Below are 71,938 nucleotides of genomic sequence, written 5' to 3' on the forward strand. Positions count from 1 at the left end.
ATAATCCAAAAAAGAAAATTTAATTCATAACAACGTCAAATAAGAAGATTTTGCTGTGAATGTGATCATTCTGTCCGTCGTAACTCTATAGTACCTTTTCTGTTTTATAAATCGGCCGAGTTTTTCGAGTCATATACATAAATGTTTAATTTAATTTAATCCATTTTTTGATATTCTACATCTTCAATTTTTTGACTTCAGGCAAAAAGGTCTTAAGTCAGAAACTGGTCAGACCCAATCAACTTAAGAAGTTAATACCAAAACAACTATGATTTTTTCTGTCTTAATACACAATTAACAATATTGAGCAGTTTTTCAAGATAACTTTCATATTAAAATAAAGAGACAAAAAATGCCGTTACACCAAATCAAAAACCTTAAATGCAATTTTTGACTTAAACCCTTTTTTCCTAACGCAAAAGAATTATAACCGTAGGTCATACTAATTTTTAGAATTTTCAGAATATTTGTTTCTAATAGTCTCTCGTAATTCATTAACAGAAGATAAATGTTTAAAATGTTTTATAGAATATGACTGAATTTTTGTTTTAAGTCTACTTTTTCAACAGAAGTTTTTGTAGTTGCACATTTTACCCAATTTTAATGGCTAAAAGCCAAATTCAACAAACAAAAAATCCAACAAAATTCAAAAAATACACAACATGATAAAAGAAAATAAATATATTTTAGTTCAAAAGAACACTAAATAGAAGTTTCCTATTGAAAATAAATAGCTTTTAGTTTCACTTGACTTGAATTAAAAAAAAAAAAAATAACAACAATTGTTGTTTAGTCATGTGTGTAAAAGTAAAAGTTTTGTTTTCAACACTAATTTGTCAATTTCTTTAAGTTTAAAAGCATTTTAAATTGGCTTGAACCTGAATACCAAGAAAAATACTGTTGACCTATGTGACTAGTGACACAGTTTTATGCTTGTCAAGCATTTAAACGAGCATGAAGCAGTAGTTCTTCTCTTGTACTTATACTTAGATGTAAATGAATTGTTGTTGTTTTGTTTGTCTACGTATGAACCTACGTAAATTGTTCTAATCATTACACAAAAATAGTGTGGCTTAATAAGAGAAGACCAAAAATAGTTTTGTAACAAAATGAAAAAAATTCAATAAGACCAAGTTCTAAAAAGAGAGATTATCATTTCCTTTATTCATTCGAAGAAAAAAAAAACTCAAATTAAACAAACAAAGAGCAACCCCTACCTTTCTTTCGTCACACTTCAGATTGTAGAAGAAAATTTTATGTGTGGATCTGGATCTGGATCTGGATACATGGATTGTAATGCTGCATGCATCGTTCATACATTATTATTTGTCTATTTAGAGATTTTTCCAAATGACAAAGTAGATCTGCAGCGTATGCATTTATGGATTTTTGTTTTGTATTCATCAGCACGAACTATGGAAGCATAGACAGATGCTGGTTGTTGGTTGGTGTCAATTGTATAAATTTCCAAAAACGTTTGCCAGGTTGCGACAGTGTGTAGATTATGAATAACGCATATGTAGCATATGCATTTATGTAATATAAGGACCAATAAAATAAGTACAATGTTTTTTTTTCCTGAGTTTGAAAAAAACATTGACCTTTGTTGTTGATAGAAGGGAAATGTGGGATGTAAAATAAAATACATATGTACGAGTACGTAAACGTAGATTAATAAATGATTTAATATTACTTTTTTGTCTATCTCTGATTTATTGTTTTTTTTTTTAATGCTGATATTAATATTACATAAAATTATAACATCATAAAAATGTGATTGTTTTTAAAATGACAGGGCTGTTCACCGGACATGAACCCAATTAAAAACCATTTGGAGGTCATAGAACAGGGAATCGCAATGAAAAAGTGATAACTACCTATCGGTAGCTTGGTCAGAAGTTTGATACAATTGAGACATAACAAGGCGAAACTTTTTAAAAGTGGAAAAATTAAGACATCTTCAGGGTTTGCAGAAGCTGTAATCACATTTTGAGTTGATTAATTTGCTTGTTTCTTAATCTTTGCTTAGTGTTGAAGGCATGATATTTAGTTGTTCTTCCGTTGAAGGAATTTTCTTGAAAATAAATTTTTTCTATGGTAAATATTCAGAAATAAAAGCATGAACTTGTGACCCGGGAGTGTTTTGTATTTTTAAATATATTGCAAGTATCTATTGGAAATGTAAAACAAGAGGAGGAAATTATCAAATTATTTTAGAACGGAAGACAAGATTTGATGTGAGAACAAAGGATATTAAAACGACGGGTTGAAGATGAGGACAGGCCCATTTTAGAAAATATTATTTCTAGGAAGTTCAACAGGATTCAATGTTGAATTTGAGTAAGTTTAAACTTATGAAATGAATGTCTAAATGATTTTGTATTTCTAAACGAGCGTTAAAAGCATAAAGAACTTGGGTATTATTCTCGGCGAAAAGCTAAACTTTTTGTGCAAAATTAATTGTGGTGAACACGAAAATAGCAGTAGTATAAAGAAATGAAGCAATGCATTACTTCTCTTAGTTCTGAACTCACTCATTCATTAAAAATGAATGCGGTCAGAATAAGATAAAATATTAAGCAGTAGAAAAAAAAAGAGAAAACAATAGCAAGCAAATCATGATCATACAAAAACAGTTACTTTTGTAGATCGTATTTCAAGTGCAAATTTGATATTTTTTGTTTTTATTTTGAAAAATAAGAAAAACAAAATGCCAGGATGATAGAAGGATTGTGAGATCAGCCAAACTAGATCCAAAAAAGTCAGCTGTACAAATCAGACAAGAACTAAATTTGAAAGTGAGTGATATGACCATTCGAAGAAGATTATTGGAAGCAAAATTACCAGCACGTAGCCCAAAAAATTACCTTTACTTACAAAAATTCACAAAAAAAAAACGTCTGCAGTTCGCAAGAAAATTTGCTTCCTTTTCTGTGGAAAAATGGCGAAATATTTTATGGACGATCGAGTTCAAAATTGTCCTGTACGGTGGCACTGGTTCCCGGCAGTTTGTTAGACGTCCTCAGAACACCGAATACCTACACCAATACACTTTTCGTTGTGTATTGTGGTAGGTATTCGGTCAAACACGGTGGTTCATCGCTCATGGTATGGGGATGTTTTTCCTATAACGGTGTGGGCCCAATACACAAAATCGATAGGATTATGGACCAAAATGTTTATGTCGACATCTTGGAAAATATCATGTTGCCATACTCAGAAGAAGAAATGCCACTAAAATGGGTATTCCAGCAAGACAATGACCCGAAACACACTCGTCGGAAGGCAAAGGAGTGTTGTCGGGTCAATGGGGTTCATGTAATGGACTGGCCGACCCAGTCCCCTAACTTAAATCCCATTGAGAACCTTCGGGGGACTTTAAAAGAGCTGTGCATAATGCCAATTCAGAAAACAACAATCAACTTTGGGCAGCAGTTAATAATGCATGGAATGGTATACCAGAGGATCGTTGCAAGCATCTGATAATATCACATAAAAGTGATATAAGCTTAATTGAGACTAACACTCCTATTTCAATGTTACCTTTGAAATTTGAATTATAATTTTTTTTTTAGTTAACAAAAACGCTGAAATTAAATACAGTTCTTTATTATTTACCTTATTAAAATACCTTTCTGGAGAACAGTTTTTATTTTTAAATAAATTAAAGTTTTAATTTTCGTTTTAATATTTCTTTTATTGTTTACCTACTGCTATTTTCGTGTTCACCATTGTATATTTTGAGGATATTAGGAGTCGACTGACTTTTAAAGCTTCTATTCATCTGGTAATTTCACACACCTCAATTTCTATTTCCCTTTAATATTCGAATCCAATGAAGATGTCAAATTAAGAAGCTTCAGAACAAGGGAATGAGGGTGAACATTTACACTTTCCGATTCGATTCATGCTAGACTGATGAATGTTAAACTCATTTATAATGTGATTATTTTTATTTTTAAAACTGAGTACTAGTAAAATACTGGAATACATATGTGTATGGAGTTTCGGTATCGGTTTCAGAAGCCCAACTGTTCAGTTTAAGAAGTAATACAAACTTATGGCGACTTAAAGGCTGCGTTCAATTTCAGACAGATAGGGTATCCGGATACCTTTTTGTTAGTGTTTTACGTGTAAAAAAAACAGCTGATTAAAAACAGCTGAGATGTCAAAAAAGGAATCCAAAGTATCCAATAATTTCTGAGGTATGTAGGTATCTGAAAGAACAGCTGATTTAACACAATGAATCTCAAGAAACTTGAAAATTGATTTCAGCTTTTTGTATTTGTTGGTAAACAAAAAGATACAAAATGTTAACTAAAGTTGTATTTAAGGATGTTCTGTACATAATAGACGAAGAAGCTATGTGCCTCTATGTTTTAAAAGGTAATTATGATCTATTTTTTAAACTTCAAAGTTGATTTATTTTCTTCCCGTTTTGTAGATGACCAATTTGCTTGGTTCATTCTCCAGTCTAGTGCCCAGCATTCTGAAGATGAAGAACCTCATCCTGTCCCAGAGTTAGAACAAAATACAAGTAAATATATATTAATCTTGAGGAAATAAATACAGTCAGCCACAAAAGTCAAAATATATATGGTTTTAGCCAAAATTCAAATATATTTGTTTGCCTAATTAATGGAATATTATATAAAAGATATGAATTGAGACATTACTGGTATTTTGTTTCATAATATTTCAAAGAGATCAGAAAACGGTTAAGTTTGTAAGTCACGAATATACATATGAAACTTTGTTCTGATACACTGTACATTTAATCTATTTTTTAACTAAAAAATGTTTTTTATCACCATTGGTGATCAGTTATCTTTCATAATGTTGTTTATTTCTTGTGTGATATTTGAATAATATTGTTGAAAATGAAAAAAACGAGTGAAACCTCAATTGAAATAAATAATTAAATTATAAAGAATAGAAACGAAGGGAAAAGTTATGGTGCTAGTGGAAAAATCGTGGGTAAAAGTTCCTCAACTGTACAAACAATAATAAGAAATTATAATGAAAGGGGAAATGTAGCAAACAAGCCCCGTTCTGGTGGTTCGAAAAAATTAAGTACTCGTGATATCCGAAACATTATTCGGAAAGTTAACCACAATCCTCGAATAAATGCACCTACATTGGCGGAAGACATTGTAAATACGTCGAGAAAAGAATTCCACCCAGAGGCCGTGCGGAGAGTTTTTAGATGTGAAGGGTTTAATGGGAGAGTGCCAAGAAAAAAAACCTTTAATCAGCAACACTAATCGAGAAAAACGCCTAGAGTTCGGGAATCGGTACATTCCGGTACAATTCAACATTTTTGGATCCGATGGCAGGGGAAAAATATGGCGGAAGGTGAACCAAGCCACTGATATGAAAAATCTTGTTGCTACAGTGAGGCACGGAGGAGTACATGTGATGGTTTGGGGGGCTGAAGCAGCCTCTGGTGTAGGAAGGCTAATTTTTATTGATGGGACTATGGATCGCTTTCTATATCTGGACATTTTGCGTAATAATTTGCACGCCTCTGCTGAAGCACTAGCGCTCGAAAGCATCTGGATCCTGCACCAAGACAACGACCCCAAACATACGGCGAAGATTATAAAGCAGTGACTGGTGTTTAGGGACCCAAAACAGCTTCATCCACCACCGCAGTCTACAGATCTCAATATCATAGAGCACATCTGGGATTAACTATTGGAACGGAGGGTTCGCAAATTAAGGATAACAGATCAAAATTCACTGAGAACGGCTCTATGCCTTGAAGACTCAAAGCTGTCCAGGACTCACAAGATGGTCCAACAAAATATTTTTTTATTTTAGTTAATTTAATTTTGATCATATGTAGACTTTCGTGTATGGTTTTTTTTTCCTTTTCTTGTTTTTTCTTTAATTTTGTCTAATTAAATGACTAATTTTGTTAAATAATTGTTTCTAAATAATAAATACTCCTTTTTAAATTAATACAATTTATGAATTTTAACTAAAAGCGGTAACTCTATTTTCGATGACATTAAAACTCGATTATATTAAAATAGTGTCAAAATATAAAAAACAAAAATGCATACCTATGATTTTGTCATCTATTAAGAGGTAAACCCCTAATAAGTTCATGTTTCTTTACCTATTCTTTTTCTAGTGACTAAAAGCCTAATTTTGAAGTCAAGTTTGGTGCTCTTGGCATTCTGTCAAGATTGAAAGGAAATTCTCTTTACATAATAACATCAAGAACGTGCGACACAGTCGTATATATTTTTAATTTAAATCAATATTTACAAAAATTTAATATTTATTTGAGGAAATTATACATCTCTTTAAAATGGGAGTTACAGTCCCTGGCCATATTATTAGACGCACTTTAGATTGTGTGCAGATCTCAATTTTCAGCTATTTTAATCAGGTTTTCGAATATTGTAATGCATTTAAATTATTTTCTATGCTTTATAAAAATAAAACAACAGATTTATAGAATTTGTTTTTCTATACTATTTAAAAATATTGCGTATAACCTAATAGTTATACAAATTCTCCAATGCGTCTAATGATATGGCCAGGGACTGTAGGTTGAAAGGTCCAGTTATAGCTATCAATGTTTTCATCGTTCAAAATGTTGTTTAGAGGTTTAAAAGCCATTGAGAGGTTGTTGTGTTTGGTGTCCAAATAAAGCTCGAGTTATCTAACTCAAAAATTTTGTCTTATTTGATTATAAATTTTACAATGATGAAATCGATTTCAATTTTTTGATTTTATACACTCCAAAGAGACTCCAAAACCATTGAAAGTTATAACTGGCCCCATAATATGAAAGCAAGATATTTTAAAATGACTGGTTGCAGATAAGAAAAGACGCCAATGTAAACGTTTCCTCATTCAATTGGGGTAGCAAAGGAATTAATACTTTTTTACCGGGTAGAAATTTCGTACGGTTGACTTTTTATCGAATTTGTTTTCATTACTTTTCAACTTTTTCAAGCATAAGTTTTTTAGGCATGTTTTGCCATTTAGTTTGTAATTTTCCTCGCCGCATATCGAATCTAAAGCAATGAATTTTTTGGGAAAATAATCCGAGGAAATTAACCTTCCCATCTACAATAAATTGTTCTACATATATCTACCTCAATCTGACTTTTTCACAAATCGTATCAATTAATTAAAAAGTTCATGATCTAGAACCATAGAAGCAATTAGCTGTATGGTAAGGTAATGCGCTTTTAATAGACTCTTGCCTCTTCTTATTCTTATTATAACAAACGGTATAAGCCTGCTCTTTTTTCTAAGGCTACTTACTAACTATACACTCAAGAAACTATAACAAAAAGGTTTTTGATTGATATATGATACTCTATCTCTTAAGATAAGACCAAGACTTAGCTTAGCACAGAGTGGTTCCATCTAAATGTACATTTAAAATTAAATTAAATTTAAAGTACATTTAAATTTTCTCAAATGTTAGTTGTTGTGTTCAACTGCTATACATTTGTACAACTATTTCAAATCTTTGATATTATCTTCTGTATGCATAGGCGCTCGGATTGTGGGGCAACAATTTGGACACTACTTTGTAGTACTACAAAATGTTTGCAGAATCGTCTGTTTTCTTGTCTTTTTTTCTTTTGAATTCTATTGTTTGCATGCCCTTGCCCCTATATGTGGCTTTTAGTTTGAACCCTGCGGAAAAATATTTGCTGGCGCTTTTTTCTGTTACTCTTTTTAATAATTGTCATAGCCAACTTTTTTGTATTACTTCATTTTAACTTTAGTTCACGTTTATTTATATTCCATAAGCGGCTACAAACAAAAAGTTTTGTTCAACGTTTTTTTTGTATGTTTTGTTAATTTAACTAAAATGGAGTTCCACAATTTCAAGTTCTTTAATTGTCTTGCTTACGCAATGACCCTGAAATATGAGATTTTTACATTCTTACTCGCACCTACACGACCCGTTTTCTACTTCGTTCAGTTCAGAGTTTATTCAACAAACTAAATATGTGTACCTTCGTTTCTTTGAAAAGTGTCTCTTCCTCTTTATTCAATCAACTCAATTTTTTGTTTGCCTTTCATACATCATCCATTTTTTTTATAAATCATAATGCAATAAATTTTTAAATTAAATTAACCAATTTGTTGCTTATTTTAAAAAAAAAGAATAACCGCGACCTATAATATTGTCCCCAAGCCAATGCTCAAGCTCATATACATAATATACTCTCGACAACAACAACAATGAATAGAGAAAGAGGAATAATTTTTAAACAAGCAAACAATAGATCAGGTTAAATGAGCATTTAACCATTTAAAATAATCGCGCATCACACAATAATCAATTTAAAAGGCGCTAACTTGTAAACATAAAAGAGCTACCATAGGGTTAGTTGTATTTTTTGTGTGTGATGTTCTTGAATTTGAAGAAGGGAGGTAATATGTATCAATTGTGTGAATGGGAAGAGTTCAAGGATAGGGTTGTGCGTCTGTTTTTAGATACAAATTAATTTATTTCGCCCACTGTCACAGCCACTATTTCAATTTTTTGCAACGTTGCGTTGATTGTAAACAAGGAAGTTATGTTTTTATTTATAGAAATTATAATTGATTTAATTCTGATGCGTCGCTCTGCGTTTTTCAAAATGAATTATGTAATCAAACGATCCAAATATTTATTGGATTTTGTCATATTCAAAAAAAAAAAAGTTTAAGAAATTCAAATCTCATCAAAAATATCTAATTCTTAAATCCATCACTTAGTAGTAACTTAGTAACTTCATCTTTTTCTTCTTCTTCTTTTTTTGTTTTTCGATCTGATTTTTAAGAACACTTAAGTCATTTTATATATCTAAAGCCTATACTTATTTTTGTATACTTAGTCTTATATAAAAGTTTGTTATTAAATAATTTCAATACTCTTGGCAGCGGATAATTTTTTGTTAACAAAGAAAAATTAAAAAAATACAAAATACTTGCTTCCTAACAAACAGTTTCCATTGGAATCTTAGTGGCATTATCCGAGGCCACGGTGTTATTAGTTGTTGTATCGCCAATCGATGGCAGGCCATTTGATGAGCTCGAGTGTTGTACTGCATTTGTGGTGTTGGTAGCTTCCTGGCGAGTCTTTGAAGTCCAAATCCTTTTGACGGCAGCCCAAACTTGTGGCTGACATCCGACGACGATGAAGATGAAAACTCCTTGCAAGGCATTGATGAGGTCAGTGAAATACCATAGGTATTTGGGCCCACCGATGATCCAGGAAATTATATCGGCCATCCAGGTCACACCCATGACGACGACCAATTTAAGGCACACCTTGCCCAAGGCTGTCCTTTCGCTGCTCGACTTCACATCATCTCGCTTCCAGAGACCACAGGTTAGTTGGCGAGCTGTCGATGCGAACAACATCAAATTGACACAGAGCAAAATTCCAATCGGTCCAAAAAAGTATGCAAACATCTCAAGATCGCCCTTGAACCAACAATGTCCCCCGAAGCCAGGTTTCCAGAAATCATTCTGCTCCGAAGTGTGTTCCAGAATCGCTGCAGTTCCGGCAATTATGAATGACAATCCCCAGGCGTAGACGCGGAACAATCTCAAACGGAAGAGTTCTTGATTCTTTTCCAGCGAGGATGGACGAAAGTCTCTGAATGTCCACCAAATATTAAAGCACATAGTATTCAACCAAAAGAACGCAGCCAAAAAGAAGAAATGTGTACAAACGGCCAAAATAGTGCAGGCACTTTCACTCAAGGCATCTCTGGACATTTGTATTATGGCCAGCAGTAAGTCGCCGACCAAAAGGCAAAAGATGTAGTAGATCTGACACTGCCAATGCAGGACATAATGGACGGATGGCATCAGGAATCCAGCACCCAGAGCGGCAGCCAGGAAGAGCACAGAAATAAACAAACCAGTTGACAGAACTGCAAAGTGGATCTCGTCGTTGGGATTTCGCAACATGGCGTGTTCGGATGAGATGTGATGAGCACATGTGAAGATGTCAAGAACGGGTGGTGATTTCTCGTCATCTCCTTTGCCATCCACGGTGTACTCCAGACAGAATTGATCGGAAGTTATCTGCTTGTCTGCTTCCAGAGTCAACTTGCCACTCTCAATGTCAAACAGCTCCGAGTTAAAACTGCTGACAATTGCAAAATTTGTACTATTACAGTCGGGGAATCCGTAGATCAGGTCTACGTCTGTGGAATTGAAGATATCTGCTTGACTTGCTGCTGAAGGGGCTATCACCTTCTGCTGATGGCTGCAAGTTTTCTGTTTGCTGTCGTATACTGCATTCGGGCCGCAGCATTTCCGTACTTTGGTTAGCTTCTTTTGGGCGGTGAGTGAGTCGACGGCTTTGATGTGGCGAAAGCAAACCAGCGCAACTTCTTTGTCCACACAGTAGTCGTCTATTCCTACCGAAATTAGTTTCTCACGCAGAAACAGCGAACCATTGGAAAACAAAATTATATTATTTCCCGCACCGATAATCATTTTCATTTGGTGTTCCGGACAGTCCTTGGGACGGCTATTCTCCTCGAAGGTGATGAACTTGGGACTCTCACCTTTGGGATCGTAGTAGTCGTTGCGATTTATCAAAAACACGAGGGGAACCCATAGTTTGGAGCTGCCAGCGACGCACTCTTTCGTTCGATCTAGATACTCTCCGATGCGACAACATTTGTTTACTTTCTTTACGGCTGGAGGGCGACCAGCCTCGGAAAGCAACGAACTCAACAAAATTATTATTGTCGCGAAAATATGCAAAGAATTTAAATTATTCATTTTTTAACCTTTTTCTTTCTTTTTTCTAGCTTGTCTTGAAGGTAGCTAGTTGGGTTTATTTTTCTAGCAAAATGAAAATCCCGTTTTGTCTTTTTTTAAGTTTTTTTCTTCTTTTCTTTCTATTTTTTCTTGTTTTCGTTCACTTCACTTCACACTCCACGAAACGAACGAGAACGACCAGAGTCAAGAGACACCACAGTGCACAGGCACACTGCACATTCAAATAGATCCAAATCCAAAACACGAAAACCAAATCCAACTGGAGTTGGAGAAAAAATACAAAAAACCAAAAGGGTCACACGCAATATTAATTGCAACGCTATCCGGATTTGGGTTTTCACTTTTTATATTTGCGCAACCAAACAACAACATAAAGAATCGTCAGGCAGGTATTTGGTGTCTTTTTGTATATATCTTTTATTTTTTAACTTTTTTTTTGCTTTTATTCGAGTTCAAAGCTTCGAGGCGCTGTTTAACAATTTTGACTTAAAATAAAATGTGAAAATCAGAATAGCAGTGTTTTTTTCTTTTCATTCGAATTCACTCACTACGATACGAGTACGAGTACGAGTACGGTACGACGACGAGACGAACGACAACGAAAGCGATGGATGAATGAAAATGAAGGCAGGGAGAATTTAATAAGAAACTGCAAGAACAAGATGCAAGACCGTTGGAAGAAAATCATAAAAAAGAAGAAGAAGAAAATGTCAGTGATGCCAATAATACACATTTTATGTATGTCACATGTGAAATGGGAACAGGGTGCTCTTAAATATTTGGCCAGTTTATATTTCTTACATCTTCTGTATAATCAGAAATAGAAAAACAAAATTTATCATAGAAATTTCTCACTTTTGCTTTTTTTTTATAATTTACGACACTCAAGGGGATATTAATACCCTTACAATGATTTAAGATTTAAAATAATAGGAAAGGATTAAAGAGGAAATATCAATGCACATTGGTCTTAAAGTTTTGAATATCAAAGTGATAGGGAAAAACAGAGCTGGATAAAGCATTCCACATTCTCGATGTGCGGTTAAAAAAGAATCTCTATACTTGACAGTACGTCTGAAATTGAGCTCAAGGTTAAACTGATTTGCATTCCTAGAAGTACGAGTATTACGGCTCAATTGTTTGAGGTGGGGAAATGCAACTGGCTAATTCGACAGAACACTGTTTATAAAAATATCGGTAGAACAACGAAAGGCATGAAACATTGCGGTTGTGTTCAAGTGATGTAATTGTTTCGGTTATAGTTCTATCGCCTATGATTTTCAAAGCTCTCAAAGAAATCCTAAGCAACTAGCAGCCTATTTGACAATATCGAATATGTGATCATTCCATAAGAGGTTATCTGTGATACACATACCGAGTACTGAAAGTTGATTGCTGTCAGAAATCTGAGAATAGAATTTGTATTATTTGATTTCTCAAGAATTCTCCATCAAACAATTCAAAAGGAAGGAAAAGAAATGCAAAGCTAATTTAAATAATAGGTGAGAGTAAATAGTGAATTAGTACCCGTGACATAACGGTTAGTTCTAGACTGTCATGCCAGAGGTCTTGGGTTCGATCCCTGCCTTTTCCATCTCAAGTTTTTTTCACGGGTATTGGGAATTGACAAATTATCCAAGAGCAATTCTTGTCATAAAAGTGATTTCTCAAATTAGCCGTTCTCAACAGTACTCGCATACAGGTATGGTTGAGAGTTGTTAGTCACTAGGCCCTAGTTCTCAGCGGATTGTTACACCACCTAATTTTTTTTTTAATAGTGGATTGTGAAACTTCAAAAACGGAATTTGATGTGAAATAGAAATAAAATCTATTTAACGTACACATAGAAGCAATTTATTAGCCGCGTTTTATTATCACCATGATCTGATCCGGATCTTGGATTTTACTTTAGTTGAAAAATGTCAAATTAAGATCAGAAATGGCTTTTATATGAGCCTATCAGGTTAAACTCCCATCCCATTTTCCGCATCAAATTTTTTTAACTCTTCAGAAAAATGGTTTGATACAAATTTGTACAGTTCGTTTTTGCTTTTTCGCATAGCTGTTAGATAAATAACCGTATATATGTTTCCCCCTTCTATACGTTTTCAATTGAGGATATTTCCTTGCTATCTTGTGGAATTTTTGTATAAACAAATACGAGTCATGCTAGCGGAGTTTTCCATACTAACAACAATGTAGCATTTTGACAGTTTAACATTTTACATCACAGCTAAATTAAGTTTATATTTAAAAGACAACATCATCAGCGTAAACAAGAAGATTCAAATGAATTTTTTTAGAAGAAAATTATGAACTTGTTTCAACGCTTTTGTTTTTCTTTTTTATGTAGAGTTCTGAACAGAGTACGAGCATGTGAAGCCTGCTCGGAACTTCCTCTGAACAAAGCGTGTTGTGAGTGCTCACAATAATCTTTAAAACACACATGAAAACATATCTGCAATATTTGAAATTCGTCAAAAAAGTAAAATTAAAATGGAAACCCCAATTATAATAAAAAAAATTAAGCCTTTAAACACTGTATTGTATTCCACTCATACAAAATGCAGTATTCCAGAAAAACTATTGGTGGGATTTTTTTGGTCTCTTTTAGTACTTGCAGTAAAATAGTTAGTACTGTTAAATATACATTTACATACATACATTTTAAAGCCAACATAAATTTGAAAAATTAAAACATCTTGTTTTTATTCTAAGTTTAAAATGGATTGCATATGTAATCCACGTGACGTGTGGTGTAACATTATTTTTTAAGCACTATTCACATGAGCACGACCAACGACTAACGAATGAAAGAACACTCGTCGATTTTGATATTTCTTTCACTTGAGAGTTTTTAATAAAGTTTGACTTTTACAATTGTCACACCACCGAAACCAACAAAAGAATGATTTTTTAGGTTAAGTACACGCGATTATTTTATTCGTTGTGAGTGTGGATAATGTGGAACGCGAATAAATTTTGACAGTTCGTATCAACAAAAATATTTTTCACGACGATTAAATTTGTTTTATTAAATTTATTAATATATGATATTGAAAAGTAAAAGTTTGCATTATAAATTAAAAAGAAACTATATTGCTATCGTTTTGTTAAGAATTTGTGTAGAAATATGTCTTCGAACGTATATAAGCCCACATTTGGTAATTCATTTGGCGTTTGTTGGTCGAGCTCATGTGCATACTGCTTTATGTAAACTTAACTTCTGCAGCGACCAATGCACACTTGTGTTTAGCATTCACTTGATCTGCTCAGTTATTTTATTCGGCGCTCATAGAAGTCACTCTGAGCAGGTTAAGAACACACAAGACATTTTTTTTATGTTTGGCAGTTCAATCTCTGCTCTTAATTAAAAAAGAAAATCGTTTGTTGTTGTAATACAACAAATAACGACTTAATTCAAAAAGTTTCTGTGTGTTTAATAGGTTTGGTGTCACTTTTGGATTTGTCAGATATATGCAACAAAATGAACAACCCTATTCTAGGAAACGTCAAAATACCAAACATCCCTGCCTTATTTTTGACGTCTGTAGCTGCGCGATAAAAACATCATCGTGAAGTCGATGGCAATTTTTGTAACATGAAGAACCCTTCGAAAGAATTTTGTGCAATTACGTGTTTTCGCCTTGAAAACTTCAATTACTAATCAAAAACGTCGTATAACTATCCCACAGTTAAACATTCACATCAAGGTTCTCTAATTAATCAATAAATTCAAACAAAAAGCCCTCAGACAAGTGCATAAAAACCAAGCCTCAAAGATTAAAAATCCGCCTACAAATATATAAATAACCCTTGACTAAATAATGCATAATAAAATTTAATTAACCATCACACATCAGATAGCAACTAATTATACAAATAAAAAGAAAACACATAAAACAATTAAAATGTCTTGCTACTATAAATATAATCAAGAAGCTGAAATCTACATTCCAAAGTTTAACGAAACTAGTAGCATTGTTTTCTATAAAATCCATGTAAAGATTCACGATGTCGAATGGACACTGGAACGACGTTACAAGGATTTTGACCAACTAAACGACAAACTGGTCGAGGAGAATTCCATATCAAAGAAGCTTATTCCGCCCAAGAAAGTTTGTTCCTCATAAATTATATAAAAAGCATCAAAAAACCTATAAATATCTCTTGTCTAATTGCAGCTTATTGGCAACAAAAATCCAGAGTTTGTAGAAAAACGACGCCAAGAACTAGAGAAATACCTACAGGATCTGTTGGCTCTGTTTCGCATCACTATGCCAAGGGTTCTAGCCGAGTTCCTAGACTTCAACAAATATGATATAATCTATTTGCTGCAAGACTTAGCTAAGTTCTTCAACGAATCTGGTGACTCTTTGTTAAGTGTGACGAAGGAGTATAGTTTTTCAGCTCTTGAAGTGAGATAAAGCTGAGATTTATTTCTAAGAAGTCATTAAGAAGCTAATGAGTAATTTGTTCTTTTCTCTTCTCTTTTGTATTTAATTGTATAATTAGCTTTTTGCAATTAGTGAACGTTTGTGTATGCCTTGCCCCGATAATGACGAAACCAGTAAATATGATTTTTCACACGTTCTTGACTTTTGTAGTCAACTGGAAATTCTAAAGGGCACTCCAATAAAGGTAAGTGTTTACATTTCCATTTAAAAACAAATACAAAACTCTTCATAATTGTCTGTGGTAAATTTACTAAACAAGAGATAAGATTATTTAAAAAAAGAGATGAAAAACTCAATATAATTAAATCAATGAGATAGCAACTAGTTATTCCGAATTTTTCTTCTATTTTTAGGACACTGGTGACATTGGCTGTGATTATAATTCCATTGACGTACCAATTGGCCGAAGCAATATCATCCCGAAGAATCTATTTTTTAATCTTAATGCCTTTCGTAATTTAAAGACGATACAATTTTTTAGTCTATCAACTGAGAACATCGTTGACATTGGTAACAAAAATCTGATGGAATCTGTTTTGAATTTTATTTTACTCTAAGGCTTTGTATATTTTTAGCTTTCCTCAAACCAAGTCTACAATACATTTCGGTGCATAATACGACTATAACTCGAATCAATCAGGTTTTAATGTGTGATAATCTTCATAAGATCGATCTCGAGGATACGCCAAATAAAAACAAATCTCCCAAGGACACTTGGTGCAGCGTCAAAGAGTTAAACTTCTCAGGCAATCTCCTAACAACTATCGACTCAAGCATCAAAACCGTACCCAACATATGCACCTTGAATCTAGACCAAAACCGTCTCTCCCATATTCAGAATCTCAACGAATTGCCTTTATTACAAACTCTAAGTTTGGCGGCCAATCTAATTACCAATTGCATCGATTGGCATTTGGAACTTGGCAATTTGGTGACACTTAATTTAGCCCAGAATAAACTGAAAACCCTAACGGGCTTGAAGAAGCTCTATTCCTTGGAGAATTTGGATCTGAGTTGCAATCATATAAGTGATTTGGATGAAGTGGATAATGTGGCATGTTTGCCGGTTCTTGTGGCACTCCGTTTGACTGGGAATCCTTTGGCTGGAAGTGTTGGTAAGGATAACCTTGTTCTATGCAACAAAATAAAGTTCACTTAAGATTTTGTGTATTTTGTTTGTTTAAAAAAAGACTATCGTCCACGTGTGTTAGCAAGATTTCATGGAAGGGCGTCTGAGATCTGTCTGGACAGTGAGAAAGGTTCCCACAAGGAATTGGACACAGCATTGGTGCATTCGGCGTTGCTGCAATCGAAAATCGGCAGACAACTGCCGCAGTGAAAAACAATCGAGTATTGCAATAATCTTTTTTACTTTATTAATTGTCTGTTTATATTTTTATTTATGTATAATACAACTATATGTACTATTTGTATATTTAAGAACCATACAAAAAAGAAAACAAACCACAACAAACCTCTTCTTTAATCGTCCTTTTCCTGATCTGTTTCGAGCAAATGTTCTTCTTCCAAAGGTTCATCGATGTTCTCTTGAGATTCATCAGCCGGTGATGGATCTTCAGATGGAGGAGATGATTCAGATGCTGGACCAGGAGTAGTAGCAGAAGCAACCTCTTCTGTTGCTGTGGCTGCTGTTGTTGCACCTGACGTCTCTGTATCAGTTGCTGTCTCTGAATCAGTCATCTTTTCGCCATCACGACGCACCAATCCCAACATATCGAGCATATGACGTTTGACTGTGTTTTCGAGAGCATTTTCAACACTTAAATATGCCGACTTATGGCAACATAGCGCCAAATGACGTGCCATTTTATTGCCAATTGCCGTGGAGAATCCACAAACGCAGTGCATTTCTTCTGCCGAGGGTAATTCCATTGCACCAGGAAGATTATTGCTGCTTGAGTTCTGACAGACGGTCGAGTGTTGGAACATTGCACGTTCGCAGCAAGTTTTGTAGGCACATTTTGTGCATTTCAATTGACCACTGTAAAATTAAATTAAATTATTTTTTAGATGGAAATTATATAATTTTAGATTTGTAAAGTTTACATAAAATGATCCTCATTTAGGACTTCGGTGTCACATTCAGCGCAAATGCTTCCGGCCTTCAAATAGATGTACAAATCTTTGAATTTAGTTTGGACAGCATAAGGAGTTGGTTCCTTGTTGTGTCCTCGGGTCTGCAAAAGAGATGTTTACTACGTTTTTACAAATATCCGTTTACTTAAAAAAAAATATTGAAATCATCAAAAATATGGAAACATTTTAAACCGAAAATAAGCCCAACGACTTGTCAAATAGCTTTATTTGATTAATCTATAAAAAAGGTGATCATATGTCCTACTTAAGGTTGCTTACAAGATCATGTCCAATGTATGTTGTGACCAGCTAAATATACGGCAAATACTAGGTAAGACCAAAGAATTTTAAGTCAATAAAAAATATTTTTCTATGTACTGCAAAACCTCATATGACGAAAGACATGCGCTATCATGTGATATCTTAAACGTAGCGCAGATAGTACGCAAGATTGATGTTATCTTCAACAGGTTCTCCGATTGCTTGGCTATGTAGGCGACATTGTCATCTTCGGCTACTCCAAGCTGTTGGACTAGAAATGGTTAGGACAAAATAAAATACTATCAACAGACAAAGCCCCATATATAAATATCGCATTACCCGGCGCAGTTGGTAGCAGCAATTTTGAGACAGTCAAAAATATTCCACGCACGACCACTTGATGGATTTTCGACGTTTGATTAAAAAGGGGTTGAAAACTGTTTTCGAAAGACAAAGTGCACAAAAAGCCAGTTTTACCAGTTCCATTCTACGGGGCCGGCTGCAGGAAAAGATACTAGAGAAAAATGCAGGAAAAAATTCAAGCGTGAATTGTACAACGTGTGGATTTTGTCCAAAGATTTAAAACACGTAGACTATATATATATAACATTGAGCGAATAGACAACAACGCTCCAGCCAAAAAAACCATCGGATCTCAACCTCCAGGTTAAGGACGACCATACCTCAGGTACAGACGGTTACGGGTGCAAGATGCTTGAACTATTTAAATTCGGAAGGTCGTCACAAAGTGTTCCACTCTTTAATCATTCCTTTTTTTACCTATTCATACGGCTTTTTGTTGGATAACCATGTACTTTTGCAGATTTCACTATATTCTTATGCCCAATTTGCTGATATTCCCGTCAATGTCCTATGACACAGCAAAGGATTTCTTTTTTTTTTTTTGAGTAAAATCAATTCCAAACGGTTTTATCAGTTTTGACTTTGGGACAGTAGAAAATAGTTTAATTATTCTGTATTATCATTCTGTCGAGAGTTACATGATTTGTTAACGATTCGCCTAAATATCTTGAAACCACAATAGGACTGTTGGAAAATCCATTAAAGCAAGAAACTTGCAGTTAAATTATTCGGATACAAAACCAAACGACCTGTGATGGATATTCGTTCACCATGATAGTAACCCCTGTCATTATCTATGTTACAAGCGCCTATGCAACGCTGGGGCTATGAAAACCTACACCACAGCAGCATTAGAAGTCATAATCAACCTGTCCCCATAGTACGTGTCGTATAAAACTCACCTAAAGGCCCTTCTTTGAAATAACAAAACCAAATAAGTGAACGGGGAAAGAGAAAACTGAGGTGTGTTCAAAAAGTACCCGGAATTTTTTAAATTTCGTGGGTCTGGAGAGTCCGAAGGTCAAAATTTGTTTTGTATTGTGTTGGTTTTTATGAGCTCATCCCATATTTTTGCTTGTTTAAACAATGTTCGACACAAAAAAACAATCGCATGAACATCGCTCAGGAGCTGTTAAAAGACGTCAACGACGATCCAATTTTGCTTGAAAGGGTCAACTGGTGATGAAACATGGGTGTACGGTTATGATGCTGAAACTAAAGAACAATCGTCCACCTGGAAGCATTCAACGTCACCAAGAGCGAAAAAAGGAAGTCAAGTTCGATCATATGTGAAGGTCATAGTGCATCAAGAGTTCTTACCACAAGGTCGTACGGTTAATAAGGAGTATTACCTTGAAGTTATACGACGCAATCCGAAAAAAACGTTTAGATTTATTGAAAAACAATTCATGCCTTTTGCACCAAGATAACGCAGCTGCTCACTCGTCGTTACTTGTTCGTAATTTTTTGGCCAAAAATACCGTAGTCATGCCCCAACTTCTATATTCACCAGATATGGCTCCGTGTGACTTTTTCCTGGCCGAATCGCTCAGAATGTTCAAGGACATATCAAAAAGTGAATATCAAGAGTGCTTCCAAGATTGAAAAAAAAACGTTGGCATGAGTGTATTATATCTGAAGGGAGCTACTTTGAAGGGGACCACATTGATGTAAACGAATAAATATTTTTTTGATAAAAAAACGAAAATTCCGTGTACTTTTTTGACATTGCAAGTAATATTTTGCAGGCGGAAGTCGATGCCATAGAAAAAAGAACATAATTCAAATGGAGACACTAAAAAAAGAATAAGATCAAATCAAAAAAAGGAGGCCAAAAGGTTTACATTTTGAAATCAACTCACAACACTGAGAGAGACTAAAGTACTAGTTGGGAACTACACCCACAAACACAGCATGTTGCGCTGCGTCCAATACATAATCGCCTAGCAGAGTCGGTAATTCGAGCAACAATGAATAAGTTTCGCACCACAATGCACATCCTCAGAAACACCGTACCGACGCTACTGCTGCTGTGGAGTATCGAAAAGACCAGCTATCGCTCGCAACAATTGGGGCGGTGGCCATCTACTTGATGGAAGATTTTGCCGAAGGGTCTTGTTTTGCGGGCTTACAAAATCGAACTCGAACCAGAATTAAAGCCGAACGACCACGTTCGGTAAATAGGCACAAAATGACATGGCTACCAATCCCCATTCTCACAAGAAAATTTTGTTAAGCGATTAAGCTAGTAACCAAAATTGTTGTATTTGGAGTGATTAAATCCACAAGCAATTTTTGATACGTCGTTATATCCTCAAAAAAGTAACTGTTTGGTGTGATCTATCGCTAGAGGTAATCAATGGTTTATATTTCTTCAAAAATGAAGAACGCCATACTGTTACAGTCAAATGGGAATTGAAATATATTAATGTAGACGTCCTTTCGTTGCAACAAGAAGGCATATCATACAGCCAACGAGACAATCAATTTATTGAAGGGAACTTTTGTTGATTGCTTTATCTGGCGTCTTGCGCTTATGGCGTGCCCCCAAGATTAAGCGGTTTATTTTTATGGGGTTATGCAAAGACGCTTGTCTACAAAGGTTGCTCTATTTTTGGCAAGTTCGTCAGCTTTGTAGTTTTCTTTCAATTCTCTATAACCCTGCACCCAAATAAGGTGAATGTTGAGCTGCTTCACCATTTCCACAAGAGATGATCGATGTTTCGGGCTGTTAGTGAGTTTATTGATGATTTAATGGTAGTTTGACTTTCTTAGAAGATGTGTATAATGCTCGTCGATATCACGTTTTCTCTGAGCCAAGAAAGAGCTTCTTTGAAGGCAGTTCTCATGGAACATGCTACAGTCGTTGGGAAGACAAAATAATACATATATTAAGTCTGTCGGAGTCCATGCCTACACCAACCCCGTCATCGGTTTTTGATCTATCTGTATAAAAGTTAAGTGTTTCATTTGTCAAAAATCACTTATTCCGCCAGGTAGACCTGAAAGGGTTGGACCCTTTGAAGTTTTGTTGAATTGTGGATTAGGGGTTATGTAGTCGACATTACCACAGTGGCTATTCGCGACCGATTGTTTTCTGAAAATGTAGCGGTATAAGATGGAGCAGAACCCCAAGTGCAACCCAAGATCAAACAAAACCTTCCGTTCTTCAAGATATTTCTTAAGCTGAAAATTGATCAGCGTTTCCATGACCTTGGAAAGAAGGGACGTAAGTGCAATTGGACAATAGTTAGATGGTGAGGAGGATTCGTCTATTTCAGGAATAGGCTGGATAAATGCTGTTTTCCATCCACTCAGGAAGAGACCTGATCCGGGCCAACGGATTTGTCAAGATTTTTAAGTACTCTACTACTTGAACGTGTACGAAAGAAGACTCGTCCCATATAATTGTTTTCGCTTTCAAGTACAGAAGGAGTCATGTAACTCATTGGCAGAGTCGAATTAACAGCATACTGTGCTGCAGCAAATTGGCTTTATCAATCGAGCTTACAAAAGGAGTGTCATTAAAAACGAGCGTCGGAACCGATGAAGACGTAGTGTTGCGCACATTTTGTACAAATGACCAGAAATTTGTACTACCTCTGCGTCGTATATGTCCGTTACAGGTCTTTCCAGCTTGTTTGAACTTACTTCGGTTTTCCTAAGTTGGGTTGGCTTTGTAATTCCGGAAACTGACATTTTTGATCCTTATAGAATCTTTACAGCTCGAATCAAACCATGAGTTTTCTTTGGATTTGATAGATTTTACCCTATTCGGGATAAAATGTCTCATTCCACTTCCACAAAGAATTAAGTTAGTAATCATATCTGCATTGGTATCCATGTCACTATAGAGGAAGCATAGTGACCAGTTAAAGTTCCTGAAGAATTCATTGAGACCGTCCCAGTTGTCTTTCTCATATTGCCAAACGGTTCTTGTAGGGGTTTTAACTTTAACTGGCGTTTTTTGCGTGAGAAATTTGCAGATATGACCCAATGGTCTAATGTGCCAAGAGGCGATAATACACTGATAGTATATTTATTAGCATACGAGGTAAGAAACATGTCTAGAAGGTTGGCGGATTGACCTGCAACGTCAGGAATCCGAGTTGGCTCCTCAACTAACTGAGTCAGGTGGTTTAACTCAGCAAAAATCTCGACATACTTTCCTTCGGATGTTGTCTGACCAGAATAGGGCAGCCACGAAGAATTGTGAACATTGAAATCGCCCGTAACAACGATCACACTGTGCTGAAAACAAGATACAATTCTTTGGATCAAGTCAGACAGTGCATCGAATTCGTTTGAAGTCGAATTACTATCCAAACTTGGGCTACGATAGATAAAACAAGTATGAGAAGCTGGCAGAAGAATGTAAACGGCTAAACCATGGTGAGAAAAGAATAATGGCACTAAGCTATAACCATGAAGGTTAAACTCCATATGATCGGTGTTTTCGCCAACCTGCGTTTTACTTAGTGCCAGAACAGCTGGCCTGTTTAGAACAGCATCGACGTATACAGAGCAAAGATTTGTTCTTACCCCCCGAAAGTTGCTATATTCGACAAAAACTTACCAGCCATCACAATACACAAAAACACACAACGAAGCTTTATCAGTGACTAGGCCGTTGCCTTTAAGAACAATATTCCTATCTTCTTTTCTATCAAAGTCTTTATCGGGGTTTATTTTTGTTTGTTAATCAAAACTTACCTTAGGGATCTCAATTAGAACAGAATTCGATAATAGCGGACGAATATGATTTGCCACTTTATAGTTGCTTTGATGATGATATGCCAAATGTCTTTTCAAGAATCCTAAAAGAAGAAATATAAACAAATTATTAAAAAAATAAAACACAAAAACTTGTAAAAGAAAAAACAAACCTTTTTCATGGAAGCTCAGTGCGCATTTAGGACACTTTTTCAGTTCATCTTTTGGCAAATGGGCCTTTAGATGCATGTAGAAGGCTTCTACATTCTTTGGCTTCAATTCACCTTTAACTGCTATTCGGAAAATCTACATCAACACAAACAAACTATAGTTTTCTTTTTTTTTAAGTTAAGTAAGAGAAAAACTTACACCCAAACACAAAGGACATTGCAAAAAGTTCTGCTGTTTGTGATCATCATAGAAATGTCTCACCAAATCCCTGTGCGACGAAGACCTATACTCACAAGCCTCACAAACGTACGGCAACTCAAGAACATTGTGAGTTTTCTGCATGTGAACAGTCAAAAAGTGCAAACTCGTGTGTCTTTGTTGACATATCAAACAACAAAATTGTGTGCCTGCCTTTGATTCCATCGGATGCATAATTTGATTGTGCTTCGACAGAACTGTCTCACTTGCATGTTTCTGCAAACAGAACAAACACTGGAACTGATGATCTTTGCCATCGATTGAAATGTGCGCAACCAAATGAGTCTGGAGCTTCTCATTCGAATCAAAGGAATCACTACAAATCGGACAATCGAGGAGTTGTTTTGTTGTGAAGGGTTCAAAGTTTCTAGCGGTGCCCTCCTTGACGCCGTAGTACAATTCTTCGAGTCCTTTCATTTCGGGTGATTGAATTTTGGGTTTGATGTCGACAGTTTTTTTGCTCGAACTCGGTGTTACAGGATGGATTTCTTTTGCACTTGTTTTAGCTTTCTTTTCCACTTTTACGGTGGCAGTGGGTTCTTCGACGACCAGCTTACGTTTGGGAGTTTCTTTCTTTTCGGTTTTTATTGTCTTGAGAACTGCCGAGTTAGGGGCATAGTCAGCTTCATTGATTGCTGTTTTTTTTCGTTTTTTTAATTGAAATCAGATGCAAGAGAAGAAAAAAGAAAATGAAATTAATTCAAAGTGGAATTTTGTTTTGTTGTTTTCTTCTTCTTCGCCTTTCGTTTTTTGAAAAATCGAATTCCATGTTGCAACAAAAATCAAAAGCACCATTTCTAATCTCACAGAAGCAAAAAAGACAAGATACTCCAATTTTAACGTAGGAAAATCCAAATAATGTACGCTTTTGTTTGTTGTAACAATAAATTGATTTTATTTAAGCGAAAAAGGCGAACAAAGAAAAACAAAACAACTTAAAGAAGAAGGAATTCATAAAATTTATAATAAGTACATAACGTTTACCCGTTTTACACACCCCACAAATAGGTGTTTTGTTTTTCAAATATAATAAATTAAAGTTTTTAAAAAAATATATAATAAAAGTAAGACTTGTTAAAAAATAAATTAAACATGACTACTAACGTTTTTTCAAGCGTTTTGGCGTCGTAGACGTCGATGGTGTACTGTCTGTGGACGTTTGAATAACGCTCCAATCTTTGAATGGGTTCGTAGCCACCTTAGGGAAGAAAAAGGAGACGAAGTTAATGAAAAACTTCCACAGGAAAAGCTTAAGACTTTCAAACCAACCTGATACAATCTCTGAGTCAATGTGTCACCGGTATTCATCCTCGTTTGCTCGGCCAAATGTGATGTGATGTTGTTGAATGCTTGGAGGGCATACGTTCCGAATTGTTCCCTCCAGACGAGTTCGTCGAGGAATTGCTGAATCATCTGCCTCGACAGCAGACTCAATGTGTTTTGGAACATCCTTGGGACTATGCGACGCAGATAGTCCATTACGGAGGAGTTGGTATGCTTCGCTGTGGAATCGTTGGCAGCCGCTTGGACTATATTCTTGAATCCCATTTGATAGAGAGTCATCTTGTCAACTGTGAGATCAATAGCAATGATACTCTCTTTGTTCACCCATCGTGATAGGGGCTCCAAAATTGTTTGGAAGCGCTTCTTATAGTTTCGGTCAGCGTCCGAAACTGGTTCCACAGCTCGCAGACGGATGGTTTTTTCTGCATAATCCAAGACACCAAGAACCTCGACTTTAACTTGGCGTTGTTGGCCATCTTGGCTGGTTGTTCCAAGGGATATTACTCCAACCTAGAAAGGGATGACTTCGAGAATGAAAATTGTTTAAACTGATTTCTTTTTTTTTACTAACCTCAACATATTTATCAGGTCCACCCATAAGCTTGCACTTTTGATGGATTGCTAAGGTGCATGCGGCACGAAGCCATGTGTAGACTCCTTTGATGTAGACATTATCCACTTTCACCCATTGGACAACATTTTGAATGTTTGTCTGGCATGACCAATGGTAAATAAGTTTTAAAATGCACGATGGAGGATTTGGGGCTCCTTCGAAGAGGGAACCATGGAAAACAGATACAAAGCGAGTCGGGCAGCATTCACTGATCCAGACGTAGCCACCTGAGTATGGGAATTTTGTTGCATCCGAGTAAACACCTAAAGAATAAGAAATAAGCTCCCATAAGTAAACATTTTAAAGAGAAAAAAGCCTCAGAATTGATACTTGGAAAGTTAAGGAAACAACTTACCCAATTTAAGCTCATTCGTCTTATGATTGGTGCATTTCTGTTCGGATTTAAGGAGTCCCTCCTGAATGAGCCACTCGGTGAACTTGTTGGGTGTAAGCATTAGCACCAGCTTAACCTTGGAATCCAATTTGCTTCGTGTGGCGGACATATCTTTGACCTTCAACCATGGTTTGGCCAAGACAACCAACGACGGGAATGTCTTTCCCTGCAACTTGCCGTCCTTCTCTGAAGCCTTGGCCTTATTGTCCTTAGCCTCGGAATCAATAACCAAACCACCAACTGATGTAATTTCGGATGGGCGGAAATTTTGCGAAGCAAGATCCAGAGAACTTTTGGCTGTTCCCTTGGGTGTGGTCTTTGAGGAGACTTTGCTCGACTTCGTAGTTGGAACTGGTGACAGTTGTGGCGATGCGGTCCTTGTTGCAACGCTAGCAGACGATTTTGGTGTTCCTTTGGTCACCGAGGTTGTGACCGCCTGTTGAGTTCCTTTCGAGGGTCTGCCTCGTTTTGATGAAGCTGACGATGGAGGTGGAGTGAGTACACGCTTGGCCAGGGGTATATTATCCTCATCATCGTCCGATGATTCCATATACACCAAATTTGTGGCGGCGCGCTTTCTACGTTCAGCTTTATCAAGTTTGGTAACTGGTGGCGGTTTTTTCGGAACTGTCGCTTCTTTGATTTCCTGCAGAACTTTCCCTTTAAAGGAATACGCAGAGAATACCTCACCATAGAACAATTCTTTACCCTCGTTGGTTCCCATTAGGGATTTTAGGGAGTTTTTAATAGCATTGTGCTCGTTTGCGACTTTTTCATAAGCCGCTAACTGAGCTGGGGAAAGTTCTTCAATCCAACAGTCTAGGTCGAGACTTATATCGATTTTGGCGCTTTTCATTTTGCTAAGTTTGAGCACACAATTTAGTTCATTTAATTAAAATTATTCACACATAAAATGTATTTTATTTATTTTTTCAATTAAGATTCGCGGCACTTGTCGTGTTCTGGGGTATTTTTCACAAAAAATGGCGGAATGCGTTGTTTTTTGTTTTTGTAAAATAAAAATGAAGGAAGAACTGCCAGCGTGTGTATCGATGTTATGTTATCGATTTAAGTTGGAGGCAAAATGACAATGCGATTTTGGTATATTGGTTTGACAGAGGAACTAAGTTTCAGGCAACTTAAAAGTACTGGAAATTACTGGGAATTGCTTTTAAGCAGTATTCACGACCAACGAACGACGAATGAATTACAAAATGTGAGTTTATATAAGTTTGTAGACATATTTCCACACGAATTCTTAACAAAACGATGGCAATATAGTTTCTATTTGATTTATGATGCATGCTTTTACTTTTCAACATCATATATTGATAAATTTAAGAAAACAAATTTATCCACACTCGCAAAAAAAACCATTCTTGTTTTTGTTTCGGTGGTGAATGGTGTTCGGCTGTGGCTCCTTGAAAAAATATTCGCGACGAATTAAAATCTCTCATGTGCAAGAAATGTCAAAATCGACGAATATTCGTGCATTTGTTGCTGGTTGGTCATGCTCATGTGAATAGTGCTTTAGTTGCTGTCAACACCTATCAACTAATGGTTGATTTATATGTTTCTGCATTTTATCTCTGCAAAAAAGGATGCTACGTATAAATTTAATGTTTGTAAGATATAGACAAAAGTCAAAGCGCAGAAGATATTAATTTCTACAATATACAAAACTGGACAGATTCAGAAGTCAATATTATAGTAAAGACGAACGAGCTCGTCATTATTATAGCACCTTTGACAATGTTAGCCACAATGTTGCAAGTGTAGCAAGAGCTTTAGATTTCTTCTTTATTTTTAAGGGCTGTCGTCGAGTTATTGGAAGTCTAGAAGGTTTTTTTTTAATCAAACACAATAATGTCGGTTGTTTATAAAGTTATTGTGTGCTTTTAAATGTTTTTTCTTAAGTTAGTTACAATTGTTTTACGAGGGTGATATAATGATTTCTTGAATACTTAAATTCCTGAACAATGCCATCTGTTGTCTCTTTGCTTCAAAAAAATGGGGACTTTGAAATCATGGATATTTGACATTTCAGTATTGTTATCTACTTTCTATCGATGTAAACTTCTTTACATAAGACCAATTTTACACAAAGCTATAAGCCAAAATCTATTTTAAACTTAAAAGGGCTGTATCTTAAGACTGTTGTTTAGGAGCATGCACCAACTTATATGGTCGGAAGAAAGCATGCCCGATGAATGGAACCACAGTATTGTTTGTCCGATCTTGACAAAAGGAGACCCTCTAAACTGCACCAACTAGAGAGGAATCAGTCTACTTAACATTGCCTATAAAATCTTCTCTGCGTAATATGTGAACGTCTAAAGCCCATCGTCAACAACCTGATAGGTCCTTATCAGTGTGGCTTTAGACCAGGAAAGTCCACAGTCGATCAAATAATCACACTGCAGCGGATCCTGGAAAAACCCCAAGAACAACAAATCGACACCCACCATCTTTTCATCGATGTCAATATGACAGCATATACAGGAATGAGCTGTATAGAGCCATGTCTAGTTTTGGATCCCTGCAAAACTAGTCCGTTTGTGCAGGATGACCATTGAGAATTCACGCTGCTCCATAAAGGTTGGAAACAACTTAACAGAACCTTTCGATGTCAAAAAAGGTTTTAGGCAAGGAGATGCGCTGTCATGCGATTCTCTTAACATCGTACTTGAAAGAATAGTGCAGAGCTCACACGTCAACACTAGAGGCATTATCTTTCAAAAGTCTGTCCAATTACTAGCATATGCTGATGACATTGACATAATGGGAAGAACTCAGCCGGATGTCAATGGAGGTTTCGTGAGTATTGAGGCAGAGGCGGCAAAAATGGGTTTAACGGTTGACGAGGGCAAAACAAAGTTCATGCTGTCGTCAAGAAAGGACCTACAACATGGACGTCTTGGTCAAAATGTCACCATCGACAGACGTAACTTTGAGGTTGTCAAGGACTTCGTCTACCTAGGCTCCGCTGTAAACGCAGAAAACAACACCAGCGCTGAGATCAAACAAAGAATAACTCTTGCTAACCGCTGTTTCTTTGTGCTAAGAAAGTGGTATTGAGTGGTAAAGACCTCTGTCAAGGGACCAAATCGCTATATAAGACCCTTATCATCCCAGTCCTGCTATATAGTGCAGAAGCATTGTCTATGACAAAAGCGGATGAAATCACCTTGGGTCGGTTCGATAGAAAAGTTCTTCGTGTGATCTACGGTCCCGTATGCATCGAAAGGGAATGGAGAAGAAGACGAAACGAAAAGCTGTACGGGCTTTACAGCGACGTAGACTTAGCCAGAAGGGTAAACGTCCAACGACTAAGATGGCTCGGTTACGTAGAGCGCATGAAACCAATGCTCCGGCCCGGAAAGTCTTCGAATCCACACCCACAGGACAGCGCACTAGAGGAAGACCGCGGATCAGGTGGCGTGCACAAGTGAAAAGTGACCTCACCAAACTTGGAGCGTGAAACTGGAGACATCTAGCTAGGTACCCAGCTAAATGGAGAAGTTTGTTGGGTGAGGCCCTAGTTCACACAGGGCTGTAGCGCCACCTTAAGTAAGTAAGTAAGGACTGTATCTCGGTAGATACGCTCCCTTGACGTATTAAAGTTGGTGAAGTTTGAAATCAAATATTTGGTGATCTAGAAATTATAAACTTAATTGCTTCCACTTGATTTTGAAAAAAAAAGACAATTTTACTAGAATATTGAAAATTCAATTTCTTAAAATTATTTTGGCTCAACTTTCCATTACCGCAGCACGAATTTCGACTCGGGGTTTTTTTTATTCGATAGATATGTGCAAATAAATAATAACTATAGCAATTTTAGAGCGAGGAAACATTTATTTCTATTTTTAATTAATTTTTAAAGATCACTTTTTTCCATACAAAACACTCAAAAATGGTTGATTTTGACATTTCTTCCCTGTTTTTTGTTCAGTGTTGCCATACTTTTTTTTTGTTTCTTGGTAATTTTTTTTTATTTTAGTGCTCAAATGGAAAAGTACTTTGCATATACCCAAACTCGCACCCACCTCAAATCCTATAGTGACCCCAAGCAGGGGGGTTGCAGAGGGGCAGCATGCCCCCCTTACATACCTAGCTGTTAGTACGCCGTGCTATCAATTAAAAAAAACTTGTTTTAGTCTCTATAAATGCAATACAAAAAAGTAGGGTTAAGTCCGAAAAAGAAAATATTTTTTTTTATGACTTAAAGTTGTTTCCTCGCCCTAATATTTAAAACATGTTCTATTGAGACCTCTACCTAACTGTAAAAAAAAAAATCATAAGGAAATTCGTGCTGCGGTAATGGAAAGTCGCCCCATTATTTTTGTTCCGTTATCTTAAATATAAAGATTCTTATCTCAAATCCAAAAATATTTAAAAATCCAGAAAACGTAACTGTTCAAGCAGTAAGGGTTTTAAACAAAAACACTCTATACTAGAGTGTTTTTGGTTTTAAACACTACGACTCCATATCGTTTCATGTAACCGCAACTGATGTAGACGTGGCTCTATCCATTCTCATGGAACACTACACTGCCGACACACACTTGACATTTCCTTCCAGTTTGCTCGGCATTTCGAAAAAAAACACCATTTTACTTGCTCTTCCTTTGCTTGGTATTGTTGGTTCATTGAAAATTGATTTTCTTTTGTGAACGGCAACGGACTAATTTTTCATCGTGTAAACTTATATTCCTCGAATTGAATTGTTTCATTAAAAGTGTACAAAATATAAAATAAAAGAAAAATGCCCAGATCATACGATAGAAATGAATATAATGATGAAACAGAATACAAAAGAAAACATCGCGAAGAAGAGGGTAGCAGCAGCCATCATCAGCAATCGGATGCAATTCCTCTAAACGAAAAGACTAATGAATATTTGCAGGACTGTCTATCAGAGAAGAAATCTGTGGATAAGAAATATCCAATTTGCAAGAAACTTTTAGATACAGGTAAGTGTGCAAATTGAAAACGATTAAATGCCCCACCCAGCAAAGTTTGTATTCGATAAATTATTTGATGTTTTTTTGCTTTGCAGAAATTGAAAAGGTGCTCGTCAGCTCAAGAATACCTCGGGCAGAAACTTTCGCTAATGTCTATAGCGAAAAACCTATTCGCATTTCACAGAAGGTTATCTTTCCCATTCGGGACTATCCAAAGGTAATTACATTTATATTTAAATAGAAACGAAAAATATGTTATAAAAACTTTCAGTTCAACTTTGTGGGTAAAATCCTGGGGCCGAAAGGTAACACCCTGCGCCAACTTCAAGAACACACACAATGCAAAATGATAATTTTGGGAAGAAACTCGATGCGTGACCATGATAAGGAAGAAGAACTTCGTTCGTCTGGGGATCCTAAATACAATCACTTAAGCAGGGATCTGCATGTGGAGATATCAACGGTGGCACCGCCTTCCGAAGCGTATGCACGATTGGCATATGCTTTGGCGGAGATAAGGAAATTCCTAGTTCCCGATAGTAACGATGAAATACGCCAAGAACAAATGCGTGTCATGGATATTGGCAAAGAGAAGCCCTACAAGCATCCGGTTTCTAGGTCTTATGGAGCACCCTATCACGGTGGCAGCAGGTAAATTCAAATAGAATACAAATTTAAACTCATTTTAAGTATATAAATAATAACATTTTGTTCTGCGGTTTTAATTAGCTTACATAGGTCCCAAGGCCTACTGAGTGTAGGCCCTGCGGTCCTCACCAAATTCTGTTACTGTTTTTATGTACACACTTTCCTTTATGGTTATCAAAACGGCGCACTACAGCGCTAATTGGATCTCAGGCTAGGTTGCCTTGAGATCGCCATTTCAACCTTCCTTTATGGTATTTTTTAAACGTCTTTTGGTTTCCAGTTTAAATGTATTTTCTTCAATTAAGAGGAATAGATGCAGCTTGGTATTCAAACTAATTCTTTAAAATAATATTGAACAACATGATGATTTTTGAGGCTAGCTGAATTTATATAGTTTGCGTGTCTGAGACTTGGTTTAACCCAAATTTAAATAGTAATCTGTTTCTCTGAAAGGGTTAAAGAAACCATATCGCAACTGGAGGTTTCGCTATCTTTGTTAAAAGTTATATTCGATCTTGTCATGTTAAATGTTCCGATGGTACCGATTCATGTGACTATTACTTTAAAGATATATTTGAGGGGGATAATTAAGTGTACCGTTAGTCCTATTTATATGCCACCACGCATGACTATTTCTCGGATGATTACACCGATTGTTGAAGAAATTTAAATATTAATCTTTCATCAAATTGTTTTAAAACATCTATAAATTCCCTAGGACTCTCCTTATGAATACTGAACCATCGTTGATTAATGTTTTCCTTACTAGTGATTAAAATTTTGTTTAATGTTATAGTCAATTACCCATCCCTGTGTTTTCATATCAATTCATGACCTTATATTTTCAACACTTGACTTAAATTTTGGTAAAAAATCGCAGCACTCTTTGAAAGCTTATTTAACGACTGTTTGCCGATGGATTTTCATTTAATTTAGACCACATCTAACGTAAGCTATCAAGAAGATGAAATGGGAACAGTCGAACTGTATTTTCCGAACACCAATTATTTATTGCACCGGGGCGAAACGCATATTTGAACACTATGCTGGTTCATTTTTATTTTTATTTTCATTTAATGATTTTAAAAATAAAAATATTATTTTCATGATTTTAAATCATATTTAGTAAGCTATCAAATTGAATACTTTACATCAGTGATTAAAGATCTTTTTAACAAACATGTTACATTAAAAACGTGTCATATCAAAGTTGTCCTTGGATCTCTGCGGATAGAAGGCTAGAGATGTCTCATACCGACGTTGGAGATGTTTTGGTTGCGCCTCCACTTTGAACGGTTACGTAATTCTGTAAAGAATTTGATCAAGATTGCGAAATACAAATTTTTTAATATAAGTTTAACTAAGATCGGTCTTCAAAGTTTTTTTGGAAGGTGGTTAAGAGTTGGTTAGCGAAAAGATGTTCAATCTTGTGATGATATTGATTTGGAAGGTTTGAATGTTGAAGTCTCTATTTCACAAACCTTATTCAATGTCTTCGAGACGTGCAGAGAATGATACTACTAACGCCTTTACGGTAAGTGGCGTAGATGATTATCAGGTAGGTATAGCAATTTTCCCCATAAAACCTAAATGCACCGGAATTGACAGTATTCATCGTGGCATCATCCTAAAACAAGGAAAGAAGAAAGAATGTAGACCGATAGCTATCCTATCTTTTCTATCTAAAGTTTTGAGAGTCTGATAAGTAACCAGATAAACTATTATATTAATGACAAGCATTGTTTTGAATCCTTTGCAATCTGGATTTCGGTCTGGACATAGTTGTGTTTCAGCTTTACTCAACGTAACTGATGACATAAGACATGCTTTAATCAATAAATTTACAACTGTCATAACCTTACTTGACCTTTCATTCTTTCAGGAATTTGACTGTGTAAACCATAATCCTCTCTCAATAAATTTACAACTGTGATAACCTTACTTGACCTTTCATTCTTTCAGGAATTTGACTGTGTAAACCATAATCTTCTCTTTGATAAATTAACGAACCTATTTAGCTTTTCTAATGGTGTTCCTCAAGGATCAATCCTTGGACCTTTACTGTTTTCATTGTTCATTAATGATCTGCCCTCTGTTTTGTATTACTGTCAGTTTCATATCTATGGTGATGATGTCCAATTATATATTAGTTTTCCTGAAATGATGCTTAAGGATGCAATATCTAAAATAAACATTGATTTACAGGCTATATATGATTGGTCGACACGGAACGGACTTAAACTCAATCCTGAAAAAACGAAAACTCTTTCAATTTCAATAAACAAACCAAACCCACATAATTTCCCTCCCGTTATGTTGAATATGTTGCCCAAGATAGAAATTTAGGTTTGGTTAAATAACAACAGGTTAACTTGGAATAAATACAGTTGTGTCAAAGATTTATGCTTCACTTAGAGGACTATCTGTTACTAGATCCGCACTACTTACCCATATTAAATTAAAGCTGGTAAAAGCACTTGTCCTACCTATAATAACATACGGGTATGAGCTGTTTGCTGATCTTGATTCTCATTCAGCTCAAAAACTTATGGTGGCATTTAATGCAATTGCTCGGTTTATTTTTCTTTTCAAATGCGATCTGGTAGCTTTCTTCAGATATCGTTGTATTTTACTCTTCAAATTGATTGTTAAAATTACTCAAAAAAGTTATCTATGTAACAGACTTAATTTTTGTGATTCTAGCCGTTCCATTTTATTGCACTTGTCCACCTTTTGTTGTTTGACATCTTTCAGGCAATTTTTCGTTCATACTGTTAGTCATATGATGTCTAGAATCGAAAACAGAAAGTTTTAAGCAATTTGTTTTGAATATTTCTCGAACTTGAACTGAACATACTTTTAAATTCATCATTTTTAATTTTATTTTCCTTGCGTCTTAATTCAGGTAACTTTTAATTAGGATGTCCTTTGTTTGTTTTTTTTTTTTTGTATTCTGAAATTTTCAAAAAAAAAAAACAAAAGACATCTTAATTAAAAGTTACCTGAATTTTTTAATTCTTTATTTTAGTTCATAGTACCCGTGGCATGATGGTTAGTGCGTTGAACTGTCACGCAAGGGGTCTTGGGTTCAATCCCTGCCTGTGCCACCTTAATTTAAAAAAATAATTTTCGCGGCTACTGCCTCTTGAGAGGAATTGACAAGTCCTTCAAGAGTAATTCTTGTCATGAAAAAGTGCTTTCTCAAACTAGCCGTTCGGATTCGGCCTAAAAATTTTAGGACCCTTCCATTCCTGACAACAGTACTCGCACACAGGAATGGTTGAGAGTTGTAAGTCACTAGGTCCTGGTTCACAACGGACTGTTGCGCCACCCAATTTAATTTTAATTTTAGTTAATTTTTAATGTATAATTAATTTTAACCAATTTGTTGTTAATTTTGTTCTCATTGTTTTGTTAATTGTGTCTTAAATCAATGTTTTATATCCTGTACTTAGTTTAACTTAATGGACAGCGGACATACAAAAAAAAATAAATATCAAAATGATCGATAATGCACAGTACCCCAAAGGTATTAGAAACTATCTGCTCCATTATGATGCTTAGGGTATAAATATCATTAAAGCTGTAGGATCCAGTGTGGGCATCTGCTTCTTAATATTTGCTAACATTTTGTCGATTGGAGATAAAACTTAGTACCCACGGCGTGATGGTTAGCAAGTAGGTTTTATCACAAGTGCTGCATCTTGCGAAGAATCGACAAATCCTCCAAGAGTAATTCATGCCATGAAAAGTGCTTTCTCAAATGTTGGCCTCCTCCATCCCTCACATGACTTGCATACAGCAATGGTTGAAAGGTGTAAGTCACAAGGGCCTGGTTATTTACGAAATGATTATCATATAATTTTTTTTGTTGTTCTTAAGTCCAATAATCGTTATACAATTCTTATCTTTATTGTTAGATCTGCCCTCTTTTTATATATATATTTTAAAATTAAATTGATTTTCTTTCTTTATTCAAATTATTCCTTAAAGCTTTGATAATGGATTAAATTGAATTTTTTTAGGAGCCCTCCCCCACCCCCATCATTCGATAAAGCATCTAAACCAAAAGTTTACAGCATTTTGGAGAAAGCACGTTATGCTATGGATGATCCGTATCCAGTCAGCAAATCCAGGTAAGAAATCATTTTTGTTTTGCAAAAATCAAGTTTATTCCTTGTAACTGAATACAAAACATGTAGTCATTGACAACCATATTACAAACTCTAAATACATAAATAAATAAATTTGTTTGCGTGTTGAGAAATAGGCATAAGTTTGTAATTCAAACTATTTTTAGCAGGACATACATTTAGCACATTTTATTCCTAATACATTTTTAATCCCTGGAGATTAGTGGTTAGTCTTGAGAAGTCGAAGATAATGGTTTTTCGAAAAGGTGAAGGAGAGTAAGCAGTCATGAACGGTGGACTTACAATTATGAAAAAATAGAGGTTTTCTTGGCATCAATATAATCAATAAAAACAGCATTAAAAAACATCTTGCCGATAAATTGCAAAAAGCGAAAACAACTATGAATATTGCATGGACAAACATCTTCAGTAATAAGCATATAGCTCACAGCAGTTAATACAAAGTATTTGAATCGTTAGCGGAGTCAACATTAATATATTTAGGTCAAGTGTGGGGTAGAAAAAATATGAAACTGTTGAAAAATTGCACCGATTTTATATATAAAGGATATTTCGATTACGACTGAATGTACTGGAAACAGGAATCTCTCCATTGTTTTTTAAAACACTGAAATTGAATGTGGACTACATATGTAAGGTACTTCTGATGTCAGATGAGCGTCTTCCGAAAATAGCAGCACTGCAGTCGATACAGAGAACATCAGGTTGGTTCAGAGAGTGGCTAGAGCAAGCTGAAGTACGGGGTATAAACCCTTCTGTACCAATTAGTTGCTGCACTAGACGATCGATATAGACTGAGGTACACATCCGAAGCAAAAGAATCCATCTACAGAGTGTCTTACAGCAACCTGGACTACAATCATAACCAAAAGAACTACATCCGAGATGACTTAACAACGAATCAAACATCTATGATATTTAGACTTAGAGGAAAACTGCTCAATCTAAGTTTCATTCCCCAAGAAGATGATTTACCTTTGATGTGCGAATTATGCAATATGGGAGAGAGAAAACATTTTTCATTTCATGGGTAGATGTCCAATTTTACGAGAAACAAGAAGACATGTCTTGGGAAGCGATGTTTAATCAGATGTTAAAGAAGAAGTAGAGGCTCCCTTGTTATATAAATATTGTAAAATCGCATTAGAATATAGAAACATTTAACATTGAAAAAATAAATCTTTTCTTAATAGGAACTTATATAAATCAAGTACTTTAATAGTCATTGCAAAAGGACAATGGTGTTCAGAACTTAAACAAAAAATTATTTTCCATATAAAAGACAAGGGAATTACAGTATCTGACATATATAAGCTGTTGGAATGCTCCATAAAAATGGTTTACAATGTGCTTCGGCATTTTTAAGAATTTGAAACCAATGAAAACATCAAGCAATGTCCTCGTAAAAGGAAGACCACACCAAAAGAAGTCCAAGTAATTTATCGTTTGTCAGCCAAGCATCGGTTTCAGAGCTACAGTGCCATCCGTAACGAACTGAAAGAAAATTTTGATGTCAAAATATCATCAAGGATGGTAAGACGCCGATTAAATGAAAAAAATGTACGTGGTTTAGTTGTCCAGCGAAAGCTACTCGTTTCAAAAACAAAACAAAAAACTTGAAAGCCATATTAGAGTTTGCAGAACCAAATTTAAATAAACCACTCAGTTTTTGGAAAAACGTGCTTTGGTGCGACGAATCCAAATTCTGTCGATTTGGTTTAGATGGCAAAAAGTATATACACTGCCCGACAACCGATTAGCGCCCCCTATGCTTCTTATCTTTGAAGCTTAATATCAGCCAATCAAATAAAACATTTGAAACGAACTTTTTGCCCATGAAAGTTTGTAACATTATCCTCGAAAATAAATGAAAGTTTCGGTACGATCTCAATAAATAACATTTTAACAGAATTTTAAAGAATTAAATAAGAAAAATCATCTTTTTTTCCGGACATTTGATTAGAGCCCCCACTTGAAAATGCCAAATATCATAAGAAAATGGGCAGAGAATACTTCCAAGTTTTTTTTTTATTTGAATTCCTTATATTTACAACTTATTCCTAAAAAAAATTAATAATGTGTTGTACCACTACGGTTAACTATGACCTCGTACAGCCTGTTGGGTAAAGAATCATATAATTTCTTTATATAGTCCAGGGAAATAGTCTGCCAGGCACTTTTTATTCCTTCAATGAGTTCCGCTTCAGTTGGATATTGCCTTCCAGACTCGTAAACCTTGCGTGCTAGCCACCCCCAAACATTTTCCATTATGTTAAGGTCGGGCGAGTATGGCGGTCATATTAGAAAGGGTACTTTTTGGAGCTCAATTCAATACTTTACGACCTTAGAGGTGTCGATAGGGGCGTTATCGTGTTGGAACTTCCATTCTAAGGGCCCAAAAATATCCTTGATTGCAGGGAACGCCGTTCTTAGTACACAATTGTAAGCTGTGGCATTCATACGACGAGTAAGGAATTGTAATTCATGGGTGCCATAGTACGTTATAGCTCCCCATACCATGACACCACCAGCACAGCTGTGCAGTCGATCTAAAGTTTGCTCTTCCTTTCGAAGATCATGAAAGTAGTAAGCATAACCATCGGGACCCTCCAAATCTGAAAAGATGACAAGCTGCCACTCCTTCGTCCAGGACATATGCGCTCTGCAGAAATCGAGGCGTCTTTCGAATTTGGTTAAGTGGTGTCTTTTTTTTATTTTAAGACGCTTTAAATGTTCAGCATTGGAAATAACTCTTTGCACAGTCCGCACGCATGCTTTTACACCGGTTTTTTCTCTAATCTTGGCTGCAGAGTCGTGTGAATTCGATGCGTGCCTCAAAATAATTCGCTTGTCAGCAGCTGTAATGACAGAAGATGGCCGGCCCTTCATATTTTTTCCATAGCTATGCTCATTTCTTAAGAATGAGGAAATAACTTTGCGGCTGCGGTTAATTTTTTTGGAAATTTGATGGATTGATTGACCACTGTTTTGCTTTCCCCATTTTTACTAAATTTAATTGAATTATTCAAAATAAACTTATAATAACTTAAAAAAGAAAAACACGGCTACTTACATGCAAAAACTTTTAGAAAAGCGTAGAGGTGCTAAAAAAAAATACATTATTTTTGTCACATTTGACGGAATAAAGCAAAGCAAAATAACGGTTAATTTCCAGAACTCAAGTTTTTTTTTAGAGATAGAGTAAAAAAAGGAGAATGAAAAAAAAAAGATTGAGCATTATACATATTAATCGTTCCGAGTTACTTTCATTTACACTGAAAGATTAGAGGGGGCGCTAATCGGTTGTTGGGCAGTGTACTGTTAAAACGGTCATACATGGTGGTGGGAATGTTATGGTCTGGACTGCATTGTCCTGCCACGGTGTTGGTCCTATAGTAAAAATTGACACACAAAAAGGCCAACATGTGTACAAAAGTATCATGGTACACCATATGATTCCATTTTCAAATGAAAATTTACCACTTCTATGGAGATTTATGCCTGATAATGAACCATCTCAACTTGTGAGGAATTGCTTAGAAATTAAATTAACGTTCTAAAGTGATCACCCGATTTTAACTCGATCATAAATTTAAAGAATTGAAAAAAGAAAGCCCAAAAATTTGCAAGAATTATGGCAGTTCATTCATGATGCATGGTATGGCATTCCAAGACAACGATGTGTGTCTTTGGTTGAAAGTTTGCCTAGAAGATTCAGTGCAGTCATAAAACCCAAAGGATTCCCTACCAAATACTGAATCCTCCATGATGGTAAATTGCATACATTAAAAGTTATCCATCTAAAACTTAAAGTGTGCTAAACAAATATCCAGCTAAAAGAAGTTGTTTTCAGTGCAACAAAAACTTTTAAATACCAGATTTTTCATTTCATCAAAAAAATGTGCTAAATTCTTGTCCACCACTGTATGTGACGTTGAATCAAAGCGTTTTAACACAAACGCATTTATAGAACCTACAAAAGAGTTGAGTTAACTTTTGTAAAGTTATAGTATTAAATATCTAACATGTTATTTTCCAATTCATTTCTGTAAAAAAATTATAAATTTGTTCGTACAAAAAAAACACTATTTAATTTTAGACCACGCGAACACGACCCTTATGACCATGATGATTATGGTAGGTACTCTCCTCCACCAAAGCATTCCTCGTCCCACGGACACTATGAAGGTTCTTCCTACGAAAGGGGAGAATACAGACGTGAACATCCTTCATCGTACTCTCACAGTGGATATCCAAGTAAGTTTGTTTTCTTTTTTTCTTTGTTTTTTACCTTTTTTTCAGTTTGATTTTTATTAAGTGTTCTTGTGAGAGTTGATTGCATGATAAGATATCCTTATTTATTCTTTAGTACTTATGATACAAAAAATTCATCGTTCGTTCGGTTGATCTTTGAATTTAAAAAAAAAAATCAAATTATTTATCGTCATTTGTATGTTTCGAACAATAAATTTAAATCTAAATCAACAAAACAAAAAACAAAAACAAATCTATATATATATTTAATTTATAATTTCAAAATACCAACTTCCAAAACAAAACAAAAAATAAATAAACAAACAAACAAAAAAATCTACAACAAATAAATAACCTAACTAAATTCATTCTAAAAATTTATAGAAACAAGCAATGGTCGTTCATCAGCATATCGACCAACAAGTTCAAATCACTATGAATCTGGATCACGTTCCCGTGAAAATGTACGTTACAGAACTGCGCCATACCCTCGAGTTCGCTAACAATTAAATTCAAAAGAGAAACAAAACAAAAAAGTTAAATAATAAACAAATTTAATAAAAAATAAGATTATGACACAAACAAAACAAAAATAAATTCAAACAAATTTTGATTAAAAAATTGAAAAAAAAAAAATCAATCCGTATTAAAATACATACATCTTCCCATGTTTCATTGCTTTAATAGAAACAAATCTTATTACTGGTAAACAAATAATTCGACGAAGGTTTTATTAATTACTTAAATTGAATCAACAAAAATAAAAAATTAAAAATGACATAAATTTAATTCCATCAAATTTAAACCCTCAAAATAGAAAATTAATTGAGATCAATTTAAAATTAATTTAGAAAACCTATTTACGTTAATATCCTTTTGTATCTAAGGGATCTTCATTATCTAATCATACATGTTAATCGAATTAAAAATATCAACTTATAATTTTGACTATAGAACAAGGAGTTTAATTCGGGCAGAAATATACTAAACAAATGTAAAATATTTTCTTTTAAAAACACACACAATACACAAAAATAAAAAAAATATTGTACTAGAACAAGAAAAGAGAAATTATGTAAGTATATAAATTAAAAGACAACAAATTTGCAATAGTTATACAACAGTCAACATTTTTTAAATATGACGTTCATCTCGTATAAAATACATATATATTTATAATTTATAACAAAAACCTACTACAGTGTGGATTCTAATTTCCCCCCTGATTAAAAATGTCCATTCGAGAGTTTAAAACAAAGCTAAACAAAAACCAACTACCTATAATCTTATTTGTATTGTAGAGAAATAAAAGATACAAAATCAAGTATGATATTTATATTTAGAAATATATAAGCAACAGTATAACAAAATTTAACTACCTATCTATATAATTATGTACACGTACATTAATTTAAAAAAAAAAGCAAAAATTAAATAAATCAATATTAACTGGAATGGAAAAAAGTGACTGTGTTTTTTATTAGAAATTAGACTTATTTGTTTGCAGGTACATACAATATTGTTATATTTAATGATAAACTTAATAAGCATTTATATGTAAATGGCAATTTTCAAACTTCCAGAAGATTTAATTGAAAGTGCAATTTTAAAAGTCGTACAAATATATTATGAAGTTTACGATTTTAATTTCTCAATAAGCAAATAAGGAAAACAAAATAAATGATACTCAAACAACAGATGGCGCTTGAATAATATTGATTAGCAAAGTAAAACAAAAAAAATGTTATAATTTAATAATTTAACAATAACTCCAAACATAAAATAAAAAAAAAATAAATTGGGTGGCGCAACAGTCCTTTGAGAACCAGGGCCTAGTGACTTACAACTCTCAACCATTCCTGTGTGCGAGTAATGTTGTCAGGAATGGAGGGGACCTACAGTTTATATGCCGAATCCGAACGGCTAATTTGAGAAAGCACTTTTTCAAGACAAGAGTTACTCTTGGAGAATTTGTCAATTCCTCGCAAGAGGCAGTACCCGTGAAAAGACTTTAGATGGCATAGGCAGGGATCGAACCCAAGACCTCTGGCATGACAGTCCAACGCACTAACCATCATGCCACGGGTACTACTTAACTCCAAACAACAATATACAAAAATCAAGATCCAGTCGCTGTTTTTACAGGAAGTACGTTACTGTGTTTACGTGGCACAAAACAATGGTGTAAGAACACTCGTGTAAATTAATATTCTCAAATTTATCGGCTTCTATATTCTTAAAAACAAATAAAATAAAATCATACCGTAAGAAAATAAGTCACTCTTACCTACATAAGTAAGTATTTTACAGATCTATCGGGTGTTTTTTTTTTAGAGTTTGAGAACTTTTAATAATTTTACAAGACAAAAATATTGGAGGAGTCATTTTTTCAATATTATAATTTGGTTGATCATTTCTTGGTATTTATTTGAACTTCTACTGTTTGGAAGCGTTGTTCTGATGTTGCTATATTTCACTTAACTAAAATGTCAACAGGGTTTGACATTATCAACTGCCAAACTTTAAGCAACCATTCAAAATTTCATGCAGCTAAAAAAAAACAGCGTATAAATCACGACTTCATGATAAAAATCGCCATTTGCCAAATCGTTCAAAATGTGTCTATTTGGTCTGGTTGAACATTTCAGTAAGTATTTGATTAAAAAACAAAAAAAAACCTAAAACAATACGAAAACGGAAACGGAAATGTCGGTAACATCAACTTTTCAAAAATTCTTCATAGGTACTTCCAGGTCGCGTAAAGTGGAAAAAATGTTTTTCTTTGCTGCTAATTGACTTGTCTTTTGGCATGAGCTGTTCAGTAAAAATTTAACATATCTACAAGAAATCAATAACTTTAAATACATTTTAATTTTAAAAATTAATGTTATTACTTCAATCTTTTTATTAAATCTAAGCTCTACTATGATAAACAATTAAAAACAAACATTTAACTGATAGCTAAATTATAACCAACCCCTCAATTAAATAATTTTTAATCGCCATTGTATTTAAAACCTATAGTATTAATACCGCGAGATTTTTAACACTTTATATAAAATTAGTTACATGATAATATTGTAGGTTTTACCTATAAAAGATGGCGTTTGTTGTGTTTCATGACACGAAGCACCGAGCGAAAGACCGAGTTCTTGTGCACGGCGAGGAATAGATTGACTTGGGTTCTGCTGTACGATTTCACGGACCGCTGCGATGTTCTCGGCCAATCTTGAGTTCCTTGAACGTACAGCTGTGTTCAAAATAATAGGAGTGCTTTTACAAAATTTGCTCAAGTGTTTTTTTTTACCATGTGTATACTGGTACAATGAACTGGTTTGCAATTCATAACCGTTTACATTTGTAACCAGAGATCAAATGATCTTTACTCTCAATCAGGCTATTTAAAATAATAGGAGTGTGAGTTATATTGTACGTAAAAAAAAATCAAAAACTTAAAAAAAATAAACAGTAAGTAACTAAATTAAAATAGGAATATCGAATATATAAACAAGATTGGTTATTTAGTGGGCCGAGGAAAGCACTGCACCGACGAAAAACGGGAAATCATAAAAAAGTTGCGAAATGAAGGAAAAACGTATAAGGATATAAAGTTGATGTTGGGGTGCTCTGACCAAATGATCGCCAATGCTGTAAAATATGAAAAAAAGTCGAAACCCGGGGACGGAAAAGAGAAACAAGTGAAAATGACGATCGTCGGCTACAGCCGAAAGGATCCTTTTGCGTCCTCTAAGATGATCCAGGAAGATCTAGGACTGGCAGTAAGTAGCGTAACAATAAGAAGGCGTTTGTTGGAACACAATCTTTCCGCTCGCAGTCCACGAAAAGTGCCGATGCTTACAAAAAAACATTAGCCGCTAATTGGCCTGCAGAGAAATGGCGAAACATTTTGTGGACTGACGAGACCTTATGCGTTATGCGAGTTGGAACATGCCGGTTAAATGGGTATTTCAACAAGACAACGACCCGAAACACACCAGTAAGTCTGCCAAGGAATGGTTTCGGGTCAATGAGGTTGAGGTCATGGACTGGCTAGCTCAGTCGCCTGACCTCAATCCCATAGAAAATTTATGGGCAGATGTGAAAAAAGGTGTTTCTCGACGAAGACCCTTGAATTCGAGGCAGTTGTGGGACGCAGTCGAGGAAACATGGATCCCAAATTCCAGTTGAGCGCTGTCAGGCCCTTGTGAACTCTATGCCACGCAGATGTGCAGCAATTATAAAAAACAAAGGATTTTCCACAAAATACTGACAAAAAAATCTTAATATTGAATATTTTTTTTAGTTTTTAATACTTTATTTTATTTACTCCTATTATTTTGAAGAATTCGTTTTGGCTTTATTCTGACAAAATTCATGATTTTACTACCTTATTTGTTTTAAACAAAGTAGTATTTAAGCATAATAGTAAAAGCCTGGATTACCTTGTACAAAAGAAAAAATAAATTTAAAAAAATTATACAAGTTTTGAGTCACGACTTAATCTAAAAAGAACAGGCACTCCTATTTTTTTGAACACAACTATACGGCTGATTGTTTACTGAACCAGTCGTCACAAATTTCGCCACCAAACGTTGAAGAGTCGACCGTGAAGTGCCACCACGTCTACCGTAAAATGAACGCAACGCGGGCAACGTTTGCGTTAGCGAACATTCATTTTGATAATAAAGTTTTATCATTTGAACGTGCTGTTCAATCGCGGTACTTACCATGATGAACAACTGAACAATAATCAAAATATTTGACATGTGTCACCAAAACAAAATGGCCGACACGGGGCTCAAAAATCTAAATGCGACTATTGAAAAACCCTACATGTACAAAGTCACCAAGTAAATAAATATTAACAGTGATCTGCTCTTTTTCTTTCTATGGTAACAATTTTTGTTGTGTCAAAAAAAAATATTGCAAGTGTCATTCTTGCAAATTAATGAAATTTGTTAGTCTGTCAAATTGAAAGTATCAAAAATTAAAGACAGTTTAAACGCAAAATAAATAATAATTTTTTTAACAAAAATTGATGAGATATGTTTAAATTATTTTTTTTAAATAACATTTATTTATTTTACTATCTGGATCGTTTAAAATCGTAACTATTTAAAAATGAGATAAAAACGACGGACGCTGAAGACATCATAGACAGCAAAAGTAAAGAATTGTTAACTCTAATCTCAGTTTAAATTCGAATGCCTTATGTTAACTTACTAACCAACCAAGAAGCCTGCTGAACTCGACTGAAAGAGTTCACTGGGGCTCTGAGTCTGAAAAAAATAGAAAAAATTAGCTAACTCATTTCGCGAACTAAATTTCTTACAAGAACCTTCTTCAAGTACACCAAACTTCTGAATAAAGAAAAGAATTCCGGATTGCCAAATAAAAACGACTTAATATTTTTGTCAACAAAATACCTATCTGTAATATATTAAAAAAAAATTGAACTAATAGCGTTTTAATGAAATTGAAAATTTTAAAAGCTTTATTGGATTGTAAAATTACTATTCCAAACTTAATTTCTTGATTAATGAATTAAAATTGTAACAACTATTTATAAATTCCACGCATCATTTTAAATTAATTTAATTCAAAAATACTAATTGATCAAATGATACAAAATAGAATAATTACCGAAACTACTATTTCATACGATTTTTAAAAGATGTAATTTATACTAAACAAAAAATTTAATTTACAGAAAGTCCAATTTCACAAAAATAACTATACAAACAATAACTACACTTATCAATTCTTTACTCGAAACCAAAATTAAGTTGATATCAATCATTCAGTATCTGGTTTTATATTTGTTTAAAATTTATATTTTCACGAAAGTATTCAAAACTTATAAATAATATCCATTGCGGGTTTTAATGAGAGGTAAAAATTGTTGGACGAGATAAATACTCCGATATGTTTCCTTAAAATAAAAATGCGCAATAAATTGTACTCAAACAATGAAGAAAACATTTCGGACGACTAAGATATTTTGCCTTCAATAATAAATAGTTAATACAAATTATAAACAAATAAAGATACTTCACGAATTTTAATTAAAAAAAAAAAAAACATGTAGGTAGGTATACCAAGTATCTATTTCGTTATACTGTTAAGTACTAATGCCAAATACTTCGCATAAATAAGCATTTAAATAAAATTAAAGCTTCATTAACGTTTAGTTTAAAGCTTTAAAAAGTTCACTACGAAATAGTTAACTTTAAAAAAAAAACATGAAGGAAGGTAAATGCTATTTAGGTATCGATAGCTGAAAATTTAACTAACTAAATTAATTGTATGCAAGTTGTTGAATTTATACCAATGGAGGGAAATAAATTTGATTAAACATAAAAAACCATAACATGCAAACAACACATCACAACCAGATTATGGTCTTAATTAACTTAAAATTTAAGGTAAGTAATTTATAAAATGTTTATTTACAATAAAAATCATATGAATGAGCTTGTTTTTTAAGGTCTTGTTAAAAAATGAAAAGATCCGTTAAATGCTTCTTATTTGTGCAGCTATGTTATAATGCAATTTATTCTAGAATAAAATCTTAATGCGGTTTCAAATCAATAAAAATAAAAAATAATTAAAATCATATTCATTTAAACTGTATGGTATGTAAGACTTTTATAATTTGTATGAAATGCTAAAATTGAATAAAATAAATAATTTAATATGAAATTATACTGTATCTGTCTTACATGTTTTAGAAAATTCGACAATATATCGTCGGCTAAAGATGCCAACCTCATAAATCAACTTTTTTCCAAAATTGAGATTTTTGAACATATATCAAGTAGGCATTAAAATCTATGTCTGGATTAAAAAAAAGGTCATGAGTAAGAAGTGTGTTCATGAAGTTGCATTTTATTTGTGAAAACAAAAGTTTCTATTTGAATTTGGATGTTTTAATTGAAAAAGGTATGTGAAATTATTTGAAATCATTAAAATTTCTGATAATAAAGATTATTCTTAGAGTAAATAAAGAAGTTTTGTATGAGTAAGTGGATATACAAGGTTTTCTTTCTTATGCAATTCATATCCAACAAGGATTTACAGGTTTTTCTTATTTTCTCTAACGAACAATATTTTAACAGTTCTAATGTTTTTACACTTCAACTACCACGTTGACGTGTAAAAACGTTTAACTATGGGATATGAAAACAAATAGAATAATGTTTGTTATCAGGATAGGTGATGTTGGCTAGGCTAGAGTAGGAGAACTGAAAATGAGTTTAAAATTTGAAATCTTTGTGTACTATTTAATCATTTATATTATCATAAGTGCATTTTAAGTTCGATTTTTCTGTTTTTTTTTTTTCAAAATATTTAAGTATTAAATTCTTAGTCTTAGATAATGTATGTACCTCGTAATACTTTAATTTAGGCTTTTAGCCCGGTCAAATTAGACATCTGAGGTTTCAAAAATTCACAACCAGCTGTGTGTAAATAAACTGTCTTAGGAGAAGAGCAAGAGAAAACGAGTACGGTAATAATATTGCACACCAAGGCGTATACTTGTTTTTTTTTTTAGCTATAAAATTTAGTTAGTATGAGGAACATGGTACCTCCTTGCAACTCCATGCTTAGCTTACTATAGTATTTGGGTTCAAGGCTAGATGTATGCATATTTTCTTTGAATGCAACAGAAAGAAAGAAAAGTTTCTCCAAAACTTTCTAACTTGACCGGACTATTAAGTATTATGTTTTTTTATTATTTTTTAACTCCTACTTTTTACAACTTTCAAGTCAAGAATAATGATGTCACGTGGATTAAAAATGCTAAAGCTTGCCTTGAAAAATGACATTATACTATCCGAAGAACTTCCAAATAATGTCATTGAGTTTCAAAACAAAATTTTCGAAGCAGAGAATAGTGTAATCGATATGCCAGAAGATTCGCACGAATTAATCTTAACCGATTTTTATGAAAATAGCAATTCAATCTTGAGCAAGCATGTTGAACTTGAAAGTTTGGTTGAAGTTGAACCTATTCCAACTGATGACACAACAGTAGTTTTTCATAATTCAGAAACCCTAATTCAAAGTGATCTTAAAACTCAAGAATGTGTGAATACTGAAAGTTCTGATACAATTCCCCCACAAAAATAAAGTAGACAAAAAAAAAAAATGGTTTGGTAATAAACAAAAACTTGCAAGGGAAAAAGGGCAGTCATATTTTGGAAAAAAAATCAGGTTTGGAATGGGAATACAAGGTTGAAAAAATGCCCAAAAGTTTTAAAAAAAGATGCAACTGCAAAGGAAAAACCACATCATTGATACGATGCCACGAGTTTAATGATGAGGAAAGAAATAACATTTTTAATGAGTTTTGGAAGAAATCTTGGAATGAAAAATAGGTTTACGTTGAATGCACAACTAAAATTGAAGAAATTAAAAGACGGCGGGTCCAAAAATCAAAGAAACGAAATAGTTCAATTTATTATTTTCTAAAATACAAAAATGAAACGAAACGCGTTTGCAAGGTGATGTACTTGAATACCTTGAGTATTGGTGACTGGGCTGTAACTAACTGCAAGAAAAAAAGTTTGGAAACTGAAAGTACATCAATTGATTCTTCAGATTTATCTTTACCAACAGTAAATCCCTATTCAAATAACCGCCAAACAAAATTTAATCTTCGAAAGGACTGCCTAAAAGATTTTCTACTAGCCCTACCAAAAATGGAATCTCACTATTGTAGATCAACTTCATCAAAACTGTACTTCGAATCTATGTGGCAGACAAAAACACAGCTGTATAATTAATATTTTTGGAATTACAGCCTTTAATGAAGTCTTTCATGATATGAATTTAAGTCTTTTTCGACCAAAAAAAGACGAGTGTGAGGTTTGTGCAGGATATAGGACGGAAAATGTTCGGGAACTAGTCTATTTTGAACATATAAGGCTCAAAGATGAAGCTCGCGAGGAAAAAACTAGAGATAAATCTCACCCTAATAAAAAAGTGTTCACTGTAGATCTACAATCAGTCTTACTTGCGCCAAAATCAAATATATCGTCTTTATACTACCGACAAAAACTAATAGTCCACAACTTAACCATTTTCGACTTGGCAATACATGAAGGTTAATGCTTTTTATGGCACGAAGCTGAAGGTGGAGTTAGAGCTGATGAGTTTTCATCCATTTTGTATAACTTTCTCGTTGAGAAAGTTATACCCACCAACGATCGTAAGGACATTGTTATTTACAATGGTGTGTGCGCTGCTCAAAATAGAAATGTCATCTTAGCAAATGCACTTCTCAATCTAACAGCCTTACACACAATAAAAGTATTTCAAAAAATACTTGTGAAAAAACACACCCAGATGGAAGTGGATTCAATGTACTCAGCAATTGAAAAAAAGCTGCTTAACCGAAACATGAACGTCCCAGCAGATTATGTTGAAATCTGTGAAAAAGCTCGTGTCCACCCCTTTCCTTACAATGTGAACTATTTGAACTTTGAATATTTCAAAAAGAATTCTTCACTTAAATTAATATCTTCAATAAGACCAGGGAAACAAAGTGGAGATCCAACAGTGAACCAGATCCACGCTTTAAAGTACAACGATGGAGGCTCCATTGAATATAAATTGAATTTTTATGACGATTGGAAATCATTGCCGCAACGAATACAACCTTTCAGTCCAATTCAAATTGACAATATTCCAAAGTTACATGAGACTCAACCTAAAATATCCGAAGACAAATACAAACAACTTCAAGAGCTAAAGAAATCTCTCAAGAAAGATTATCATTCTTTTTATGACTCTCTGCCACATTAAAGGTTTAAAAACTTATATTAACAATTATAAACTTTTTTTTCGACTAATATTTTAATACCTAAATACCTACTACAATGTGTAATTTGTTTATAACTTTTTAACTTATGTCGGAAAATTCCTTTTAATTAACTTATTAACTAAATTAAAACCAATAAAAAATATTGTGTAACATTTACTCAAAAGAAAACCTCTTAAATCCTTTATATCTTTGGTTTTTTGAGGACGAAATTCTCGTAAGTACCTAAAGAATGGTCAGTAGTCAAATTCTCAAAACTTAACTACAATCAGTCTAAAGAACAGAAAAAAATAATAAAATGGTATAAAAAACAATATCAGATTTGTTAAACGTATAAAATTGGTAGCAAATTACAATTTTTAAAACGCTCTCCTGAACAATTTACAAAAATGGACATACGAGGTTTGCATCTTTAGACGACGATATGTGATTTGATAATTTATAAGGACTTCAATAAAGGTGCGTGTCCATTTGAGAGTACTTCTGCTAGTTGACTCTCGAGAGCAACTCTCAGGAGACTGTTCATTTAAGAGCCAAATTTTAGTAAGTTTGCAATCGCGAGCTCTCTGCTGGAATATTGAGAGTTTCTTGGTGAGGGTACTCTCATAATCGTGTCCACTTGATAGATTTCTTCTGCTAGCATATTATCAGTTGGCCATGTATTCATACAAGCGAAGGTTTACAGCTGCTTTAATTATCGGCCCTGTTCTTAAAAAAAGAATACAAACAAAAATGTTGGGTCAAACCGTGGATAGATCGTCGTAGCCAATACGGTGCTGGGTCTGCTCTTTCAATAGATCTTCAAATTGAAGATCCTCAACAGTCTCGAAATTTTTGCCGTTAGTCCGTTAGTGAAATTTAATTTTTGATACAAAAAGTTGGACCCATAATTAAAAAAAAAAAAAAAAAAACAGAAACCAAAGGGGAGACAGTACGCGAGTGTATACTGGTAACTCTTAAGCATCCGGTAAGCATATGAATCGCAAATTATTTTCGAAGGAAAAATTATTCATACGGCAGCCTTCAGTACCTTTTTCTGATTCCAGTATGTACAATAGGAATAATTGTGAGAGACGTCTTTGCAGCAATTTTCAACAGTTTAAAAGACAATAAGTTGATTGGTTTCCTCCAATTTCCACCGGTTTGCCATGTTTACTCTCGACAGCTACTCGCAAAATACGAACTGTGTTGGTATTCCATGAGGTTATCTTTAATATGTGGTAAACAAATATATCCCACTTGCGAGTGATTTTAAAATCTCGAATGTCGAGAGTCATTAGTCAACTCAACTCTCTGCGAGCTACTCTCCAGACTATGTCCACTTGCGAGCAAAGTATGTTAACTCTTAAATGGACACCCAACTTAATATGTAGATCACAGATAGACATAAGTATGCCATCCGCAACTTCTTTGTATCCATCTAATGAATTTGATTAAGTATAAGAAAAGTAGATTATGGTCTTATTTGACTATTTAAACTGTAAGGTAAGTAATTTATAAAATGTATAATTATTTCAATAAAAATCACATCCGTTGTCCCCAATGGGTTTTGGTTTTCAAGGTTAGTCTTCTAATGCTGTTCTATTCTCAAAATCACATCTCGAAAGCCAAGTAAACGCAGGAAATACAATTTTAGGTACACCGATAATATTCATCTTTCACATGCACATTATAGAAAGGGGATTGCTCATTTTATAAGGGACATTCGGCCCGGAGTGTACACCAATGAATTCGGTATCAAATTAAAGGTTGTTCTAAGCCGGATATATCTGCAAAAATATTTTGTCGATAACTCATGGGAGATCCGAGATATTTGAGGTTGAAGTTCGAAATGTCCAACCATTAAAAATCAGCACTTTTTCGACATACATAAATGCTAATATCTTTGGATATAGAAAAGCTAAGAAAATCAAAAAGGTATTAAAATAAAGGTGTCAAAAATATCTTTCAAATGAAACTAAAATTACATTTCTATAATTTATATATTTTGAGTTACTTTTAATCAAAATTTTGAATAACAGCATTTTTTAGGCAAACTTTTGTACAATAACATCTTTTAAAATTCAATAATGACATTTATTTTTTTTTGGCACCAATAAGTAGCTTTGTTCACAACCTTTTTTTTCATATATAATTTTTTAGGGTTTCTTCAACAATTTATTCATTTTGACAATAATAATTCAAAAATATGCTCCCAAAATACAACAAAAATCTTATACCTAACTATAAATTAAAACAAAAAATAAATAATTCTTATTAAAGTGGTGGAAATATTAGAATCAAAAAAGAAGTTGTTATTACAATATCGACAAAACAAAATTAAATTAATTCAAAGAAAAATAATAGATAATTATAAACTAAATAATAATTCAAAGAAAAATAAATAATTTCAAGGGCAATGGGTTTGGCAAAACATAATTCTAATCTGAATCATAGGTCACTAAAAGGTTGTTTAAAAATTGAGAAGCGGGTCTTAAATTGCTCTCATATCTTGCCCAACTTAAAAAACATATTATGGTCATAACATGAGCGCAGCATCCAACCGTTTTTCGAAAATGCATGAAAATAAAAGCAATTTCACAAAATAACGAGTCTTCTATTTTTATTAATTTTACATGAAGAGGAGCTACCCATTCCATTACGATGTTCCTTATTCCAACTTGTCTCTCATTATTTGATGAAGGGATATGCGATCTAAAACGTAGAATTGACATTTGGCAATTAACGCATACCTATCTTCGATTTCCCACACCTGAGCTAGGTTCGTTTCTTTGCACTTGGGAACTATTTACGTTACTTGGATTTTCATTAAAAGTTGAAACGTAATCCATTTTTGTCAAAAAACATATTTTAAGAAGAAATCACATCAAAAAACCAAATATCAACTGCATCAAACCAAAAAATATAACGGGAAAAAACTTATTGACAGATATTCAATAGCGTGAGTGGTTAACTCTTTCCTGTATGTTAAGCTTATACCGCTCACATGCTACTCTTCTAACATTATAGTGTTAGGTATAAGATTTTTTTTGTATTTTAGGAGCATATTTTTGACTTATTATTGTAAAAATGAACAAATTGTTGAAGAAACCCTAAAAAATTATATATGAAAATAAAGGTTGTGAACTAAGCTGCTTATTGGTGCCAAAAAAAAATAAATGTCATCATTGAATTTTAAAAGATATTATTGTACAAAAGTTTGCCTAAAAAATGCTGTTATTCAAAGGTTTGATTAAAAGTAACTCAAAATATATAAATTATAGAAATGTAATTTTAGTTTCATTTGAAAGATATTTTTGACACCGTTATTTTAATACCTTTTTGATTTTCTTAGCTTTTCTATATCCAAAGATATTAGCATTTATGTCGAAAAAGTGCTGATTTTTAATGGTTGGACATTTCGAACTTCAACCTCAAATATCTCGGATCTCCCATGAGTTATCGACAAAATATTTTTGCAGATATATTCGGCTTAGAACAACCTTTAATTTGATACCAAATTCATTGGTGTAAAATGTTCAACTATATTTACACTGTTATGCGGTTTCAAATACCTTAAGAGAATACAAAATATTGAAATCATATTCATCCCAATTCTAAATATTCCCCGGGAAAAGTTCTCCTTGGGAGATGTGTTCTTCCGGGAACAGAATTCTCTTATTCTGAATTCCCCGAGAGATTATTTATACTTCGAAAGCGGGAAAGAAAGTTATGAATGTTCGAAACAACTGCTTTGTAATATTTGACATATGAAACAAATTTTAAAGAAAAAAAAAGTTTTATTGAATGTGAACAAAAAAAAAAATCAAATAGGTCGGCGCAACAGTCCGTTGTGAATCAGGGCCTAGTGACTTACAACTCTCAACCATTCCTATGTGCGAGTAATGTTGTCAGGAATAGAGGGGACCTACAATTTTATGCCGAATCCGAACGGCTAGTTTGAGAAAGCACTTTTTCATGACAAGAATTACTCTTGAAGGATTTGTCAATTCCTCGCAAGAGGCAGTACCCGCGAAAATTAATTTTTTTAAAGGTGGCACAGGCAGGGATTGAACCCAAGACCCCTTGCATGACAGTCCAACGCACTAACCATCATGCCACGGGTACTACTAAGTTGTCCTTAAAATTCTTTTATAATTTTATTAACAAATAAAGTAAAACTCAACAAAAATGTTCAGCATTGCAAATAGAATTTTACATGAAGAGGAGGTTGAAGAAAGCCGATATCGACAGCCAAGAGCTATCAGAAGATCTTTAAAGTATGCATTCAATCCTTTGGAGTTGCTACAATGGCTGTGTGTACATTTTTTTGTTTTTGGACGACATGACAAAATCGCTTTTAAGTAGTTGTTGAATGTCTTCATTAGATACTGTGAACCAGGTAAAAAGTGTTTTTCAGTTCCTCCAATTATAAAATTGAGCGCTTGCTTGCGTTTCTTCGCTGAGGGATCATACCAAACGGGTTAAAAAAGACTAATGTTGGTTAGTCCCAGCCTTGCTTCAGTAAAGTGCTTAGAGAAGTCCTAGAAGAGCAGTTATGTCCACAATGGATAGAAACATGTCAAACAACCGCGGATAAAAGAAAAGTTGCGTTGGCGTTTTACACAAAACACAACTTTCAGGGCATTATTGGATGTGTTGACGGAACTCATGTACGGATTGTTGCCCCTTCAGTAAGCAAACATTTGTTTAACAATAGAAAAGGAATATATAGCCTTAATGTAATGCTAGTTTGTGATAACGAATTAAGAATTCGATACGTAGATGCTTCCCACCCAGGAGCGTGCCATGATTCTTCATTTGCAATGTAAGCGCACTAAGAGTGCACTTCGAGCAGGAATATTTGAATGGCACAAGAAATGTTTGCCTTCTTGGTTAGTAACTTATTGATAACTTAAAACCATCACATCACTTCTCAATTAATTTGTAAATTCCATAGGAAACGCCGGATATCCATTGGAACCGTGGCTTTTAACCCCTCATCCGACGCCTTCATCGGGGTCAAGCGAATCCAAATTTATATTGTTAATGGATTCGCTTCATTGGAAAGACCTGATTATATCATAGCAGCGCGGAGAATTCGAACAAATATAGGAATGAACTTTAAACTTGTTAAAATAGGAAAACACATACATATATTCAAAAAGAAATGAAAAGGTATTTTAATAAAAAACTTAAAAACATAAAAATTCATAATTCGAGAATCACAGTTAATATACATACATATTAAAAAATAAACAAATTATATAAACTAAATTAAATTCACACACCATAGACACTTTAAAACATACATATCACAATATGTTACAATAAATAAATATATGTATTGTACAGCTGGAAACGGTGTCTATTCAAAACATTGTTTTTTGAGCTCTTCAATTTCAAGAGCATGACGATTGTACTCAATTTTGTCTTCGAGCTCCCGCTTTCGTAACTCCTCCAAAACCAAGTTGTGCCGTTTAGTTTCTTTTAATTTTTCCTTTTTTACGTTAAGAAGTTCTTGGCTGATTTTATTTCCCTGATCAAGTGCATGGTAAATTTCCGAATTTCTGATACAGCTTTGAGAGCTTCACAAAATTCCTTTTGTACTGTAAAGTTCTCTTTAGCTCCTTCAGTCAAATCCTTCATTGTGTGGCATAAATCTTTTTGAAGGTCCAATTCCTTTTGAAAAGCTTTGGAGGCAGAACTTTTGTGAGTACTTCCTTGCGGCGAGAATAAAGTTTTTTTTGAGGAATATTCTTTGGGGAGGGCGAGGCTTCTTGTATTAAAAGATTTTATATTTCTGTATCGTTGAGCACTCCTTCAAGAAACTCAACTGGTGATGAAATCAAAACTTTTTCGGGTGGCCCTATATTTTCTTTATTTCCTTTTCCTTTCCTCTTTGGAACGGCGCCCAAACCAAACGTTGCTGCAGCGACACCCTCTACAGACTCTTTCATGCCAACTAAATCATATATGGCCTGTTCAAAATCAGAAAATTTGTATTCTTTGTTAGGCCCTCCACCAGTGGCATTTTTCGATTTTGAGTTGTCAGCCGCCTTTGTCCGGACATATTTTTTTTGATCACTCCACACCTTTGATAATAAGGTAATAAACAAATAAGTGTACAAAAATTGTTGTTAATGCTTACTTTTTTCCATTCTGGAATTGTTTTTATCGGCGGCCCACATGAATTTAATTCACTCTCTGTCTTCTCCCAAAACTGTAAAACTTCTTCTTTTGGCCTGCTCTGGAAGCCACATTCCGACATTCCTCCATTAAATTCATCAACATTTACAGCTGCGACTTATTAGTTGTTTTGGACCTATCAAATTATTAAAAGTTTAATTTATTTCCGATGCAATAACCAAAAACTTACATTTTTTGTTTCTATTTTTCCAACAAATTTTTGGGGAACAATTCGGCGGGAGACGAGTAAAAACATTTTTTTGACATTTAGAATGCCTACTTTTTTCCCCGAGAATTGTTTCCCTTTTTCGAAAATTGTTTGTAATAAGGGAAATGGAAAGAGGAACAAATTCCCGTAGATTTTTTGTTTGTAATAAGAGAGTGGGAAAAGGGGAACAAATTCCCGGGGAATAGTTATTTAGAATCAGCCTGATTAATGTAAACTGTATGTTATGTAAGACTTTTTATAATTTTTTGAATGAAATGATTAACGTGAATAAAGTTATTAATTTCAAAAGGAATTATAATGTACCGGTCTTAAAAGGTTCTGGAAATACCAAACTATATGTGTGATAATTTTTATAAGAACTTTAATAGGTAAGCTATCCTTAACAAGATGGCATATCATATCGGCAACTTCGTTGTATAATTTCAAAAGAAAAAATCCTCATACATTGTTTTGTTATATCTTCAACGGATCAGGCGATGATTTTCTGCAAAACTAACCTTCACCAATTATTATGATATTTCAGAGAATTTCGAAAAACCTTAACAGTTTATGCTTCAAAATTAACCATTGTGTTGATGGAAGAAACTACAAATCCGTTTTGTAGCTTTTTGTTTTTAATTTGTATCTGACTTTCATCATCTGCCAAAATGCTAACAATAATGTTAACATTAAAATCAAATGGGGTGGCGCAACAGTCCGTTGTGAACCAGGGCCTAGTGACTTACAACTCTCAACCATTCCTGTGTGCGAGTAATGTTGTCAGGAATGGAAGGGACCTACAATTTAAGGCCGAATCCGAACGGCTAGTTTGAGAAAGCACTTTTTCATGACAAGAATTACTCTTGAAGGATTTGTCAATTCCTCGCAAGAGGCAGTACCCGCGAAAATTAATTTTTATAAATTAAGGTGGCACAGGCAGGGATTGAACCCAAGACCCCTTGCATGACAGTCCAACGCACTAACCATCATGCTACGGGTACTACAATAATGTTAACATTATTAACTTATAAAACCTCAAGAAATTGAAAACTATTTCTCTTGTTTTAAGCTACACGTTGAATTTTTAAACAAAGTTTTTGACAGATTTAAACAATAAAGCCAAACAAAACATAACTGCATCTTCCTCTAGAAATAAATTCAGAACGCATGAGCAATTTGAATTCATAAATGCGTGACATTTGTCATTTGAATAAATAAAAGTTCTTTAGTCAGACTTGCGCAAGCATGGATGCATTTTTATAACAGTCAACTACAAAATTGTGTTAAATTTCCCCAACGAATTACTGTACAAATTTCGTCTTCAATCTTAGTGCATAATGAGTGACATTTCACATCATAACCGTCGTTTATTTGATTTTTTTTTTAACTTTTTCGGCATTATGACAATTAGTATTTGGGCATTATGGTATCGGGGGAAATTACAAATTTCTAAAAACTGAAAATTCTCATAAATCTTGAAAACATGAACTGGCCATTTTGTCAATACGCCCCATGAATATGCATTTATGAATGCACCCTAGTTTTTCTAGAACTGGACTGCGCATGCTCTTTACAATGTACATAAATGAGAATCTTACTTTCATGAAAAGGCACTACCCACACGATTCCCAAACAATCAATAATCAAACAAAGCTGATATTTATGAATACATATTTAATTTTAAAATGAAAGAGATACAAAAATTTAAAGAAAAATGTAGGGATGATTAAAATATATAGAGAAAAATGTAGTGAGTGAGGTTTAGAGGAACACACCCTTATTATTCTTTTTTTTTTTTTTTACAAATTTTCGATACAAGGGGGTAAAAGGATATAAGTATTTATATATATGTAGTAGGATAATACAAAAAAATGCATTGCAATCCCAATCCCAATATATCAGGCATATAGGTTGAAAAAGTAAAATAAATACAAAATGAAAAAGGGCTAAATAATTTGTACAAAACTGTACAAGCCATTTACATTTAAAAATATGAATCTGGAAGTGGTCAAATTTTGCATCCAACGCCATAGTTATGGAAATATAAAAGACTGCAAAATATTAATGTATCAAAACAAATTTCAAGTTTCTTTATATTTAAGGCGATTGTTGAAAAATGACAGTCAAGATAATGGGCAGGTTCAAACAACATTAGGCTATTCAACTGCATTCTCTGAACGTACATTTTGACCAAGGCAACTAGTTAGTTTTTTAACTGTCATAATCTTCAAACTTGGAACTTTACTGCACTAACCTCTACCTTCAGTTCATTGTAGAAAAACTATCAAAAACATAATTGTCTAGAAAACAGTCCTCAGGCAAGCTACAAATCCATCACGATTTGTATTGTAGATAAATATTACTTATTTCTCTTCCAATTTAACAAAGGCCCTTTTACACAAAAGATTAAATGAAATTGTGCAGAAAATAAATAATTATTTATGAATTATTATTCATGAACTAATAAAGTACAGCTTCCAGTTGAATTAAAAAACATCATATCTTGTCATTTGTGACATAAGTTGACTTGACTTGATAGTTAGAGAGTTTTCTCTTGACTAGCTTTCCAGTCAATTTTCCAATAAAGTTACCTTAATTGGAAGGCAATTTTTTGGCAACTGGCCAATCAGATGCCTGACACTTACTTTCAAGTCTCTTTTTTCTTTTGCTTGGACATTTTTAAAGCATCCTCACAAACGTCTAACACATCTAACAACATTTTTTATGCTTTCAATAATCATTGGTATAGTATCTTAAATTATTTATTACTTCAAATGACATTTTACTTTTTATGAGTGTTTTCGTATTGAGTTGTATATTAGAAGTACAGTTTTCTTTAATTATTTTCACACTTTGACTTTTTGCATGAGAACAAACAATAAAAGAGAAGTGTCAAAAACCCGCAAACGAAAAACATCTGAGTGTGATAATGGGAGATTGACTGGATGTGTATTCAAAAGAAAATCTACGAAACACGCAGCATACAGAAAGACTGAGTGTAATTACACACTTACTTAAAAGTATAACATTTTTTGTTATATTCTTTACTTTAAAGGGTCTTACAGGTACATTTTGATTTTGTCCCTATCCATGTGACAAAAAAAAACAGGTACTTCTTTGGAAAAACCGTCATAGAACTTGTCTTATACAGGGTCCAGCAAAAAGATCTCCCATATTTTAAAAGGCAATGACAAATAAATAAACAATTTAACAGACAAAGTTCATTGAATTTTTTAAATTGGAACCAGACTTCTTTGTGGTTCCTGTAAACTGATTTAAGTTTGGTTGGAGGAAGGTCTAAATCATGGGACAGTAGCGATCCGCATAAACTGTTACCTTTTTGCCCATTTTCTTCGAAAAAATACGGGCCTAATAACACAAAAAAAAAAACTAGCAGCCCTATTCTGCTATTCACGTGGATCGTATATTCGATTCAGCCGTTCGATTCCCGAAAGTAGTCACGATTCCTTAGTATGGAACAATTCGGAAGCAAGTTCTTATTTTGAAAATTAGATTTTTAATGGAGATAGAAATATAAGACTTTTAGGTAAATTTTGTGTAGTTCAAAATGTGTTTGCATTAGACTTTCGGAGAACCTCTTGTCAAGAAAGAGAGCTGGAATGCCTTGCCAAACTCTGTCTCCCAGCTATTGCAATATTCAGGAATTCAAAACCAATGTGCACCGACATCTCCTTTCAACCCCTCTCTCCCTTTCCTAGTGCTCACACTGTGTCTACATAATAAGGGTAATATATCCCCTTGAGTGTGCTCTTATTACATAAAAAAAAAATACCCACCACTGCAAAGGAAGAAATATCATAGAGCGAACCATTTGTGTATTGAAGAGTAGATTTCGTTGCTTGGATTTATCCAGAGTATTACAATATTCACCTCAAAAAGCTGCACAAATAATTAAAGTTTTTTGTGCTCTACACAAAGTATGTAGACATTTTCAAGTATCTTGGGATGAAGAGTTATTTTACGATAATGAAGAAAACCAAGATGATATGGCCAGTGATAAAGAAGGAAGTGTTGTCGTACAGCCTATGCAGTACCATTCTGAGGCAGTTAGCTTAAGAAACGAAATAATGACATCTCTTTAATGTGAACTAGGAACGCCTACCAAAAAAAGAAAGCTATGGGTGGAACCATCATTTAATTTATGTAAATATGAAATAAATATTTATATTACAGCTGTGGACAACTAATTAGAAACATTACTTGTTTCTCATTTCCACATTCACTTTATCAAGTGTGACTAAAATAGCGGTATCCAAAACCGTGTAATGCAAGCGTTATTACATAATTGTTTGAAAAAGCATAATTTGTGCATAAGTCTTTGCAAAGTACACAATAAAATCAAGGTAGAGTTTAAAAAGTGTTCGTTTGAACACCTAATTAGAAACAGTTAAATTACATTTGATTTGGGTGAAATGAAAATAATCTTTTTATTTTGCATTTGTAAGTAGAAAATTCTGTATTTTCTGCAAACGTTTTTAAAGAATTATTTTTAAATCTTGGAGATTATTACAATAGGAAAAAGTAAAGAGTTGTGATCCTCCCACAAAAAAAGCGATTCTTGAGCTTTGGAAGCTTAAAATGTCCTATAGATCAATTGCATCTCAAATGAACTGTTCTGTAAAGAAAGTTTTCAATGCAATTAAGCATTTTCAAAACTTCGGGACTGCTGAAAATGTACCTCGTAAAAAATGGGCCCGTAAGACAAGCTGCCAAATAGATCGAGCAATTAGTATGCTGGCCAAAAATTACCCAAAAATAAGCTCCACAGAGATACAACGCCAACTCTCGGTTGCATTCGATGTCCTGATAGGGTCACGCAAAATAATTAAGCATGGAGGCGGCTCGTTTAACGTTTGGGGTTGTCTCTCGTGGTGTGGAGTTGGCCCAATCCAACGAATCGATGAAACGCTGACAGTCGTTAAATACATTGATATTCTTAAGGAACGATTAGGGGATTAGGCCGATGAAAACATGACAGTGATATGGAAGTTTCAGCAAGACAACGACCCCAACCACACTCCTGGAATTACGAAACAGTTGTTTAGGGACCAATTGATAAAAGTCCTGGAATAGGCATCATCAAGTGCAGACCTACATCCGATAGAGCATCTCTCAAAAATAACTCCAACAATTATGTTCTTTCAAAGGTATTAAAGATAATAATAAGCTGCTTGTAAGGCCATACCCGTACAGCAGTGCTTGTTTCATTAATGGGAAGTTTTGAAGCAAAAAGGTTTCTCAACAAGGTATTAAAGATAAATATAAGGTAAATGATATTATAAAGTTATAAATTTTATAATAAGACATGATTTTTCTCTTTGTTTCTAATTAGTTGTCCACTAATAAACGCTGTCTTTTTCACAGAAACTGCCATATGAAATAAATGTTATGTTTGGGAAACATTGTTTTAAGTTTAAAAAATATATTTTGAAAAAAAAAATATATTTATTCAGAAAAAAAAAAATACTGATGCTGCTTTAAAAGTGAATTCAATTTGTGTTTCTAATTAGTTGTCCACAGCTGTACGTCTAGTAAAAATAACTAATGTGTTGCGATGAAAAATATTTTTCTAAAATTGACGATGTCATCACAAAAAAAATAAATCGTACGGTGTCATTTGTGATGGGCTCAAGCCCATTTCTAGCTCTGAGCAACTTTCAATAAGTGTCCGATATGTTGACTGCTGTACCGAGCCCACAAAAAGTTTGCTTGGGGAACATTTTGTAGGTTTTATTCCTGTTGATGACCAAACTTCTGAAAACCTGACTAAAACCATATTGCAGCGATATGAGGAACTACATCTAGATATGAACAAGTGTGTTGGCCAAGGTTATGACGGAGCTGCAAATATGTCAGGCCACTTAAGTGGAGTACAGAGTAGGATAAGGCAACAGTATCCAAATGCCAGATATGTTCACTGTGCAAGTCATGGCTTGAACCTGGCTCTGTCTAATGCCATGTCAACACCCTCGATTCGAAATTGTCTTGGTGTAGTAAGCAAAGTAGCTGATTTCTTCCGAAACCATTCAAATAAGACTTTCCAAATCGCCATCCAAAAATACGCACCAGAAATCAGAAAAAAACGACTTTTGCGCCTTTGTGAAACAAGGTTTATTGAAAGGCATGACAACATTCTTTCATTTGTAGAGCTCTTCAAATGTATCGCTATTAGTCTTGAAGAAATATCCACCAAGACGTGCGCAATGTCTTCAAAAGTATCAACTCTGTTAGCAGCAATTCAAAGAAGTGATTTTCTGGTAAGCCTCATGGTATGCGAAAAACTTTTTAGTTTAACGGTACCCTTATCAATTTTCCTTCAAAATGAATCTTTAAATTTCGTGTCTGCAATAAATCACACGAAACAAATCTTAAGTTCTCTTAAAACATAAGAGAAACTGCCAGAGACGCTTTTCAATCCGCATCACAACTTGCCAGGGACTTATTTGAAGTCAGCATAACAATTCCAAGGCTTTTTTTGAAACAAACAACGCGCTCTAATCCAAAAAAATTATGTCCAGAAGACTGTTTTAAAGTTTCTATGCTGGTTTTGCTGCCGCCAATCGAGTAAATGAAATGGAAAATCTAACACTCTACTTCGATAACGCAATATCCTTGTCAGCTGTTAGAGCGGAGTACATACTCTGGTGCGAAAAAAAATCACTGATGGATCTCTCTTCCGATGTTCTGAAACTGCTAGATATATGTGACAAGACCTACTTCAGGAGCATAAGCTACTTGCTTACAGTTTTGGCCACACTACTAGTTACAACAGCTAGCGTTGAAAGCACCTTTTCAACGATGAAAAAGATGAAAACAGTATCCCGAAGCGTTATGGGCCATCCAAGACTAAGCGCACTTGCAATGCTGTTCACTCAGGTATTGATGTGGATCCAGATGAAGTGATCGACATTATGTCTTAAAAAAGACAAGGCGTTTATTGCTGTAAAAATCCAAACTATTTATTTAATTAAATAAAAAAAATACAAACAAAAATAAAACATTTACATTAAGTAGTTTTTTTTAGATTTTTGTATATAGAATTACTTCTTCGAAATTGAACAAGACCCCCCCCCCCCCGAACAGAAATCCTGGCTACGGGCCTGTCTACCGCCTCCTTTAGACCAACCAATTCAATAAAATGCTCTTCTTCTTTTGAAAATGTGTGGATTTTGTTTGGTCCACCCCCAGTGGTACGTTGTTCTTTTTTTATTGTGGGATAGTTTTTTTTTTTTATCAATGGGATTTGTAGTCGCTACAAACCTTGAAATCGTGTTGTTCAAAAAAATGATTTCTATATGACTTGTCCTAAAATCTACCTTTTTCCACTCAGCCAGTTCTTTTATTGGTGGTCCTAAGAGATTGAGCTTGTCTCTATCCATGTGACACGAAGTGTATGTTGAATCTCATAACCCACCCTGCTATAAAGAACAACGATATTTGGAATGAGTATCAACCAACAGTTTTAACAAGTGTGAGCAGTGCGCATGGTGAATATTTTTACACACACTTTGTCATTTCTGATGCGTAGCATGATGAGATAGCAAGTTGATGTTGTTTAGAATTTCTGAGATAGAGTATATTTAGTATCTCTTATGTACTATTTTTGAATTAAATGTTGTTGGAAACTGTAATGGCTTTACTCCGCACAGTCTTTCTTTACATCTCGTCGGGTGTGGTAATCATAAATATTTGCTACTTTCCCTATTCACAAACACAAAGTGAAATTGTGAAAAAATTACTTTTTTTTATTAAATAAAAATAAATAAGGTAAATTATAAAATAATAAATGTAATACTACACTATATGTATTGTTTGTTACTTTTATTATCAACATTTTGAACTTTCATATACCTATGGGTAGGGAACGTCCTAATTGGTTTTTCATTGATGGGTTCCATTTGCTGAGGCTTTGATTAAATGACCATGTACCTACCTAGATCTTCTTGCTATAGTTATTATTTGTTTACAAATATCCATCAAATAAAAAAAGATGCGAGTCGAAATTGGTGCTGCGGTAATGAAAAGTTGAGCCTTTAGTTACATTTCTTATTTTTCTTGTTCGTTGTTCAAAAAATATAGAAGCTATTAAATCGATTTTTTATTCAGTATTCACCACATGCGCTTTTGTAACATCGACCATCTTATTTACATTTTGTGTGTATCCGTATTAATAATATAAAATTTTAGCATAAAGGCAAATATGTACAGTTGTGCTTCTTCACAAATGCCCATTAAATTTTAAATAAAACGCTTTTTGTGTAGGTGCATTTGCAGCTATTTAAGTTTTATTTTTGTAAAACCTCAGTTAAGGTATACTTGCATAAAGACTGTTTTTTTTTGTTATTAAAAAAAGAAGAAAAAGTAAAATATTTCCTTGTCTGGTGGGATGACTAATCATTCTGTTTGATCAATGTTCTTGTTTTGTGTTTTGGGCTATAAAATAGATGGAGTAATGTTATTATAGCAACTTATACAACTAAAAACAGTAAACCCTTCAATGAGTAAAAGTCCCTCTTATAATAACCCAAATTATTTGTTTCTATTGCTCAATAGTAGAAAATGACGTCGATGTGCAAGTTCCATTCTTTTTATAATCGTCTAATGATATGGATGTTGATCAAGGGACTGCATCCAAAATCTCATAATTTTAATTGTTGACAACACCCAAAGCCGCCTACACATCTAAGTCCCCTTTCATTTGCACAACAAAGTTAAAAATACCGCTGATCCATGTGCAGTCTCATGATGTGGACCTGGTTTTATTCTTTAAACTAATAAAAAGTCAACAAACACATATTTATCATATTATAAACTGATAACTGTACCTGTATAGCGAAACTACATTACTTTCGTTTTTTTATAACACTTGAATAAAATTATAGTCTCTTAGTTAGCTTATCAGCCAATTGTTATTTTCGTAATCATTTAATAACAAATTTGAATAGAAATGAGAAGTAAAGCCAATTTTTGTAATATAAAAGTCTTCTAGATGCGTATCCCCTTATCTTTTTAATTATAAGATCTATAGTCGCCCTAAACGCGTTCTTTAATACGTCTCAAAGTTTATTTTCCTTGTAAGAAATAAATTCAATGAATTTAATGTTGTAGACAAATTATTACCCATTTTATCTACTTGTAACAGGTGTGTGTTCATTGAGTCTAATCTAAAATGTTTAAACTTTCCAATTGGTTTTTCAAAACCTTTTTTTTTGTCATGAAACCAATGAACTGAAGCTTTGATAAAATGGTTATGTACCAATTAAATATTAATCCTATTTCTTGTTCAAACCTTAATAAAAATGTAAATGAAATCGTTCTTCCTTGGAATATTTAGGACATGCGCTTGGGTTATCTCCCTCCTACACATTCTAAGTTTTGGAGTTGATTTTGTTATATCTGTTTAGGTATATCATATGCCATTTTAATAAAATGCGTTTTATGTAGTTTTCTTTCCATTTTACCTACAGCTCTGTGAAAAAAATAGCACCATCTTGCATTTTGTACTACTCTTGCAAATTGCATTCTTCTCTATTTATAATAACACAACGCATCTACTGAAAAGTATTTCTATTGTATTCAGTAGTATAATGAACAAGGAAATTTGTCTAAAACTCTCCCTTTTTCCGTGGATTTGAGATAAAAATTCCCGTTAACCGTTGAGACGCTTAACGCAAATGTATGAAAAAAAAAATAGCACTATGTCATTCTGTTGAGAGTTTTGGTAGAATATATTCGTGTTTTCAATTTTGTTTACATTTAATCATATCAAGGTAAGGTATTTAAATAACAACAACGTTCCTTAATAAACAAATTAATTTCTGAGGGGAAAAAATACAAATACATTATAGAACTAGTTGGATGTTCTAATAAAATGATATCAAATGCAAAAAAGTATGTTCCCCAAGATGAAAAAGAGGCAGAAAACCGAAATTGACTCCTTTCGATGAACGTCGCATATTGGATTACAAATAAGTAAAAAAAATCCATTTATTACCTCTAATAAAATAAAAGAGGAATTAAATCTATCTGTGACCACTTCGACAGTAAGGAAAAAGCTGACAAAGAATAATTTACCTGCTAGAAGTCCCAGGAAGGTACCCTTATTGACAAAGGTCCACTTACAAAAACGGACAAAAATTTGCAACAGGTCACTTGCATTGGGAGCCAACTAAGTGGCGTAATATACTATGGACCGATGAGTCCAAATTTTTTTATTTGGGACTCCTGGTACCAGAACTTTTGTCCGCAGGCTAAAAAACAAGGAGTTAAAGCCAGAATACACCATCAAGACAATTAAGCACGGCGGCGCAAAAATAAACATAAGTGGCGTAATATACTATGGACCGATGAGTCCAAATTTTTTTATTTGGGACTCCTGGTACCAGAACTTTTATCCGCAGGCTAAAAAACAAGGAGTTAAAGCCAGAATACACCATCAAGACAATTAAGCACGGCGGCGCAAAAATAAACATATGGGGATGCTTTTCATATAATGGTACTGGTCCCATATTTTAGATCAAACCCATAATGAACGCTAAAATTTATGTTGACATTATGGGGGAAGTCATGCTGCCTTACGCTGAATGGAATATGCCTCTCAAGTGGGTTCTGCAGCAGGATAATGACCCTAAACATACGAGCAATTTAGCAAAAGATTTTTTCGCCACAAATAAGGTTCAGGTTATGGAATGGCCGGCTCAGTCGCCAGAATTGAACCCCATCGAAAATCTTTGGGCAGATGTAAAAAAAGCCGTATTTGAAGCCAAGCCGAAAAACACATTGCAATTATGGGAAGCTGTGCGGGCTGCATGGAGAAATATTCCACTTCAGCGATGTCAAGCATTAGTCGACTCTAGGGATGTTGCGAATATTCGCATCTGCAATTGTGGATTATTCGCAATAATTCCAACATTAGCATCCGCATCCCCATAAACTGATGCGAAGTTTGTTGCGGATGCGGATGTTTTTTAACGCTTTTTTTTTCAAATTCGAAAAATAGCAACAGTACGGCATACTATACCATGACCAATAAAAACGACCCTTTAACCCTTAGTAAAAATTTTAAATTAAAAAATCGGTCCCAAGTAGGCGACGACAAAAGAAACAACAAGTCATATGCAATGGTCACAGATTTGAGGATATAAAAGCTCTTGCTAAGTGGCCAGAGGACAGAGTTTATTTGTATATATTAAGTGAAAAAGTGATAAAAATACAGAACATAAATACCGCCACCAACAAAAAGCAGCATCTGGATCTATTTTAATTTAAATAAAAATGATCCTAACAAGTCCGAATCCAAAATATGTCGTAAAACATACTCACGAAAAGGACGCACAACTTCTTCGTTGAAAAACCACTTGAAGTCAAAGCACCCAGAAGAGTTTCTTTTATTTGAGAGCGCCAAAAATGAAAATCTTTTAAAAAAAGAAAGAAGATGCGGGTATGATATTTTTTGTTATAAACATAAAACAAAGGATTGCTTCAGAAGCGATATGGAAATGATGCTAGATTCATCAACTGAAGATGAAGTAGAATCTGATAACGCTAGTCACGAAGCACTTCCCCGAAGGGAGTAAGCATGTTACCGAAATAAAAAAAGACTAGAATTGGATAATAATCCACTTGATTGGTGGAAAGTCCATCAAACAGACTTTAAAAGGCTCTCCAAAGTTGCACCGAGGTATTTATCACTTCCAAAAGCCAATGTTCCCAGCGAACAACTATTTAGCGGAGCTGGATTAATATTCGATTCACTAAGAAACAGATAACAGTCTGAGAAGATTGCAATCTTTCTTTTTAATAAATATAACTCAACCATTTTTAAATTTAATTATTAAACGCAAAGATAATCAATACAATTTTCCTTTATTTACGGACTTAAAATTGTTTTTATGTAATAAATTCTAAAATCCGCATCCGCGGATGTGAGTCTCAAAAAATCCGCATCCAAAATTTGTACATCCGCAACAACCCTGGTCGACTCTGTACTTCGACGATGTTGCGCCGCTGTACTTAAGACAAAATATTAATTAATTGATATTATTCCAAATCAAAAACATATTGATTATACCCAGAATTTGTACTTTTTTACGAATTTCCAATGTTGGTGCTATTATTACACAAAAAAAGTGGTATTTTTTTTATTTTGATAAGCATAACTTATTTAATTTAAGTTATAATGGATAAGTGTTTACGTTTATAGATTACTTTATCTTCACTTCTGTTATTAAAATGTAAAATAAAATTCAAACTATCATTTGTTTAAAAAAATCTTTCATTTAAAACTACAATAAGTGGTTGGTGTTAATTTTTTTCCCAGAGCTGTAAATACATACATACTTACATAAATGAACTTATAGGAGAAAGTTAAGTCATTAAAGTAAAAATATCGACAACGAATCGTAATCAATTAAAATTTGAAGAAGAAATGAGAATTGAAGCTAGTTTTATTTTTGTCAAAAGCGTCTTCCAGTTGAGGTTAGATGAACCAAAAGTTGTAACACAAAATTTTTACTTTCATATCTCAATGTTTGAAGGAGTTTAGGTTTTCAAAAATCTGAATTCTCTACTTTCAAGATTTATGGTCACCCCTGAACTCATCCTAAACCAGCTCCAAGTTTTTTGTTTGTTGAGACGAGTTGAAGTAACGAATAAATTGCCAAGAGATTCAAATAGGTATTCAATTGTGTTGTAGACATCTTAATACCTAGGTACTTACTTTTAAAATAGAAATAAAATAATACACCTTCAACTTTAGTTTGATAAAAACATAGTTACTTTAGGTTTAAGTTCAAAGGGCAAACCTAGAATTTACTAACAACAAAAAAAAAGTTTTCATTTATTGTAAAAAATAATCAATACTTTACCGTTAGTCTATCGTATCTGTATCTGAATGTATAATAATCGTAATTTTCATTCAATTTAATAGGAGGTACTCGTACCGCTTCAAATACAAGCAACTGGAAAACATTTTTTCGAAAAACAATTGGTTTTATTTTTCCCTTCTAAATCAATCAAACAGTCGGTTACCGATCGACGATAAAGTACATGGTCAATAATACCGAAGAAGTTACTATAAAGGTAAAGAAAAGTTCATACATCTTTTTATTATTTTAATATATAGACGAACAAGTTTATAGCAAGCAAAACATAAAAATACTTATTTAGAAGATAAAAACAAAAGAATTTATTGTGAGGATTTTCTTTATTAATCATTTTGTCATTAATTTTCTTACAGAAAGAAAATATGAGTGATGCTTCCGCACCAGCTAGAACAAATGAAAATGAAGAAGAAGGATATGCACCTCGTCTAAATGAGATATCAAATAAATTTATTGCTGATTGTATTCTTGAGAAGGAACTCTTAGGCGAACGTTTCCCACTAGCGGCCATGCTTATCGATGAAGCTATCGATAAGGTTTTGACCACAGGTCGTGTCCCTGGCCGGGAGATGTATGCCGATGTTTTCAAACAAAAACCAATGAAAGTCAGCCAAAAGGTTTTCGTGCCAACTAAACAATTCCCCAAATTCAATTTCAACGGCAAAATCCTTGGCCCAAAAGGAAACTCACTTCGTCGGCTGCAAGAAGAAACTATGTGTAAAATTAAAATTAAGGGTAGAAACTCGATGCGAGATGCCGTAAAAGAGGAAGAATTGCGAGCAGCTGGTGATCCGCGACTCGCTCACTTGAACAAAGACTTGTACGTTGAGATTTCCACTGTGGCTTTGCCGGCTGAAGCTTATGCGCGAGTTGCTTATGCCTTGGCTGAAATACGCAAATACCTCATTCCCGACAAGAACGATGAAGTAAGTCAAACTCAGATGAAGGAAAGTATGGCCGATCCAGATTGTTCAAGGAAAGCAACTCTTTATGCTGAAAAATTTGCTACAAAGTACGTACTTAATAATATTTCAAAGCAATTAAATAGTCAAAGTTTTTTTTTTCATATTTTAAGGTCATCTTATTTAAGTCAAGTTGGCAAAAAACCAACCGTGAGTATTTTACAGAAGATTACAGGTAGATCAGAGGATGACTACAGACCAAGAGAAAGAGAAATAGAAGATGATCGAAGAGATATCTTTTGTAAGTACTTGAAATTTATTTAACCTTTTCCTAGTCTACAACCTTATAGCTTTTGGTGGTACATAAAATTACCAAACAAAAAATAACTCAAATATGTATATAACTTTTTAAACAAAAATCATATAATAATATTACATAACACAATAATATATCTAATAAATAAATTATGAAAATTAAATATTATAGTGCGAAATAATTCGCAAAGAGCCCCTGTGAAGAGACCCCAGCCATCCCAACCAACATACAAATATCAAGGTCCACAAAAGCGTAACCGTGAAACATCAATTTTTGGTCAATTTAACAAAGAACTATAAAAAAAAAAGAAACATTTGTATGTCTTATAAAGAAAATAACAAATCATATTTTATTTCACTAAAAAATGCATTCATATAACCCGCAAGGGAAAATAACATATTAAAATAATTAAATTTAAATAAAAACCTATAATAGGTATAATAATTTATGAAATGTATAACTTAAACTTTTTGATAAAAAAAAAACGAAAAAAATGCAATTCAAATAAAACCTATAAAATATTAAAATTGATAAATAATTTAAAACAAGTACCACTCTAGCCGTTCCCAATGGTAAGTTTCAGTTTAGATTATTATTATTTTAGTTTACGCTTAAAAATACGACAAAACATAATGCTTTAAGACGGTGCTACACGTAAGATGCTTGCTCTCATACAAACTCTGGCACCTGCTCAGAAAATCGGATATTTTATTTTATTTTTACACCATTTAAACATATAGTGATTTTTTAGGTTTAATTTTATATATACTATCATTTTGTTTTGTATATTTTTTTTGAAAGCAAATAAAATGATAAAAGTTTGAATTAAAGAAAATACATTTGTTTTAATTTTACGAGTAAATAATTGACAGTTCTAAGACGGTAAGAAGTTGAATTGAGAATGATACAAAGCGAGCACGCTCACGGATGGGATATACATAACTGGGGCTATATTTTGGAAGTAACTATTTTTGCTATACCACCAAGATAGTCTAAATCCGCGGTGAGCAACATGCGGGCTGGACAATATTGTTTGACGCTGCCTGATAAGCCTCGATGGGTTCCAGTATGCCTCATATGCAATAAAACTGTTGCTAATTTAAAGCTACATTACGAAAAAGAAAGTTTCTTTCTGAATGTGAAACGATGCACAGTGGCCCGTTTTGACTTTTTTGGATGCAAAAATCATCTCCTAAACGGATAAAGATATCGCTAAATTATTTTTTATCTTGAAGGAAATTTCCAAGGCTATAAAAAGTGTGACTCTCAATAAAAAAAAAAAAAAAACAGTTTACAGGGTGTATTTTGGTGATATATGAAAAGTTTTATACTTTGTTGGAAGATGTCCAGTTATTAAAGAAATAAGAAGGAATACTTTTGGTAGCGAAATACTGACGCAAAATCAAGTTATACTCTTGCTTAACAATATGGAAGTTAAAAAATGATATCAATTCTGCAGGCTAGCTCTTCTCTATAGAATCTATAGAAGTAGAATAATTATAAATGAAAGTTTTTAAATGTATGCGATTTTTACTCGCAGTGGCTTGAGCTGAAGGATAATTCGAAAGTCTCAGCCAGGAAGTGGTGTCGAATATATATTTGTCGAGGTAAAATGTAACGACAACAAAATTTTGCTAGGTTCAGTTTATCGTCCAAATCGCAATATCGATTTAACACCGTTGTTCGCAATATTAGATGGGTTATCTTTTGTGTCACCTTTTATCATTGTTGCGGGATATTTTAATCATAATGTTCTAAGAAGTCCTGATCTTGTAGATAGAATGAGATCTTTTAATCTATTTCCTACTAATGTTTCAACCCCAACTCACTTTACTAGGGAGAGTAGTAGATTACTCGATATGTTTTTTGTAAGTCATTTAAAAAAAGCTCTTCTTTATGACCAAATTTCCAATCCCTGTTTCTCTCATCATGATCTAATTTACCTTACTTTTCAATGTTCACCCCTGATATCTTCATCTAAATTCAGCTTTCGTGATTTTAAAAATGTCAACAGTTGGAAGTTGATTTGAATTCACTTGATTTTCATCAAATATATCTTATGCCATCTATTGATGACCAAGTTTCATTTTTACAAAATAATATAAACCATCTCTATAACTTACATGTTCCTCTAGTTACAAGGCAATCTCGTTTTAAAGCTCATCCTTGGTTTAATAACCATATTAGGTCGCTTGTAACAGAACGTAATCGT

The 71,938-nt window shown here is 34.0% G+C and overlaps 5 protein-coding genes across 7 annotated transcripts; 3 read left to right on the forward strand and 2 right to left on the reverse strand.

Moving 5' to 3' along the window:
* Positions 1 to 7,007: 7,007 nt before the first annotated feature.
* On the reverse strand, positions 7,008 to 11,474 carry LOC129942253 (probable G-protein coupled receptor Mth-like 1). The gene has a single exon (XM_056051111.1). It carries the CDS (start codon positions 10,768 to 10,770, stop codon positions 8,962 to 8,964), a length of 1,809 nt encoding a protein of 602 aa, XP_055907086.1. The 5' UTR covers positions 10,771 to 11,474; the 3' UTR covers positions 7,008 to 8,961.
* Positions 11,475 to 14,322: 2,848 nt separating this feature from the next.
* Positions 14,323 to 16,691, forward strand: LOC129953887 (nischarin). Its single transcript, XM_056067415.1, has 6 exons — positions 14,323 to 14,888; positions 14,955 to 15,188; positions 15,286 to 15,411; positions 15,581 to 15,737; positions 15,803 to 16,342; positions 16,418 to 16,691. The coding sequence occupies exons 1-6, from the start codon at positions 14,682 to 14,684 to the stop codon at positions 16,564 to 16,566; spliced, it is 1,413 nt and encodes a 470-aa protein (XP_055923390.1). The 5' UTR covers positions 14,323 to 14,681; the 3' UTR covers positions 16,567 to 16,691.
* On the reverse strand, positions 16,579 to 26,370 carry LOC129953886 (uncharacterized). 2 transcript variants are annotated; one of them, XM_056067413.1, is made up of 9 exons: positions 25,343 to 26,368; positions 24,946 to 25,250; positions 24,360 to 24,884; positions 24,195 to 24,288; positions 23,031 to 23,725; positions 22,835 to 22,967; positions 22,662 to 22,765; positions 17,295 to 17,425; positions 16,579 to 17,229 (listed from the first exon to the last, which is right to left on the reverse strand). In XM_056067413.1, exons 1-9 carry the CDS (start codon positions 26,235 to 26,237, stop codon positions 16,710 to 16,712), a joined length of 3,402 nt encoding a protein of 1,133 aa, XP_055923388.1. In that variant the 5' UTR covers positions 26,238 to 26,368; the 3' UTR covers positions 16,579 to 16,709. The 2 variants fall into 2 exon arrangements, with proteins under 2 accessions (XP_055923388.1, XP_055923389.1); XM_056067414.1 differs by lacking the exons at positions 16,579 to 17,229; positions 17,295 to 17,425; positions 22,662 to 22,765; positions 22,835 to 22,967; positions 23,031 to 23,725 and having other exon boundaries at positions 24,190 to 24,288; positions 25,343 to 26,370.
* Positions 26,371 to 30,005: 3,635 nt separating this feature from the next.
* On the forward strand, positions 30,006 to 41,164 carry LOC129939568 (KH domain-containing, RNA-binding, signal transduction-associated protein 2). Its single transcript, XM_056047624.1, has 6 exons — positions 30,006 to 30,357; positions 30,444 to 30,565; positions 30,620 to 30,999; positions 35,022 to 35,132; positions 39,250 to 39,407; positions 39,789 to 41,164. The coding sequence occupies exons 1-6, from the start codon at positions 30,150 to 30,152 to the stop codon at positions 39,905 to 39,907; spliced, it is 1,098 nt and encodes a 365-aa protein (XP_055903599.1). The 5' UTR covers positions 30,006 to 30,149; the 3' UTR covers positions 39,908 to 41,164.
* Positions 41,165 to 63,256: 22,092 nt separating this feature from the next.
* On the forward strand, positions 63,257 to 70,359 carry LOC129941295 (KH domain-containing, RNA-binding, signal transduction-associated protein 3-like). Of its 2 annotated transcripts, XM_056049885.1 has the most exons (5): positions 63,257 to 63,394; positions 68,556 to 68,707; positions 68,865 to 69,520; positions 69,584 to 69,711; positions 69,898 to 70,359. In XM_056049885.1, the coding sequence occupies exons 2-5, from the start codon at positions 68,675 to 68,677 to the stop codon at positions 70,023 to 70,025; spliced, it is 945 nt and encodes a 314-aa protein (XP_055905860.1). In that variant the 5' UTR covers positions 63,257 to 63,394; positions 68,556 to 68,674; the 3' UTR covers positions 70,026 to 70,359. The 2 variants fall into 2 exon arrangements, with proteins under 2 accessions (XP_055905860.1, XP_055905861.1); XM_056049886.1 differs by lacking the exon at positions 68,556 to 68,707 and having other exon boundaries at positions 63,261 to 63,394.
* The last annotated feature ends 1,579 nt before the right edge of the window (positions 70,360 to 71,938 follow it).

The sequence above is a fragment of the Eupeodes corollae genome, chromosome 1, assembly GCF_945859685.1.
Source record: "Eupeodes corollae chromosome 1, idEupCoro1.1, whole genome shotgun sequence".
In the NCBI taxonomy this organism is placed as follows: Eukaryota; Metazoa; Arthropoda; class Insecta; order Diptera; family Syrphidae; genus Eupeodes; species Eupeodes corollae.

What these genes read in the sequence shown, in the direction of transcription:
- LOC129939568 (XM_056047624.1), top strand. Translation starts at nt 30,150, where the DNA reads ATGCCCAGATCATACGATAGAAATGAATATAATGATGAAACAGAATAC. An exon ending in CCATTCGGGACTATCCAAAG is followed by an intron (nt 30,566 to 30,619) that starts GTAATTACATTT and finishes AAAAACTTTCAG; the next exon opens with TTCAACTTTGTGGGTAAAAT. An exon ending in TATCCAGTCAGCAAATCCAG is followed by an intron (nt 35,133 to 39,249) that starts GTAAGAAATCAT and finishes ATTTAATTTTAG; the next exon opens with ACCACGCGAACACGACCCTT.
- LOC129953887 (XM_056067415.1), top strand. Translation starts at nt 14,682, where the DNA reads ATGTCTTGCTACTATAAATATAATCAAGAAGCTGAAATCTACATTCCA. An exon ending in TAAAGGGCACTCCAATAAAG is followed by an intron (nt 15,412 to 15,580) that starts GTAAGTGTTTAC and finishes TTCTATTTTTAG; the next exon opens with GACACTGGTGACATTGGCTG. An exon ending in TGAGAACATCGTTGACATTG is followed by an intron (nt 15,738 to 15,802) that starts GTAACAAAAATC and finishes GTATATTTTTAG; the next exon opens with CTTTCCTCAAACCAAGTCTA.
- LOC129942253 (XM_056051111.1), bottom strand. Translation starts at nt 10,770, where the DNA reads ATGAATAATTTAAATTCTTTGCATATTTTCGCGACAATAATAATTTTG.
- LOC129941295 (XM_056049885.1), top strand. Translation starts at nt 68,675, where the DNA reads ATGGTCAATAATACCGAAGAAGTTACTATAAAG. An exon ending in CCGAAGAAGTTACTATAAAG is followed by an intron (nt 68,708 to 68,864) that starts GTAAAGAAAAGT and finishes ATTTTCTTACAG; the next exon opens with AAAGAAAATATGAGTGATGC. An exon ending in TGATCGAAGAGATATCTTTT is followed by an intron (nt 69,712 to 69,897) that starts GTAAGTACTTGA and finishes TAAATATTATAG; the next exon opens with TGCGAAATAATTCGCAAAGA.
- LOC129953886 (XM_056067413.1), bottom strand. Translation starts at nt 26,237, where the DNA reads ATGAAAAGCGCCAAAATCGATATAAGTCTCGACCTAGACTGTTGGATT. An exon ending in TGACTCAGAGATTGTATCAG is followed by an intron (nt 24,289 to 24,359) that starts GTTGGTTTGAAA and finishes TTCTTCCCTAAG; the next exon opens with GTGGCTACGAACCCATTCAA. An exon ending in ACTGAGCTTCCATGAAAAAG is followed by an intron (nt 22,766 to 22,834) that starts GTTTGTTTTTTC and finishes TTCTTCTTTTAG; the next exon opens with GATTCTTGAAAAGACATTTG.